This window comes from Quercus lobata, chromosome 12 (assembly GCF_001633185.2).
Source record: "Quercus lobata isolate SW786 chromosome 12, ValleyOak3.0 Primary Assembly, whole genome shotgun sequence".
NCBI classification, from domain to species: domain Eukaryota; kingdom Viridiplantae; phylum Streptophyta; class Magnoliopsida; order Fagales; family Fagaceae; genus Quercus; species Quercus lobata.
In genome coordinates, this window is record NC_044915.1 from 9,510,523 (window position 1) to 9,582,345 (window position 71,823).

The following is a 71,823-nucleotide window of genomic DNA, read 5'->3' on the forward strand; positions in this document are numbered from 1 at the left end:
GATATTCGAAGTTCAACTAATATAAAAATACTTTTGATAAGAAAAGAAAATTTCTAATCACACATAGTGCTATCATACTAATTTTATAACTTTAAAAAAATTAATAAAATAAAAAGTTATGGACAAAGTTTAGCTACAAAATTGGTTGAAACCTAAAGTTTCAACCTTACTCAATATCTTTTTATTGGATGTGAATTTTGACAAATCTACCATTGGATTACATTTGGTTCTTCTATCCTAAAAAACTAAATATCAATAGTTATGTCATCAATAAATTGTTTAAATTGCAAGTTTTTGTAATTTACAATTATGTATAAAATATAAGCTTATAAATCATATAATAAATAATATCTGATTAACACAAAATTTGACATGAGTATTAGAAGCATAAATAACATATAATCTAATGGTTAGATTTTCAAAATATATAGTAATATTAATGATGTTGAGTAAGGTTTTAACCTTAAGTTACAACTAATTTTGTAACTAAATTTTGTCTAAAAGTTATATACTTTTTTAAAATTTAAACTCACAAGAGTTAAAAATTCTAATTGTTGGCATTTATGTTTTTTTAAGTATACTTAGTATTTGAATTGATATCCAATATTTATTAACTCTCTCCTTGTAATTAGCAAATAATTATTGATAGTGATAAAATAATCTCAAGTTCTTAAGGTCTCATGATATCTATAAGATTTTAGATTCGAAATTTTTTGCCAATATTTTGGTATCACCTCTATGGAATTCCTCCTTATAGTAACTTAATATATGTGAAACAGAAGAACTGTACACACCCGAAAAAAATAAAAGAGGGCAGATACCCTCGTTTGAAAAAATAAAAAAGACAAATAACATTGTTTTATTATTTACTGTCCGAATAATCCCAGCCCCTTTCTCTCCAACTTCTAAGCCACCGTTTTTGAATGTTGACTTCTTTATTCTTAAAGAGATGAAACACTGTCGTTTTGTAGTGTGCTTCTGATCGTAATACTATACAGACTACAGTATACACCTCGTTTACGCGATGAAGGAAGCATGAAGCAACTAGGCAACAGGCTAACATATGTTCCTGGCCATCGAAGGAGTTCTTTTTAAAAAAGGGTGACAGCTGGCTTTTCTTCATCAAAGAAGCTAAACCATGCGTCTAAAACACCCTCTTTTTTAATCCTTTAATTGTACTCACTCTCTCTCCCACAAGATTCCAATATAACGTATATCTTAACCACCGCACACTCTTGGTGTAATGATCATTCCATAAATTTAAATGTTTATGGAGGGTGAGGGATAAAGGCGGGAGTTCAAGTCTCTATGTGAGAGTTTCACACACATGTACACTTAGATTAGATTAGAGTAAAATTCTATCTTATAAAACGTTTATCTTAAAATAAAAATAAAAATCCTTATTCAATTAAATGAAATTTTAGAAATATTATCGTACCTCTACCATTATTATTAAAGAAAATACTATATATTTTACTATAAAATTATTAAAATTTGACATGAAGATTTAAGTAGTAATTGTTTCTATAAAATAAAGTAGTAATTAGTGTCGCATCAATTACATAATAAATAAATTTCAATTTTTTGCCAATATTATTTGACTTGGAATAACGTTTTAATTTTCTTAAATATTAGATAATATTGTTTTAATTGAATTCAATTGTAATTGGAAAATATAGCACATTTTGAGCTGTATTTGTCAATTCAATCAAATAGTTGAATTTAACTTTAGATCTTAAAAAAAAAAAAAAAAAACTTGAGATCTTAATGTTATTGTGGGGGATTTTCCCACGCACACTCAGCTCATTGTCCGCTTTAAGGAGCCAAGCCCGCACGGATTTTTCCTCGTCCCCGAGTGTGGGAAGACTTTGAGTGCAGTCCCACATCGATTAGAGAAGCACCCCAAACGAGTGGTACACCATGCCTTTCTCCAAGGGCTTATAAGGCATGCATAGGGCGCTTCTCTAACCGATGTGGAACTGCACTCAAAGTCTTCCCACACTTAGGGACGAGAACAAATCCGTGCGGGCTTGGCTCCTCAAAGCGGACAATGAACTGAGTGTGCGTGGAAAAATCCCCCACATTTAAATGTGGCCGAGTGGTACACCATGCCTTGCTCCAAGGGCTTATAAGGCATGCGTGGGGCGCTTCTCTAACCGATGTGGGACTGCACTCAAAGTCTTCCCACACTCGAGGACGAGAACAAATCCGTGCGGGCTTGACTCCCCAAAGCGGACAATGAGCTAAGTGTGCGCGGGAAAATCCCCCACAGTTATAATGTGCAACACCTAAAGAAAAAGAAAAAAAAATAGATACATTTTTCATCCCTAAAGTTTAAGCATTTACAATCGAGAAAACATAACCAATAATATAATCAATACAAAATTTTTCCTTTTTTTTTTTTCCAAATTTAATTTTAGAGAAAGCAATCGTGAAGAGAGAGAGAGGGCTTGGTCATTGTCCCAACTGATGCCATAGGTGGCATAAATGACCTTGTGACATTGGTTGTCCGTGGTTGAGTTGGCGATACTTCTTAATAAGATAATTGACACCTTTGATGTAGTAACACCACTTGAATTTATGGATTTGTTAACTTTTTTTTTCTAAAGAAAAAAAAAAGATTTACCACACCGTTACGGGAAAGAATGAAAGAGAAAAGGATAGGTGGAAGCTGTTTGTTTACTACAACGGAAAAGAAAAGGAGTAGAAAGGTAAGGAAAAAGAACCAGCTGATCCCACATTTGTTTTCTGTCCAATTTGGGTGGAAAATTATGGAGGGAAATCTCCACTAAAAATGTGCAGCCATACTATTTAACTTTTTGTGGATATACATTTTTTTTGTTCCCATTTTCCTTCTTTTTGCAAAGGGAATGAATGATATTTCTCTTTTCCTTTTCCTTTCCCTTTCCTTCCTATTTCCAATCATACATGGTAGAAATGTTTTCTTTTCCCTTTTTTTCTCATTTCCTTTTTCATTTTCTCTTCTCTTTTCTTCCATTTTCAGCAACCAAATATAGTGCTAATCTTTTTAGGGGGGTCATGTCCCTCTTGGTCTTAAAATGGTTCCATTTCTATCCCTTATTTATTGTGTGTATATAAACATTAAATAATATTAAAGAGGTAATAAGAACCTTTGAAAAGTTGTGAAATTAACGTTGTGTTCGTTCCCCCCCCCAAAAAAAAAAAAAAAACTAATGGGAGACTAACTTCTTTTTTTTAGAGAGTTTCAATTTATGGCGTCTGCTTCTAATGATAGCTTTTTATTATCAGACCAAAACACCAATCAATTTTTAGTGTAAGCGGAGATTGAATCCCAAATCTTTTATACAACCATCAGAGACTTTACCAGTTGAGCTAACTGGAACCCACAATAGGAGACTAACTTGAAAAGATAAGAACAATAACAATAACAATAACAAAAAAATCTCACTCTCAATTATTCAACCTGTGATTTGCAATTTAATTACTTTAAAGGGAAAAAAAAATTTGAATCCATGTTTATATCGTTCCCTACTTGATTAGGATGCAATTTTCATCTTTAAAAAAAAATTAAATAAATAAATAATATGAAAATTCTTAGTTTACATTGTACTTGCTATGTAAAATTCTTTTGCAAATTTTTACATTGTTGTACACATTTGTTTACTCTTGGCATTTGTATGAGATGATATTTTATGATTCCAAAGAATGTTGAAAGGTTCCCACATTTGGTTGCAAATCACACAAGGGAATTAAATGCCATGAGTATCTAGATTCTCATGTAATGCACTTTTTGTCCATGACTTATAGTTTATATTTTGCTTCTCATAATTTATTTTGAGGAAGATTAAAAAAAAGACTTAATGTTGTATTTACTAATTAAATGGTATTTTAGGAAAGCATCTTATATTCTCAGTATTTTTATTAGATTCCAAATCAAACAAACATAGAAATAGTTATATTCTTAGACATCAAGATCGCTTGACATCACATTCTCAAAAAAAAAAAAAAAAAAATTGCTTGACATCATATTCCTAAGAATCTAGATGGAAAGGATAATGTGGATTCCATGTACCAAAGGCCAAGAGTTACATTGCTAGTATAATATAAACATATAATTATTCTAATACAATTTATATAATCTATATATATTAATAGGTAATGCTTAGAGAAAGTACAATTAGAATTTCAAATTAAAGTACAATTTTGTGCCATAAGTCCTAAATTATTTATTTTTAGAGAGAGTTTTATTTCCTAATTTTAGAATCAAATATGAGACCGCATCATAAATATGCATCCAAATGAGTTATTGAGTACAAAAACCAAAAAATCTAGAATAAATGAATTGTAAAAAAAAAAAAAAGTGATTTACAATAACAAAAATTAAGAAGTAATAAATAAATAAAAAATTAATAAATAAACATGGACAACTTACATCTTATACCTACTATAGGGATAAGAGCCCAAAAATTATATATTGGGCCTTGAGCCTTGGCCGAGGACGTTGGTTGGTCCGAAGACAAGTAAATAGTAGTGAGGGTGTTAAGCTTAGAGTCTCATGAGTATGTTGCAAATGAAAAGGTTGGGAGAGGTGGTCCGAGAAGGAGTATCTCATCTGATAAACAAAGCATAAATCAAATGTATATCCTATCGTTCAAAGTGACCTTTCAGGAAATTCTACTGATAGGGACGTGAGTTATGAACGTACAGGAGAGATGGAAGCTCAGAAATATCTAATTGAAAACTGCTACCACTATATTGAATGCTCTGTAGCTAACCCTCTGGCCGCATTAATGAGGAAGTGATCTCTGAACAGTATTTTTCAACCTTACAGCTACGCCCAAAGATTTCAGAAGGATGCTGATGGGTCAATGATCAATATGAGTAATCTACTGTCCACGTGTAAGGTAAAGATGAGAAGAAAAAGATAGTATAAATTAGAGGGAAGACCTAAAAGAAAGGGATTGGAAAATTAAGAGAAAAAGCATTGTAACAATCAAAATTGCATTTGTAACCTTTTTTAGTTGATTTATAGAAAAACTGACCTCCTCGGATTGTGCTGAGGACGAATTTACTTAAACAAATTCTTCCTACTTTTGCTTGATTGTCTTTTAAATCCATTCTAACTGTTATTCAACTCGTTAGGGCCTAGTTTTCCAACTCACTCTTTACAAATTCATTGTATTGAGCTTGCTGGGCCTAGATCCATTTACAATTTGGGCTTGGGTTTCAAAGCGCATCCCTACACCTACTAATATTCTTACAAGACTTTTTAAAGATTTAACAATATATAAAATTGGCTATCGATAGTATTTAAATTATATATATAGGAATTATACTATATATGCATCTTATTGCATCTTATATAGGAATTATACTATATATAGAAATTTTATATGCATCTTATTGTATATATAGGAATTATACTATATATGCATCTTATTTTGAGGAAGATTTAAAAAAAAAAAAAAAAAAAGACTTAATGTTGTATTTACTAATCAAATGGTATTTTAGGAAAGCATCTTATATTCTCAGAATTTTTATTAGATTCCAAATCAAAACAAACATAAAAGTAGTTATATTCTTAGACATCAAGATTGCTTGACATCACATTCTCAACCAAAAAAAAAAAAAATTGCTTGACATCACATTCCTAAGAATCTAGATGCAAAGGAAAATGTGGATTCCATGTACCAAAGGACAAGAGTTACATTGCTAGTATAATATAAACATATAATTATCCTAATACAATTTATATAATCTATATATATTAATAGGTAAAGCTCAGAGAAAGTCTAATTAGAATTTTAAATTAGAGTACAATTTTGCCATGAGTCCTAAATTATTTATTTTTAGAGAGAGTTTTAGAATCAAATGTAAGACCACATCATAAATATTCATCTGAATAAGTTATTAAGTACAAAAACCAAAAAGTCTAGAATAAATAAAGTGTAAAAAAAAAAAAGTGCTTCATAGTAACAAAAATTAAGAAGTAATAAAAAAATGAAAAATTAATAAATAAATATGGACAACTTACATCTTATACCTAATAATATTCTTACAAGAAATTTTAAAGAGTTAAAAAAAATATAAAATTGGCTATCGATAGTATTTAAATTATATATATAGAAATTATACTATATGTGCATCTTATTGTATATTTTTAAGTATATTTATGCATATACATGGTATTACAATCTAGTAATAATAATAAAGAAATGCTACTTTTACAACATTTTCAAAATAATTTTACAACAAATCTTAGGTGGCATGTTGTTATTGATTTTAATTTGAAACCATCACTAATAGCAAGTAACAACCAACTCCAAAAAAAAAAAAACAGCAAGTAGCAACCTAACACTTAAAATTATCTTCTTACCCACCAATACCAATAAGTAATAATCTGAGACCTAAGATTTATTATGACTGTTATGAAAATGTTATAAATATACCATTTCTTGTTATTATATCTTGCAAATCACATTTTGCTATTTCACGTTGCACCCCTGGCAACTCTCATCATCTTGGCAAGTGCCAACTCAGAAAGAAATCACATTTCCAAGATGCAATTTTTAAATTATACCTGTTTGAAAGCCTTACTTGGGCAACATTTTTCTTATTTTAAACACACTTACATATATTTTCGCACACTTTTTCAGCAACACGTATAACAAAAACACTCAAACAATATCATTCAAACTTCCCTACACAAAATTTTCGTATTTTTTATTTTTATATATATAATAGTATTTTAATATTAAAATACATGGTTTTGCCCAAATTACCCCAATCAAATTGCTTGGCAGCTGTTTTTTTTTTAAGCGCAATTATGATGTCTTTGGTAAAGTATTACAAATTTTGAAACCATAATGGGGGCACTGTATGAGGCAATGCGTGAAGGACCTTGAGATAGGGCTGTAATGGACAGTGACAAAGTCGCCACTCTCTGATGTATATAGATTAAACCTAAATGTCCAAATTAATGGTCAAGTAATTCGTCTAATGTCACATCTCTGTTTATAAAAGCTGTTACATGGTCACGAAAACTCCAAAAGAGATTGCACAACTACTATTGAACATTACAATCTGTCTCATAATATTCTATAATCATATATATGAATATACCCCATGATAGAAATTATTATCATCAAAAAAAAAAAAAAACTATTTCTAACTTTTATATTACACAGATAGGCATGAGGTACATTTTTGTTTCTTATTTTTAACTCCTACAATGCAAAGCATGACTCTCTCTCTCTTACACACACACTCGCCATACTGCTCTCCTTTTCCATTATCAGCTAAGTTTTTAGTAGTTATGGGCTTTTGTATGATTTTGTGGGAGGTTGGATAATTTGAGAAGGAAATGCCACATAAGTCAGGGTGCTTTGTCGGTTCTAATTAGCATAAACACTAACACAAATCTTTGTATAAATTGATCTCCCTATAGGATTTATCGATGGCACTCTTGATGATAAATTTAAGCTGAGTTTGGTTCAACAGAGTATCAACTCTATTCTTTCTTAGTTTTTTTCCTCATACATTTATGTAAAAAATAAGGAACTATTTATAGGAAAAATTTCTAGTTGGGATGTGTCATACCAAATTGCATCATACTAAATGCAATGTGAAGTAATTGTAGTGCAATAGATATCGAGATGACCGTACCTACAACTGCCCTTCATTTGAGACAATGTTGAATAGCAAATGCTTTTAAGTCGAGCTCATTAGCATGGTGCTAGAATCGATCATTGAGATTCATGAGTTTTGTGTTCAGCTTGACACCGCAATTGTTATACTATCACCCTTATGCTTTCTAAATTTGGTTAAAGCTAATTTTGGTTGTTAATCAGATCAGTTTGTCAATGGCCAGTAAACATGATCTTATTATCAAAAAAATCTAGTACCATAAAAAAAATGCATAATTTTTGCCCCAATTCTCTATGTGGTTGACTATGATTGATAGAGAAAAAAATGATTGGTTCATGTGAAAGTGAAATGTAATCAGTTACAATCTATCTTATAAAAGAGTTGTAACAAAAGTTGCGAGTTTGTTTGTGATACTAAAATAACTCTCTTATTATTTATGATTCTGCACATTTAATTGTGTGTATGTAATTGTTGAGTGCAAATCTCAAAAATTGTCTTGGATTATAGGCTTATATTTTAGTGTGAGCAATTTAAGTAAAATCAAAATGTATAAATTGTTAGTCTTGGCAATTTTTGGTTTCTATTGGAGATGGTATATTTCAATCAGGTTTTTTTTTTTTTTTTTTTTTTTTTTTTTTTTTTTTTTTTTAATTTAATGGAACTAATAATTAAGTAGAAAAAAAAAAAAAAACAAACAAACAAAAAAAAGAGAGGCTTTTATTACATGGGTAAGGATTTGCTGCAAACTAAGCTGTAGCAACTCCGATAAAATGCACACATGTCAAGTGGTCTATTTAAGGTATTGACATGTGTGCCTTTTTATAAAAGTTGTTATAACTTAGGGCATGTTTGATAGATTGTAATAGACACTGTAATGTAATAGTTATTCCTATAGTTTAGTTATTATTTAGTTTAATTTTTTTTTTTTACAAGGAATAGTCATAACTTATGAATAGCTATTATTCAAAATGAGGAATAATTATTCCTCTTTAAAAGGATTGTATTAGCTATTCTTTAGTAAGTGCAATAATTTCAAAACTTAATATATTTCCAAATAAACAAACTTTCCATATACATCTAACAATTATAAAAATAAAAAAATCATAAAAAAATAACATATATCCCTCTTAAATTTAAAAAATAACAATTTTTAAGAATATATAATTGTATAAATAAGATATTTCCTAAAATAAATTTTAAGTTTTATTCTAATATTATAACTCACAACCAAACTTATGAATAAATTTAGTTATTACATTATAACATATTTTATTTTTAGTAATAAAAATTACAATTCATGTCGTAATCCTCATTCAATGTACCAAACGTACTCTTAGTTGCAACAAATCCTTACCCTTATTGTATATCAAAGAATTGTGAAGGGAATTCCTAGAAGGAAAATAGAAAGGAATTTCTTTTAGTTGTCATTTTTGCTTCAAATGCAATGCATAAGCAAAAGATTCCATTTTCAACCTATACGGCTTATGTCATATTTATTCCAAAAAAAAAAAAAATACTGAAAAAAGTTCAATTAAACTTTCATGCTCATGTGTCTCTATGCGTGGATTCCAGTTAACTCAATTGAGCTAATGGTAAAGTTTCTAATAATTGTATAAGAGATGTAGAATTCAATCTTTACCTACATAAAAAACTAATTGATATTTTAATTTGACCAAAATGGTAAATTGGGGTCACCGTTGATGACACGTGGCGACAATCCGTTCATAGTGCCACGTCACAGAACCCCCCCCAATTCTGTATTAATTTGATAGAGAGAAAATTCCAAGCATTCGGGCCATTTTTATAAACTCGCACGACCCAACCCCATTCCCCACTTCCTCGATTTCTCCTTCCCCCTTCACAAACTCTCTCTCTCTCTCTCTCTTATTCTGCAATTCGTTTCCGTCAAATTATCGCCGGAAAAATCATACCACTCTATCATCATCATCATCATCGTCTCGTCGAGATTCTCGTGATTTTATCGATCTTCATCGCAACACCGCCATGAATCCCGAATAGTAAGCTTATTATTCATCCTCTGTTTTCTTTGCTTTTGTTTTTCCATTTCTCACTTTAACGTTTGTCTTTTTTTTTCTGTTAATTTCCGTGTTTCTCTCAATTTATATAAATTTTGGTCCAATTCTTTTTAGATCTGTGATGATTCTTTGTTCAATATCTTGAAAATTTTTATTTCTTATAAATTTTCTGCGTTGCTTGGATTGTTAAATTTCGCTTTGATCATTTTTGTATTTGGATTTGCCCTAAGGATTTAGATCTAGGTGTTTCCGTACCAGATCCGTTGACCTATTTAGGTCAATTTTGCTTAGAAACATATTTATTTATTGGTATTTCTGAGTGTTAGAATTTTAGCGAATTGAGCTGATTGGTTTAGCTCAAAATTCGAATTTTCTGAGATTTGGTTGTGTGAATGTGAAGGTATGATTGGCTATGCCGACAAAATGTTATTCACGGAACAATTGTATATTGATATATTAATTCATTATATTTATGAGTATTGTAGCTATCAATTACTTTTTGAGTGCCCTAGCTTCATTTATGCTCTAACTATGTGATTAATCTTATTTTGCAATATGAGACCCACCCTGCCTTAAATGTAATTGTGGAAATTTTGTGTATATTTGGCTTTGATTTTGTTCACAATAGTGGGTGGAGGTGTTGAGCTTTGCTGAGCTTGTTTGGGTTATGAAATTTTCTGTTTTCTGTGTTAGATATATGTTTGATTTTGTGTATGCATGTGTCTGTTGCTAATTCATTTGCTGTTTGTAAATTGGATGGATAGTTTTTGTTTATGTTTCTCTATTGAGTTGACCATCATGTGCAACTTTATTTATTTATTATTCCTTTCTGTTCTCTTATTCGCAGTGACTATTTGTTTAAGCTTTTGCTTATTGGAGATTCCGGTGTTGGAAAATCTTGTCTGCTTCTGAGGTTTGCTGTAAGTGCTTAGTGTATTTTTGTTCTTATCTACTGTTAGCCTAACCTCTATTTGATTATATAAAAAAGAAAGAAATAATTGTTTAGTTGTATATGCCGGTGAGTGAAACACACACACACATATATGTATATGATTGCAATGGTGTATCCAATGAGCTAGTTCAACTGGCACTTCCTCCTCCCATGGGATAGAGGGAAGTTTGTGGGTTCAAGATCCACTAGGTGCAAGTGTAATTTACCAAGTACAACCTGAATAACACGTTATCAATGAACCCTTCCTTTTAAAATAAATGACCCTTTTTTCATTTTTCATTCGTGTTTGGTAGAAGGGATAGAAAAGTGGGAGCTGAGAAAATGTATATAACTTTCCTTTGTTTGGTTTGGGAGGAAAAACGAAGGAAAGAAATAATAATTGTATTAATTCCTATTAGACCCCTAGTATATACAACATTTTTTTAAAAGTATATATATATATATATATATTTTATAATGATCACCATTGTCATTTTTCATGCAAATTGATAGGATACGTATATTTTACTTATTTTATTAGCTAATATACTAGCGTGATTGCTTTGCTAGTGAAAAGTTTCTGTTCGGTGTTCCAAACTATGATAAATTTTTCTGAGGGATATTTTGTAATTATATTCTTTCCTTTCCAAACCAGGATGATTCCTATCTGGATAGCTACATCAGCACCATTGGAGTTGACTTTGTAAGTATTCATCTTCCTCACTGTTGGCTTGAACCATTGATATTTTCAACATAAATATACAGCAATAACTTTTGTATCATCTATTTCATGTAGAAAATTCGCACCGTGGAACAGGATGGGAAGACCATTAAACTCCAAATTGTAAGTTTATGAATGTTATGTTAGTCCTCCATTGATCAGGGAGAATTTGTCTCAGTTAGTCAGCTGACAGTGTTGGGGATGATTGCAGTTAAATCAAGATTCCAAATTTGTGAATTGCTTATCCTGTTCTGGAAACGTACTAGGTTTTTATATTAACATAGATGTGTAATCTTGGAAGAGTTTTAGTAATTTTGAAATCTCTTTAACTTAAATTTAGTTCTAAGTGTTCATATTTGTTGAGAAATCTAATATTTCTACCGCATAATATTAGCCCATATCAATGTCTTAAAAGTATCGTGTGGCCAGTTGGTGAAGAACTTTTCATGGTAGAAAGTGGCTGTCGAAGTATGCTGTTGTTAATTGCTGATTGCGTTTTATGCTATTCTCTGAACATTCAGTGGGACACTGCTGGTCAAGAACGTTTTAGGACAATCACAAGCAGCTACTACCGTGGGGCTCATGGCATTATTGTAAGTTCCGCATTTTATATGTTATTGGCTTGCTGCTTTCCCTTCTCAGTTAGCTCCTCTTGTGAGAAATCTGTCTGAAGCTGGTGGATTTCTGGGCAGGTTGTTTATGATGTTACAGATCAGGAGAGCTTCAACAATGTTAAGCAATGGTTGAATGAAATTGACCGCTATGCAAGTGAAAATGTGAACAAGCTTTTAGTTGGCAACAAGAGTGACCTCACAGCAAATAAAGTTGTGTCTTATGAGACAGCCAAGGTACAGAACATGCAGGCTTTCAATTTTATCTGTAAAAGGACTATTTTGTTCCAAAAATTGCTGCATAACGCTTGCACATGTTCTGTCTTTGTCAGGCATTTGCAGATGAAATTGGGATCCCCTTTATGGAAACAAGTGCAAAAAATGCCACCAATGTGGAACAGGCTTTCATGGCCATGGCTGCTGAAATCAAGAATAGGTACTGTATCATATCATTCATCACTAGTTCCAACTCGCTTGGTTTGTTTTTTCCCTTCTTTGATCATCAAACTATTATTTAGTCATCTTCATGGAATGATATCTCTTTCTTCTCTTGGGTGCAGGATGGCAAGCCAACCCATGAACAATGCCAGGCCTCCAACAGTGCAGATTCGGGGACAGCCTGTCAACCAGAAGTCTGGTTGCTGCTCTTCTTGAAGGGAAGAAGTAATAGTGCTTTATGATGTTTATCTGTGTCTTCCATGGCATGTAAAACTAGTCCTCTTCCTAATGCTTTGATATGAAGAATATTTTGTTAATTTTCTTTCCAGTGTCAGTTGTTCAGCACTTTGGTAAAGTCCATTCTTTTGAATGTATTTGATTTTAAAAACATTTGTACAAATTAGGAATATTGGAGATTAGACTTAGTTGCCCTGTGCAACTTCTGTGCCCTCCATCTTATCTGAAGGCCCTACCTACCTGAGGGCCTTGATGTTTAGTGTTTATCTCCAGAATTATCTCAATATTATTCAATTGTTATTCTTGGTAATAAGATATAAATCGTATATCCAGATAATTATAGGTGCGCAAGAAGCTCGAAAATTTTACATCTACAGATGCTGTAATTGTTAGGGAAAATTTAATTCTCCCACCTTGAACTTTGGACTGGAAGTATAATGTTCTCCTTTAATTACAAAATTGAGCAATATCCTCCCATCCCAGGGAAAATGGTCTCAACGTTCTCGTTTCAATTTTGACTTTTCTGTTAAATCATATGTTTAATGTGAGTGTTTATATTTTATTATCCAAAATTCATGTCAGGCCCGTGAAATGTTACCTTTATTTCCCATTTAAAAAAAATAAGCGTCACTTTAACCGGTGATAATAATCCTTAACAGGACCTGAAAGGCTGAACCCTTGACCAAGTTCGCGGGAGACCTCCCAAAATAGCCAAAAGGCAATATTGGTTGGCTTCAGAGAAATTCTGGTGCCATACTCAATTACACAATTTTACCCACAATTATTGGAACTAGAATTTTTCTTGGTTCCAATAAGACGCAGGCACGCAGTATGTATTTTATTAATCAATCAGGATTCATTAGTGTTTGAATTGACTCGATAATTTAGCTGATATGAACATTCTTTCTTCGCGAGGAAGTCCAACGTATGACCGCTACATTTTACAAAATACATGAACATGAAATGAGGTTTCTACAAGTGTTTTTTATTTTTTATTTACATGCACTCTTACTAAACTTTTGTACCTCAAAAAATAAATAATAATAAAAAAAATTGTACCTCTTAACCCTTACTAACTTTTGCAACTTAGTCCCTTCGGGGACATCGGATGAAATTGGAACTTTCGCAACTTACATTTATTTACTCTTTCGTGAGCAAATTTAATCCTTCTGAACAATCAACAACTGCCAACTCGAATCTTAAACTGCTCTCATTTGTTTTGCTAAAACTACATGAATATGTAAATAGACGAGGCTGACCATGTCAATGCCATTTGCTAGATGTAAAATGAAATGAGATAGATGCAAAATCCCAAAGCTTGAACCTTTCTTCCATATGACTAATATACTCGGGTCCGAGCTCAAAATTAATTTCATCATGTGGTCCAAGCACGCGTGAAAACCCAAAAAGGATATAAGTGTGGGAGTTGTGATTTGATGAACATATAAAAGGCATTTAATTCACCTATTTTGGGCTCCATGAGAGACCTTGCAAACGAGTTTGGAATACTTGCAAGCAAATGAGAGCCCATTATGGTTGTACTGCACAAAGGAATTAAATATATGAATTATGAAGGAACTCATTGACCTACTTGATAAACGCACATTGTCATTAAATGTTGATTCAATCATATTCCCCTTGTAGCTACAAATAGATCAATCTAAACCAACCAACCTGTCTTGTTTAGCACAAAAAAACAACTAGCCTAATTCTCCAAAATCTCACAGCCTAATGCTCAAATCATGTTAAAAACCCACTTTTTTCAAATAAGTTATGTTATGGGAAGGGATTTTACTAAACCAAAGAATTGATAAAAGCAAACGTCTTCAACATGAACTCCTCACCAAACTTTTGCATCCATTAATTTCATAAACAATAATGCTTGGTTTTTCTAATTCATCAAGTCTACCAAAAGCCGCATAGCTCAAATAGCATTTCTCGGTGTTTCTAACAAAAACTTCTAGAGTTCAAACCCCCTCCTCCCCTCTCTCCCCTTAGCAAACTATCAAATTATTATCATTTTTTTATTTAAAAAATCAAGTTTGAAATTACTAGGTTATTTCCCCATTTGATAACATTGATAGAATCCCTTCTTTCTTGCTCTTCACCTAACTCTTACCTTCACCCATATTTCACTCATTAATGCTAAAACAATTATTGTTTAAAATTCAATTACTCTCACCCTTTTCTCTCTTGATTAAATTAACATGACAAGAATAAGAATGCACTGATAACCATCATCAACTCTATAAAAGGGAGTACACATTTATGGTATTCCGTGAGTATTCTATAATTACTCATCCTAGACATACTAAACGAAACCAAAAAATTCTCTTAGGCTGATTCTATAACCCACTGCTGTGAGAATCAACCAATCATAAAGCTGGAGGATCCCACTCACCAAAACACAACCTTAATTGTTATTCACTTACTAATTTAGCTCTGGTCAAGAATACATTTCCACACCATTACTAGCCTGCCTTAGAGGAACAATCAGCATAAAGCTGCAGAATGACAATCAATATCAAATAAATCATCAAATTCTTATCAATGTTAATCTCCTTAAGAGAAATGCTAGGGACACCAATTTTGGCACAATTTTGTGCCACAACTCGTCACATGACGAGTTGTAATTGGTAAGAGTGTATTCCCACATAGCCCACTAACATATCTTTACCAATCACAACTCGCCATGTGGTGGCACAAAGTTGTGCCAAAATTGGTGTACCTAGCATTTCTCTCTCCTTAAACCAAATCCTTGATTTCAAATTCAATTTATATATTCCTTGGACTCCTAAACTTCTTCTTAGTAAATCAAAACGGCATTAAACATATCATAACAAAAAGAAATCCAAATATGAATACGATAAAAAAGAAACCAAAGAAACAAACTGTATATCAAAATGAAAGATATTCATATATCCACTTTTGCTTCAACTTAAGCATAGATCAGTAATCAAGATACTTAACCAACAATAAGCCATTAAAATATCAAGAATTTTGTATTGAATAACACAAAATTTCCATATAATTATGAGAACATGTACAGGAAATGTATAAATTTAATAAAAACAAAATAAAGAACAAATATCATCTTGACAGAGATTGATCAGATCAGAAACTTGGGTTGCTCATGGATCTACTTCAACTTCAAAAACAATTATTCAATTCAGATACAAGAATTATTTTTAAAAAAAGAAAAATCCTCTATGAAGCTACCTAATTTGAAACTCAAATGCAAACCTCAAAATTTGAAAAAAAAAAAAAAGCCGTCGTGCACCATATACTATTCCAAGGAAATCTCCTACCAATGGAACCTCTGCCCTCACCATTCAAGAAGTTGGGAGTATAACATGTCAAACATAGAGTCAACAACTCCAATTAGTAATCTTCAAAAGCTCTTGCTCTCATAGATCTTTCATGAAGTGGCCCAAAGCAAGGGTGCACTGAAGCCCCGTTTCAATTGCAATTAAATGCAAGACCATAGTTCTTTCAAAAGAGTGAGCCCTGTACCATACCGCATGCTAGAATCATACTCTTTTACCATACCTAACAACATGGCCAACAAATCCCATATGAAGCTTCCCAATCCATTCCAATATGACTCCTGCATCAATAGGGCAGAATCTTTCAACGTAAAATTGAAAAAGGGCTCAAGGATTGTAAGCCCAACCTATCGAGGTTTTGCTGAATCATATTCAACCTTAGTCATTAAGAGAGAAAACAATAACCTGCTATATTGATCAGTAAGTGTTTCTTCTTCTTTTTTCCCCCAAACATCAAATCCCCCTATTCTCCCGCACTTCCACACCCTCACTCACTCTCCATTAGACCTCTAATGCGCTCAACTTTATAACATTTCTAAATCAAATTTAGTTAAGCCTGGCTCACCTTGTATCAGTCAAATTCTAAAAACAAAAACATCGTACACAAAAGAAAAAGAACCCTTACATATAGTAAACACAACATACACAAAAAACAGCAACAGGGCAGCAAACATGCAACAATAAAGAAATTTTACATCAGTTCCTTGCAGGAACTACCTTACATGATAGCAATTGAAGAAAAAAATTACTAAATTTCGGATTTTTTTTTTAATTAAAAAAACTAGAGCCCAACAAAACTTCATGAGAGCCAAAGCTTAGAAATCCATTACAAAAGCAACCAACAACAAATTACAACTTCCAGAGAGCAAAACATTATAAACCTATCCAACAAAAATAATAAATTTCAGCACAGAAACATAACAGAGCCCAAATACTTATAGACTTGAGAACAACTATAGTAAATTGGCTGAGCAGAATAACTCAAGCAACATCAAGAAGTAAGACTTTGGTTTGTTTTCACTTTTCAGTCTTCACGTGAGTGATGGACAGAAAAATATTCCATGAAAGTATATTATATAGACACACATATATTAATTTTGTTTGATTTGAATACAACTAAAATAAATCCGGATTTTCAATAAAAATTGATCCAGTCTATATAACATCAAAGAAATCTTTTCCTTCCATAACATTTTGACTCTAGTCTTCATCCCTTAGATGCGATGAGGCACTTATTCAAAGACAACAAGTATTTCGATAGAGATAACACATAATCAACACTTTCTATTAAGGATCAAGCTTTGAGGATTAAACCAATTTTGGTTTTCATTTTTAATATAGAGATAACTAATAGTCAACACTAATGGCCCGTCCAGCTCTCCTGCAAAGGGGTGAACTTCGGTTTGACTCACCAGCTCCCCTATGGGGGTGAGCTTGACTTTCCCTAAGAAAAACTATCAATTTCGTGTATGGGGAAGTCTTAGGCCAGATATATATAAACTTCCTGCACAGCCCATGCACCAGAAGATCTTCTTGGAGAAAAACTTTCAAAGAAACCTCAGTTTTTGCAAGCTTACCAATAATCACCACAAGTGCAAACCCCATCTTTGAAATGGTGGAACCTTGTAGTATCTCTAACAATGATTTCCCTCCTTTCAATTGCTGATATGTACTTGATAGCGCGGTGGCAATCCCCACATACCCTCAAATTTTTAAAAACTCGGATTGGATTCCCTGATGGCACTTTTATGAGCCCGAAAGCAATGGCCAATTTTTCACTATGCCATAACAAAAGCTGCTCTTTCTGCTCTTCCCCCACATCATGTAATGCAAATTCAAGATCTGGAACATAGCCTGCCAACTTCATTTTCTTCTCCAGTTCTTTCAGTTTCTCATGTATAAAGGCCAATTCTGGGTGAACCCTATCACCTGACCTGAACTCATGAACCACATTCTTTACCTCAATCCAACTATACCCAGGCATCTTCACTACATTATTTTCTTTCATTAATCGTCGAATCCTGGCAACATGGTCCCATCTGCTCTTGGCAGCATAAACATTAGCCAATTGAACATAAGCGGCTGCACTGGCAGAATCAATATCAAGCAAGCTCTTTGCAGCATACTCAGCAAGCTCTAGATTCTTGTGGATCCTACAAGCACCCAAAAGTGTGCCAAAAATGGCAGCATGGGGTTTGAAAGTCATTTTCTTTATTAGATCCACAGCTTGAACTAACCTACCTGCCCGACCAAGAAGGTCAACCATACATGTATAGTGGTCTGGCTTAGCTTCAACTCCATAATCCCTTACCATTGAGTCAAAATATTGAAGCCCAAGATCTACCAGTCCTGCATGATTGCAAGCCAATAACACTGCAACAAAGGTAATCCAATCTGGCTTCATTCCCTCGTCCCTCATCTTATTAAACAAATGGAGAGCTCTTTCACCTGCCCCATGTTGAGCATAACCAGAAATCATTGCATTCCAAGTGACTACATCTTTTTTTGGAATCTCATGAAACAATCGCATGGCATCCTCCAAACCTCCACATTTACAATACATGCTAATCAATGAAGTTCCTGCTGTTGTATCATGATACAATGGAGACTTAAGAACCAACTGATGAATTTGTTTGCCCAAATGCAATGCAGATAGATTGCTACAACCCAATAAAGCGCTACTCAAGCTTGATGGGTTTGGCCTAATCCCAACTCCCACCATTTTCCTAAAAAGCTTCAGACCATCCTCTGAACAATCATTCTCAACATAACCTGCAACCATAGCATTCCATGTCACTAGATTTTTCACAGGCATCTCTTGAAACAATTTCTCTGCCAATCCAATCTTCCCAAACTTCATATACCCAGTAATCATGGCAGTCCATGCAACCACACTCTTCTCCGGCGCTACCTCAAACAACTCCACTGCAGAATCCAAATCCCCACATTCCACATACCCTGATATCACCGCACTCCACGACACACTATTTTTCATCGGCATCACCAAAAACAACTTTCGTGCCTCCCCCATCTTCCTGTTCTGAGCAAAGCCCGATATCATTGTATTCCAAGATGCAGTATCCTTAACAGGCATCTTATCAAAGAAAACCCGTGCAGTATCTAGATCAGTATTTTGCAAATAACAAGCTAACATTATATTGTATGACACGGTGTCTGGTTCAGGAATTCTATCAAACAGTTCACAGGCTTCTTTCATTTTACCAGGTTTTTTTGAATAACCAGCCAAGATTGAATTCCAAGTGACTGTAGTCCTAATTGTCATATTCTCAAACACTTTAAGAGCAGAATCTAAATCACCAGCTCGAATATAATTGGTGATAATTTTATTTGAATAAATCACGTGACTAAGATCAGGCTGAGTAAAGGGTGTGGATTGTTTTGAAAAATGGCTAGTTTTGGTTTCCTGGGTCATTTGATTGGAGGGAACCAAGTGGGTTTTTTGGGGTGAATGAGGGGAAAAATTGGCGGGAATTGCTTCTCTGTTTGGATTGGCATGTGGGTTTTGGATTGTGAAGGTGGAAAGAGAAGAGGTTTGGTATTTGGATAGTGGGAAAATTTTGAGGGAGGCCAAGGGGTTTTGGTTCCTTGTAGTAACTTTAATTCTAAACCCCATCTCCACTTCCTCGATTTCCTCTTATTCTGCAATTTGTTCCCGTCAAATTATCGTCGGGAAAACCAATTTCCATTCCATCGTAATCTCATCGATCTTCATCGCAACACCGCCATGAATCTCGAATAGTAGAGCATCTCCAATAGACTCTTTAAACCCATTTTTGGAGAGCAAACCCACAAAAAATCACCAGCTCCAACAACAACCTCTCCAAAATTCAAATTTTTTTTAGAGTTGCCACAGTAGCTCTCTTGACCAAGCGAGCACTGTAGCAACTCCAAATCATTTTTTTAGAGCATTTTCTCAACGGCTAAAAATGACAACAAAACACAAAACGCAATCGAATCACAAAAAACACAGTCTTTCTCATAAAACTAATGAAGTCAGAAGAAAACAGATCTAACCCATCAGGGCTGCATGTCGCTGGCGGTGGTGGAGGCGGAGTAGGCGACGGAGGAGGAAGATGACAAGCTTTTGTTAAAAAAACAAAGACTAATGGAGTAATGGTTAGTGTTTTTAAAAAGGAAAATTAATTAGAATTTAATGAATAAGAATAATAATTCATTAAATTAAGATTAAATTGTGTTTTTTATTAAAAAATAAAAATGGATAATGATAAATTAATGAAATATCAATAATTAAAAGATAAAAAAATTGATGAATATTTTTAGGGGAGAATTAATGAATATATGATAAATTTGATCAATTGTAAATTGCATCAAATTTTAAAGAATTTGTGCAAGAGTAACATAGATTTGATAAAGACCAACAAATAAATATGCGTGAAAATTAAAATTAGACGGTTAATAATATAGATTTTTGGACAATTTAAAAATTATATAGTTTTAAGATTTAAAAAATATGGCTGTGGGGGCCAGTTAATCATGAGGTACTATTAAGGTTGTACTAATTGGGTTTATGGCTCAATTCGAGGACATTAGCTAATCCGAGGATGGTCAGATGAGGTTATAAGGAAAACAGTATAAAGAGAAAAGTAAAGATAGTATGAGATAAGTTCAACGAATGTCCAAGGAGAAAAGTCATCTCGGAAACAAGGGTCCGAGATCAGTAAGAGTGTCATATCATCATGGACTTTCTTCAAAGTTACATCACAACTAAGAGTTGAACGTTGGACAAGGGGTAAGAAAAGGGGAGGGCAACAAATATCTTCAAAAAACTGCTACCTCCACATTAAATGTCTCCCAACTAACTCTCTGGCCGCATTAATGTGGAGGTGATACTTGAACAGTGGTCAAACAGCCTTACAGCTACTAATTGATGGTTCTGGGAGGTGTTGGATGGGACAAGAAGGAGTTCTCAAAATCTAACCTACACGTGTATGGTAGAGATGATACCAAGATTGTAGTATATAGCATGAGAAGATGACCTAAAGGAAAAAAAAAAAAAATCAATAAATTTTGGTAATAATATTGTAAACTCTTGTAATTTTGTTCATCAACAAGACATTATAATATAAGCTCCTCAGGCCACTTCGATAACAGACTTTCTTATCTTACTTGTGTTTAATAGCATTAAATTAGCAAATTTTATCGTTTTTCTTTTGGAGTAGATTTAGTTCTTTCATCCACACTCTACAAATTTATTATTTGGGCTTTTTGGGCTAAAATACAATCTTATATTGGGTCCAATCCAAATTCAGTTCTTACAATGGCTATTTAGAATTTGAAAAGAATAAAAATGATTAAAAATTGAATGTAGAAATAATATTTAAATTAAATATAAAAATTATAAAAAAAATATATTAGAAAGTGTATTTAAAAAAAGTAAGTTAGTAATGTGTAAAAGTAACTGTTTACACTCTAATCATTACAAAAATTTGAAAAAACTATTGAAGATGCTCTCTAAGCTTTTAAAACTCATCTTTTGTTTTCTTTCTTTTATTCCATTTCTCACTTAAATATCAATTTGTTTTTAAGGCTCTTTTTTTAATTTATAATTTCTATCGTTTCTATGTTTCGCTCAATTTATGTCAATTTTGATCCAATTCGTTTTAGATCTGTGATGATTCTTTGTTCAATATCTTCAAAAATACATTTCTTACAAATTCCTGTGATGCTTGGATATTTCGCTTTGATCATTTTTGTATTTGGATTTGCCCGAAGGATTTAGATCTAGGTGTTTCCGTACTAGATCCGTTGACCTATTTATGTCAATTTTGCTTATAAATGTTGTTATTAATTTTTGGTATTTTTGTGTGTGTGATGTAAATGGTTTAGGGAATTGAGTTGACACTTGAATTTACCTATTGTTTTAGCTCAAAATTCAAATTATCTGAGATTTGGTTTAGGGATTATTCAGTTTGGGAAATTCAGGTTATGTGAATGTGAGGGTATGATTAGCTATGTCGACAAAATGTTATTCATAAAAAAACTAAGGAAAGTTTATATATTGATATATTCATTCATTTTATTTATAAGTATTGTAGCTATCAATAAAATTTTGAGTGCCCTAGCTGCATTTATGCCCTAAACTGATTAAGAACTATGCGACTAATCAATGAGAGCTCATGATGGGTGTACTACATACACAGAGAATAAATGCTTGTGGGTTGTAGAGGATAAAAGTCGGAGTTTAAGTCAAGGGCGGCTCTACCCTTTGTTCAGGAAGTTCAAATGAACCCCCTGACTTCCAAAAAAAAAATGATATAAATATATATATATATATATATATGAGATTAAATTCTATAAGGACGTGGTGTAAAACTCATGTTTTACCCCTCCAATCCCAACATGCCACATTATCTTATTACATATTTAAGAATAAACACAATCACACTCAATCAATTCTAATACCCATATATAAATCCAACCAAATTGGGAATCTATTGAGATGTTATTATATATTTGTAATATTTTTTTTGTTAGTTTAATATTTTAATTTATTCTTAAAAATATTTTTGCATACCCTAACTTAAATCTTATACACCCTTACTACAAGTATTTCCAACTCTAAGAATACGAGTAAGTGTTTGTGAACTGTAAATGTCACTCTTTATTATAAATTTATATTATATGTGCGTAAGTGTGTCTAATATTAATTGTATGCATTACTTTTTGTTATAATGTTATTTGTGTGAATAATGATGTGTGTGGATATTTGTGTGTACAGTATAAATATAATATAACTTTATATAATTTAATAATTAGGAAATAGAGAGGATTTATTATTTGTGTGTATTGTTATCATGTTATAATAACTTTTTGTTATAAAGTCAGAAAAAATCAAGAAAAATTGTAAAGTTAGTGATTATTCAAGCATTTAATTGGTTAAGTAGACACATACTGTATTATTTTACGTATAAATGAGTGTGGTTGTGTGCATCAATAATTAATACAGAGCCAATGAGTTAAGTTTATTCATTTAGTTTAAAATATTTTTATAAAAACAATGAAAAATTAATAGATAATAACAATTGCATAAAAATAAAAATGTTAGACAAATAAAATAAAATAAAATGATTATAACTACCCACATTGGCAAAAATACTCATAATGAATTATCATGTAACAATTCAAAATTTGAAAACTTGTAGAAGGAAATTGTAAAACTTTATTTATTTATTTTTTTTTTGTTGATAACTTGATATATTCAAATTCTCTTTTTATTAAAAATCTCTTAATTTAAGTTTCTTAATAACCCCCCTAAACAAAATTTCTAGAGCCGTCACTAGTTTAAATTTTTAAGAGGGAATTTCATGTAGAATTTTTATCTTGTACAATATATATATATATATATATATATATATATATATATATGAAGAAACTCACTGACCTACTTGATAAACACACATTGTCATTTAGGGTCCAATTGGTTGGAGGAGTGGAAAAGTGGGAGGATAGAAAAAAATTTAATTTCTCTTATTTTTGTTTGGTTGAGAGTGAAAAAGTGAAGGGATGGAAAAAATGAGTCTACATAAATTTACTTATATACCTTACTTATATACCCTTGTTAAAAAATTGTGCACAATTAAAAAAAAAAAAAGTGATAAGCAACCAAAAAAAAAAGCAATGACCCAAATTGTATTAAAAAATAAAAATCATGTCCAAGGAAAAAAAAATCATGTCTAGTTAAAAACAAAAAAACAAAAAAAAAAACAAAGGACCACACCACAGCTCTAGGAAATCACCGAAAAAAAGCAACTTTAAGACATTTTTGTCATTCAACCATCATATTTCCTCTCCCAAGTTTTTTCTCCATTTTGGAGAAAATTTTTTGGTGGGTCTGGGGAGAAAACACCTGGACCCTACAATTTATTTTCCTTCCTCCCAATCCAACCAAACACATTCCAAAAAAGTTTTTTTTCCTATTTTCTTTCCAAAATTTTCCATCCACCCTATTTCACCTCCAAACAAACACACCCTTAATGTTGACTCAATCATATTCCCTTTGTAGCTACAAATAAGATCAATCTAGATCATACAACCTGTCATGTTTAGCACAAAAAAACAACTAGCCTGATTCTCCAATATCTCACAGCCTAATGCTCAAATCATGTCAAAAAACCACTTTTTCAAGTAATTTATCTTAATTTTAGGAAAGGATTTTTACTAAACTAGAGTAGAAACGCTCTATTTGTTTCACTGGAAAACCTTCTATAAAGATAGTTTTTCACATTTTCCAGTATTTGATAGCACCAAAAAAAAAAAAAAAACTGGTCAATGGAAAATTATCTTTAGTCAATGGAAAACCCTAATAAAAATTAGGCTTATTTTCTATAGGTTGTTTTCCAAAAAAAATGGAAAACAATCTATTTCTCACGCATTGCATCTCCTATAAATATTATCTTCATCTATAACCATGAGAAACATAATTTTTTGGTACCTTCTCTCTCTCATGGTAAGCTTTCTCACTTTTTATCTTCTCACACCCTCACTGTCACTAACTTTAATCTCTCCTCTTTCCATAGATCTCTCTCTCTAACTGTCTCTCTTTTCTCTTTTCTCCATGTTTCTCTTCCCCTCTATAACACAATTCTTTGATTAGATTTCTTTTTTTCCTTCATTGATCGATCAATAGCTCCAACTTGCAAAGGAAAAAAAATTTGCAACAATAATTATTTCATTCCTCTCTACCAAAATCCCAATTCTTTGCTTTGAATTTCAAGCTTAATTTTCTTTTTTCTCTAAGAATTTTTTGGTTTGATGGATATTAGGCAGAAGCTACTTTTTTTTCGTACATAAAGTGCAAAAAAAATAAATAATAAAAAAAAAAAAAGAAGAAGAAGAAAGAATGAATGAAGTAAAAGATGAAATTTTTTAACATAATACCTATATTGCTCTAAATTGCTTTTACATGGGACAATCTTTACCATGGACTAATAATATTATTATATAATGAATGATAATTGTTTAGGGGAATTGCATTTGTTGGCAGATACTTTTTTTGTTGGCAGATAGTTTATGCAAATACTATGCAGTGATGATATAATATGCAAATACATTATGTAAATACATAATTTAGAGTAATATTGAAGACTTGTAATTGATCATAGTAGTCAATTAGTATACCAACAAAAAGAATAGATAATTAAAAGTTATTGTTATTTATACTTATTGAAAATGTATTCCCCTATCAAATTTATATATGTATTCGACGATTTTCAAATTTATAGGATTTCTATAGACTTATGGTATTATGTATTTGACGATTTTCAAAGGAAAAATAAAAAATCTTGAAAAATATGGTATTAGGTTCAAGTGATAGTCCAAATTATAGTGATATTCTTTGTAATGCATGATATTTGTTGTTTGAACTTTTAACCTCGTCTCTCCCCCTCCCTAGTCCCTATCTATAAAATAACATTAATAATAATAATAATAATAATAGGACATTTGTTTACAACTCTAGTTTACCTTTTTTTTCTCCTTCCCTTATTAGCTCTAGTTCTATTAGTGTGAGTTTCAATTAGTTCAACTGATAAAGTTTTTTATAGTTGAATAAGAAATTTAGAGTTCAATTCCTACCTATACCAAAAACTGTTCCGATTAGTGCCTTGATCTGATGATAAAAAGTTATCATCAGGAACGGATGTCATTGGTTGAAACTTTCTTTAAAAAAAAAAAAAAAAAACTCTAGTTCTGTTAAGACTGGACCAACAAAAGAGAACAAGAATTGGGCCCAGTTAACATCTTGGGCCATCAAGACAGAAAGACAAGACATGGATACTGTCCACGCGGTGAATCACAAACAAAAAGCAGCCGAAGCCCCATCTCTTCCCCTCTTCCAACCTTTTCCTCTATTTATGGATGAAGCAGAGGATTTTTATCAAACAGAAGAAAGCGATACAGAACGAAGCTTCGGTCAACAAAACAAAACTCCAAGGGATTGGAGTTAAAAACCAACCCAGTTGAAGGAGATTGAAGTAAACGACCCTAATCTGGGATTACAGTTGTAAAAGCAACATAACCCAGAAAGAAAGAAAGAAAGAAAAACCCTTGAATCCAGTAACCAAGAAAGCCCTCAATTTTGGAAAAAAGTTTTAAACTTTACAAAGAGAAAGAGAAAAAAGATGTTCTTCCACATAGTACTGGAGCGGAACATGCAGCTCCACCCTCGCCACTTCGGCCGCAACCTCCGTGACAACATTGTCGCCAAGCTCATGAAAGATGTCGAGGGCACCTGCAGGTTCTCTCTTTTTTCATTCTTAAATCCCAATTTCTTAATTTTAGTTTTTGGGTTTTCTCTGTTTTGGTTCTATGGTCTAAAATTTTGTTACTTTTTTAAAATTATAATTATATATATGCAGTGGTCGACATGGGTTTGTAGTGGCAATAACTGGAATAGAGAATATTGGGAAGGGGTTGATTCGTGATGGAACTGGATTTGTGTCCTTTCCAGTGAAGTACCAATGTGTTGTTTTCAGACCCTTTAAAGGCGAGATTTTAGAGGCTGTTGTTACTATGGTCAACAAGGTATCTATATTAGAATTGCAAGTTTTTTTTGTTTTTTTTTTTTTATTTTTTAATAACTTTAGCATATATTTTGAACTATATTGAAATCTTACAGATGGGATTTTTTGCTGAAGCTGGGCCTGTTCAAATTTTTGTTTCAAACCATGTAAGTTTTGCTCTCCATTTATGTGACTAGGATGTGTATTCTGACAATCACCCTATAAACCAGAGGACTTGATGTCGAATTTGTATTGGAGTGATGCTAGAGATACTACAAATTTACTACATAATCCAAAAATAATAACTAAAACTTCCATTTATTATTATGTTGAAGTGGCAACCGATAGTTTGTAAGCTTTAGTAGTAGCTCTAGCATTTTCCTTTGTATTGTATACGTGTGAATTTTCAAGATGTTCACAGTCTCTCTTCTTGTGTAAATTCTTGTTTGTTGGTTCCTAAAGCTCATTAGAGTTCCTGTTTCCATCATTTTTGAAAGTTTAATTATATCTGCTTTGGTTGTTGCACATATATAAATTATTACCTTTTGTTTTAGTTGATACCGGATGATATGGAATTCCAATCTGGAGATATGCCAAATTATACAACTTCAGATGGATCAGTAAGTCTTAGTTCTAACTTCTTCTTTTTTTTCAGAAGAAATTTGATAAATTTCTAGTTTAAAATTGTATGCTTGAAATTGATATCTTGGTCTACTTCAGGTTAAGATACAAAAGGATAGTGAAGTCCGGCTGAAGATAATTGGAACTCGAGTTGATGCTACAGAAATTGTATGTCATTATTCCATTTTGTTACCACTATTTGAAAGCTTAACATAATGTTATCTTGTAATTGAATTGAAGTGAAATTCAGCTCAGTTAAATTTTGACCACAAATTTATTTTCAGAAAACACATTCTTAAAATAGAAGGCATGTAGTAGCATGGATAGAAATTTGGTTAAACAATTAAGTAGGTGAAAAGGGTGGAGCCATTCAGGATGGTGGGTTATCAATTTGCTACAGAAGATTTCCTCTTTGTTTCAGGGCTGGGGTTGGTTCCACTTAAGTTGTGTAATATATGCCATGACTGTGAACATTTTATGGCTACCTTTTATATATTGTGGATAGGATTAAAAAATCAAGTATAATTAGGACTACCATTCCATTATTTTTAAGAAGGTCTAGGGATTCTGAAGATAATTTTTTTAGTTGGTTTTTTGACCTTTAGCCATTCCTCATGTAGTTCAGTGAGTTAAGTCCCCAATTAAGAGTGCATCTTATGAATTCCTGTATTTGTTTTATATCCTTCTCTGCCGATACTTATATGAGCACATCCGTTCCCTCGTCCATCACCCAGCTACTTCTCATCTTAAGTTGGCCTAAATAAAGGGATTTTTATTGGTTTGTGAAATTGCAAGCAGCCCCAGAGGATATCATGAATGAGATATAGTATAGGGTGATGATGGTTCCTATTTTAAATTCTCACTTTTTACTGTCAATAAGTGACCTTGGGTTCACTTTCACCTGCAATTCAAATAGAACAAAAGCACAGTCTAAACAGTTTAATACGAGTTGATTTAAGAAACCAACTCTAGAGTGGAACTCCTACAAGGAAAATCATCTAGGCGCACCTTCTTTAGAACCCCCATCTGTATGCATCTCAATTTGAGCCATGCAGAATAAACTGCTGAGGTTATATAGGCGTTGTTCAATATGGATCTTTCTATTTAGGCCCAAGGTTGGTTTTGATTTGTTGGTGTTTGGTTTTTTGAATTTGAGGGTTCACTGTCATTGAATTTGTAGGCTACTAGTAGCTTAGATTGATTTTTTAAAATATTAAAACAGTATTTTTTTTAATAGTCAACGAAAATTTTATGATGGAATGATTAACGGTGACAACAAATGTGTAAACTTCAATGACTAAACCAACAAAAACGAAACTTACATGACGTAAACGACAATGGACCAAACTTAAAGGGTGTAATTTGTGATTTTTGTCTCTTCTTTGTTTGTTTTTATGTTTTCTTCTTCCTAGGTGGGTTCCTTATATGTATTATTGTTAATATATTTTTCAGCATAAATATTTAATGTGTCATAATTAATTAAGAGAATAGAAAGGTAAAAATAAAAATCTTTTCCTATTTCATCAATGTCTTCTAGGATTCAAAACGTATGAAAGGAAAGCAAAGGAAAGGGTAAAGGAAAGTAAGATAGCAATAGCTCAATTGGTTGGCATCTCCTAGTTTTTCCAATGAAGACATCTAGGGTTCAAATCCTCTCTTCCCCAACTATCGAATTATAAAAATAAGAAAAAAAGTTATCAGTAATTTTGATCTAAAAATAAAATAAGATACAGAATAAAGAATAGTACAGTTAGCTTTGAGAAATGATAAAATTTGTTTTTCTTCATGAAAATTTTTGTATAAACAATTATATGTAATTTACTATTATATATGTTTATTAATTTAGTTCTTTTTTATTTCTGTATATTAATGATCTTTGAATTTTATTTTATTTTTCTCATAATTTGATAGTTACAACAATTGGGGGAGGGGGATTTGAACCCTAGTTATCCTCATAAATGAGAACAGACAATGCCACTGAGTTACAAGACTTTTGGCAATTATTTTTAAATTCTTATATTGTGTGTATTTATGCCTACGTGTCCATATGTATAATACATGCATGTGTATGTATTATAAATTTTGCCCTCTCTAGAGTCAAATTCTAGCTCTGCCACTGTGTGTCTTATGGTTGTCTGGTCTGCATTAGTGTTGATGCAAGAAACTTTTCAAAGCATGCGCCATGAAGCATAAGTTTAGTTGTTTTTCAAAACAGCTTTTCATGAAAATTTATGTTTGCATGAATGAAAGTATTTCCTTGATTTTACATACCTGCCATAGTAATGTTTGCCCTATGGATTCTCATCATGAGGGAACTCTTATAATTTAATTTTTGGAGGAAGGAGGATCTTGTCATGCCTTAGGGCATAAGTTCCTGTGGTAAAAAAGCCTGAGGTAGGTTGGACCCGAGCATTTCTTCTCCAAAAAAAAAAAAAAAGTTGGACCTGAGGATCACATATTGCCTATAAAAGCAGGGCTCTTGTCATTTTCATTTAGACTCACCTGTTTTCTTTTAGTTTTGGCATTGAAGTAAGTCTTGTTTCAGTCAAATTAGGTCTGAATTTGAATGTCATTGGTTATCGAGTATTTCTCATTGGACTTTGAAGTGGTTAAAGCTAATTATTTTTTAAGAGAACAAGACTTGAAATCTTTGGTGACTTTTTGAGCATATTATGAATCTGAAATTTAGCTTTTTATTTGTTTCTTATCTAATATATTTCTCTTTTTTACAGTTCTGCATTGGTACCATAAAAGATGATTTCTTGGGTGTGATCAATGATCCTGCAGCGGCTTAGCGAAGTGGCTAGATGATGTTTTCTTTGCTTGTGTTACCTGCTTGTCTTGTATTTTTAAAAATTCCTGTTGTATAATATTAATCAGGATTATTCGTACTACACTCTAGGGGGCTACTTAGTGATGCTGAATCATTGTTGGATAGAATTTTTTTTGTCTGCATTGCTGAATCGCTGAATTGGTTTTAGTTTCTGGTTTACTGAATTTAGAAATTTGTCAAAGGCTAGCGCCCTTAATTATGGACTCAGATCCTTTGGATGTACTACCTGCTTGACCTCAATGGCAACTGGGTAATGTTGCTTTGATGGTATAATCTGGTACCAAAAAAGAGAAAAACTACACCCAAATTCTGACTTTAATAGAGATTTCTCTATGTTGTGCTATATATCCTCAATCAAAATGTACCCTTTGCTTTCCTGGCTATTGATTATTGACTGATGATTGGGTAAGCACCAAAACTTGGGTTTTATTGTTTGTCATCCCACGAATTTGTGTCCATGAGGCCTATGTGCCTCGCAAGGAATGAAGTTACAATAAGCAGTTCAAAGTAATTAGTCATCCTCAATTAAGGTAGACACAGAATCTTACATCATTTTCTTGAGATTTGAGAGTGGTTATATATATATATATATATATATATATATATATATATATATATATATTTATCATCACACAGAACAGCTATTATTCAAATCCCACATAGGAAAAAAAGTGTAAATTACATCAACTTTCCTTCAGGTTTTCTGAAATGACTCTCCCCTTAGTTTTTTTTAAAATTACTTGTAGCTTCACACTTGGAACAAGACCATAGAATACTTAAATAGCGTAAATATGTATCACTAAATAATTAGAATCAAAGAATTTGCAGAATAGAGTAACTGTAATTAGATTAAATTATGTCTAAAAAATACAAAAAGTAATTTACTCAAAAAAAAATTTTGGTTTATTTTAGTAGAATAATTAGTTCTAATCAATTTTTTTTTAGAAAAAATACATATTTTATTAGTATAATAAAATGTGAAAAAATGTTCAAGAACTTCAAATTTTCCCATCTTCCCCTAGATTCGTGAAAGTTGTAAGATTATATTCATGTACTTAACAGGAAGTTTGAAGTGTATAATGTTATGCTCGATGAATTCATAATCATAGTCTTAAAAAAAATGCTCAATTCTAGATTTACAGAAGCAAATTTATGAATACCTCCACCTTGACAAGTTCTTTTTTTTTTTTTTTTTTTTTAGGCTACCCTTCTAATAATACTTTTCATTAAAACTGAATGTTACTCGAAAATTCAATTTGTTGAAAGCATAGTTAGTGCCGATTCTAATACAAATTTTTTATTTCTATTTTTTTTAATGACGGGGAACCTCTTCAAGGTCCCTTTGAACCTACCCTTATTGAGAAAACCCTAGATACACGACTCGCCTGCAAAAACCCTTCATCGGGTTATCCCAAGCCTTTATCCCAGGACCTTGAGGGAGCATGCCCTAAGGCCTATAATCGAGCTAACCCGTGTGGGCTACTATTTAACACATTCTTATATGTATAGAAATGAATGTCACTTGAAAGAAAAGAGGAAAGGGAGAAGAAATTTGAGAATAAAAAAGGAGAATGATTTAGGCTTACAAGAACATTTTCACCAAAACTTTAGTTGTATTATTATGTCTGTGACAAAGGTTAATTCAAATAGCATAAGACAAGGGCTTAGCCGCATGAGTTGTGATATTCAGATGTGATAAGGCTTGGCTTGGCTTGCAGAGCAAATGTGAAATCTGATATCCTCAAGAACAAAGGGTGGAGATTTTGGAAAGAATGTCAGAGAATTTCAACCACCAAATGTTAGACACTCTCAAGGCGGCAATGATGCAAGATTAGTAGGATCAAATTTCAGAGATCCTCAAGACCTTGATTGAAGAAAAAATACATATTCTAGAGTCAACAGTAACCAAGAAACAACGAATGAAATTTGGGAGATCAAAGAGTAGCCAAAAGTTCAAGAATCCTATGGAATTTTAATTCACATCAATTTGAATCCGACTAAAATATATTAGCATCAAGAGTTATGTAGCTCAACTAGTTGGCACTTTTGGTATTTCCAAAAAATTCACAGTTCAAATCTGCCCTTATATTGTATCGACTTATCCAAAAAAAAAAAAGAAAACCTCGTATTAGCACGCTAAATCTCAAGTCCGGTTGTTACTCCAATTTCATGTTTTGGTCTTAAAATAAGCGCTTGCCTAACTCCGTCGAACCAAACAGGATTATCAAAAAGTAAAACGCCATATCTTATAACAAGTAGTGACTATACAAGAAGGAAACATGAGTCTAGCTCAACTACGTAAAATGCATGCAAAAGGTTAAGCTAATTCACTAACAATTGAAGGTTTGAGAGTAGAAAAAGACTTCCCAATCTAGCAGGTCTGGGTTTCTTTTTAAATGTTCTCAAGAGTCAAGACAACAAATTGTCTTTACTGACAATGCAACAAGCTCTAAGCTCTTACTATGAAACGCATGAAGCTAAAAACTGAGAGCTCAACTCATACATAATTTTTTTTTAACATACCAAAAACAAAGTTCTAATTCACGCCTAGAAAAGTCTTAATACAAAATTTAAGCACGCAATGGCAATTACATAGGGTATAGTGTGTCCACCTTGTCTACACAGGGAATAACATGTCAAACATAGAGTCAACTAGCTCCAATTAATAATCTTTAAAAGCCCTTGCTCTCATAAATCTGATATTCTATTAACAACTTTAGAGGTCTGAAGCAAGAGTATACCAGAAAACATCATCCTAAAGACACTAAACGAAAAAATCTCATAGACTGATTCTATAACCCACTGCTGTGAGAATCAACAAAAGACCCACACACCCAAACACAACCTTAAATCCTTAATTGTTATTCACTTACTGATTTAGTTCTGGTCAAGAATAAATTGCTACACCATTACTAGAAAAATCAGCATAAAGCCGCAGAATGACAGATTTTTTTTTTTTTTTTGATGAGTGCCACAGAATGACAGTCAATATCAAATAAATCATCAAATTCTTATCAATGTTAATCTCCTTAAACCAAATCCTTCTTTTCAAGTTCAATTTATGTATTCCTTGGACTCCTAAACTTCTGCTTAGTAAATCAAAATGGGCATTAAACCTAGCATAACAAAAAGAAACAAAAATCCGAATTTGATAAAAAAAAGAAACGAAAGAAACAAACTATAAATTGAAATGAAAGATATTCATATATCCACTTCTGTTTCTACTTAAGCACAGATCAGTCATCAAGAAACTTAAGCAACAATAAGCCATTAAAATATCAAGAATTTTATATTGAATAACACTAAATTTCCATATAATTATGAGAAACCATGTACAAGAAATGTATAAATTTAATAAAAACAACAACAAAATAAAGAACAATACCATTTTGACCGAGATTGATCAGATCAGAAACTCGGGTTGCTTATGGATCAACTTCCACTTCATCAATGAATATTCAATTCAGATACAAGGTTTTTTTTAAAAAAATGAAAAATCCTTTATGACGCTACCAAATTCACATTTAAACACATTTAATAAATAAAACTCACATGCAAAGCTCAAATTTTGCATCGAACACAACCATTGTGCACCATATACCATTCCAAGGAAATTGCCTACCATTGGAACCTCAGCCTCACCATTCGAGAAGTTCGGAGAATAACATGTCAAACATAGAGTCAACTACTCCAATTAGTAATCTTTAAAAGCTGTTGCTCTCATAGATCTTTCATTAAGTGGTCCTTAGCAAGGGTGTACTGAAGCCCCGTTTCAATTGCAATTAAATGCAAGACTGGGAATAGTTTTTTCAAAAGAGTGAGCCTTGCACCATACCGCATGCTAGAATCATACTCTTTTACCATACCTAACAACATGGCCAATATATCTATCCCATATGAAGCTTCCCTATCCATTCCAATTAAGCACAAGTATGGGAATAACTCTTTCAAAACATGACTCCTGCATCAAACAATAGGGCAGAATCTTTCAACATAAAATTGAAAAAGGGCTCAAGGATTTATAAGCCCAACCTATTGAGGATTTGCTGAATCATACTCAACCTTAGTCATTAAGAGAGAGAAAATAATAACCTGCTATATTGATCAGTAAGTGTTTCTTCTTTTTTTCCCCCAAACATCAAATCCCCCTATTCTCCCACACTTCCACACCCTTTCTCACTCTCCATTAGACCTCTAATGCGCTCAACTTTATAACATTACTAAATCAAGTTTAACTGAAGCCTGGCTCACCTTGTATCAGTCAAATTCTCAAAACAAATACATCATACACAGAAGATAAAAGAACCCTTACATATAGCAAATACAACACACACAAAAAACAGCAACAAGGCTGCAAACATGCAACAATAAAAAATAAAAATAAAAAACTTACATCAGTTTCTTGCAGGAATTACTTTATATGATTGCAATTTAAGAACAAAATTACTAAATTTCAGATTTTTTTTTTAATTAAAAAAAAAAAAAAAAAAAAAAAAAAAAAAAAAACACAAGCCCAACAAAACTTCATGAGAGCAAAAGCTTAGAAATCCATTACAAAAGCAACCAACAACAAAATTACAGCTTCCAGAGAGCAAAGCATTACAGGCCTATCACAGAATCAACCAACAAAAATAGTAAATTGCAGCACATAATCATAACAGAACCCAAAAACTTATAGACTTGAGAACAACTATAGTAAATTGGTTGAGCAGAATAATTCATGCAACATCAAGAAGTAAGACTTTGGTTTGTTTTCAGTCTTCATGGAGCAGTGCACAGAAAAATATTCCATGAAAGTATATTATATACACATATATATTAATTTTGTTTGATTTAAATACATCTAAAATAAATCCAGATTTTCTATAAAAATTGATTCAGTATATATAACATCAAAGAAATCTTTTCCTTCCATAAGTTTTTGACTCTAGTCTTCATCCCTTAGATGCCATGAGGCAATTATTCAAAGACAATAAGTATTTCAATAGAGATAACACATAATCAACTCTTTCTATCAAGGATCAAGCTTTGCGGATTAAACAATTTTGGTATTACATTTTTAATACAGAGATAACTAATAGTCAACACTTTACTCTATTTATGTAGAACAAAAAAATTGTTTAAATACTGTGCCATAGTCCAAGGAGCCTCCACTGCCGGTGGATCACCTTCGTCTCCTTTGCCACCACTGGTGACTATAGCTATGGCAGTGGTGGAGTCGCAAATAGTGTGGCTCGGACATGAGTGAGAAAGTGAGAGAGAAGGAAGAAGAGCAAGCTCCCTGCGTCTGTTTGCTGGGTCATGTAGTCATTGAGTTTTTTTGAGACAGTTGTTTATAGTCGTGAAATGAAGTTAAAAAATTAAATAAATCAATAAATCTCAATGATGTGGATGATGAAAGGTGGCAAAATATTAGGAAATCAACCAAAAATCTGGAAATCAACCAAAAATCTAACATCTTTGGTTTAATATATATCACAAGTCCCAGATACTTGTCAGTTATCATGCAGCCTCATTATAGTGTTCAGGCAAGTGAATGATGAAAGGTTATGCAATTAAGGTAACTCTTGCAAAGATGGAAGGTGGTGAGTTGGGAAATGGAGTTTCCTATTCCTGTTTTTGGGAAGCTATGTCACTATCTTATACAATTTTTTTTCCTTTAAAGAGAAACTTCATTAGAATGCAATCCTAAGGGACATATTGCTCATTATATAAAACTGTTGTGGTTTTATTATTTTACTACGACTTCAAAAGATTTTTTTTTTTTTTTTTGCCCAAAATACTTGGGTTTTCATAAGTTACCAAACTTAAGAAACTGATTAATCTTTGTATATATAGATTTTGCAACCACAATTTTAACAGCAATTTGTCTGGAGAAGAAAAATGAACAGTGTCAACTATCATGCCAAGAAAGAAAATGTAAAAAAAAAAAAAGATAAGAAAGAGTAGCTTTTAAATTCTGTGTATTCACAACAATCATCTCACCCGCATATAACTAACCCCCTCTTCATTCCGTCCTGTAGATGACATTTCCTTCTCAAGATTTTCAGAGTGCTTGCTGCTATCATGTTCTTTTTCTGACAAATCTGTTTTGTTTTGTTTATAGATGACAAATCTGTTTATTGATATCAGTCTTTGTAAAAGGATTCTGCAGTACACAACAATTAAAATTTAGTTAATACACATATCATATGCATAGACCCATTCACAATTCCACGAAGACACATAATTGAATAAGTTAAAAAACGATAGATAGAAGTAACATTGCCTACCATTAATTAACAACACTATACTGATGAACCTCAAAAACCTTCTTTACCAATTGCATCGCTGTGATCACCATCAACAGAGACCATATTTTCACCACTATTACTATTACCATTAATAGAAAATGCTTTTTCACCATTACTGACAGTGATGACAGAGGTTGAATTTTCAAGTTGTTCAATACCATTGACAGAGGCTGCTGCGACTTCACCACTACTAGCAGCAACAGAAACTGCATTAGTTTCACCAATATTGCCATTCACACAGGCAGCTGCATTAACCTTTTTAACAACATCATCATCATCTTTACTATCATCAGCAATTTCCGGAGGGCCACCCTGCAATACCCATGACTTTCATTTTGTTTTGTTTCATAAAGATAATGTAAACAAATAAATATGAAGAAATGCAGAATTAAATCACCTGGAGCTGCGGAAGGCCAACACAATAGTGGGAAGCCGATGAAGAACCCAACCTAGTGGGAAGCCGATGAAGATCCCAACCTAGAACCTTACAAATAACCTGAGCAAAAGCCCTATGAGCATGCTTTCTCTTAGTCTTCAAAATAGAAGTGGAATGCTGAAGAAGGCCAACACAACCCTTGAACTTTTTCCACACCGTCTTCCCTGTTCCACAACAAACAAGACAATAAAAATCCCCACTTTCATAGCACTTCTCATAGTAACTCCTCAACTCCCTGTCCTCTGAAAACAACTTCAGAAAGAAGCACAATTCTTCTTCATCTTCTTCAGAATTCCCATCTTCGCTAGTTTTATCTTTGTCTTCATTTCTAGCGAGGAGAAATTCACGGCAGTGTTGTAATGCCTTGTACTGCATTTGGCCGGCTTGGTCTTCAGCCGATAAGGGTTGAAGAGTGGAAACAGGTTTCTTCATGGAATGCCAACCAGATGATGTTTCAGGAGGCGGGTCTTGGGGGCAAGGCCACTCGGGACCTGAATCCAGTGGCGGGTCAGACTCTCCAACTCTCTTTCTTGTTTGGGTGGGGGGTTGGGATTGAGATTGTGGGAATGGGGCTAGGTGGTGATGGTGATGCAATGGATAATGGGGACTGGAGTTTGGATTAGGAATAGAAATTGGAGTGTGTTGGGGATGATTGGGGTTTGCATTTTCACCATTACAGACAGTGACAACGGAGATTGAATTGTCAAATTGTTCAATACCATTGACAGAGGCTGCTGCATTATCCTTTTTAACATCATCAGAGTCATCCTTACTATCATCAGCAATTCCCTCAGGGCCACCCTGCAATGCAATACCCATGACACAACACAACCCACCAGACCATTCACGAAGAATTTAGCAACTACTTTTTGTTCTGTTTTTGTTTTTGTTTTTGTTTTTGTTTTATGTAGATCATGTAAACAAATACTAAATATGAAGAAATAAAGAGTTTGAATCACCTGGAGCTGCAGAGGCTGAGGTTTGAAGACAATATTGGGAATCCGATGAAAATCCCAACCAAGAAGCTTACAAACAACCTGAGCAAAAGCCCTATGAGCCCGTTTTCTCTTAGTCTTCAAAATAGAAGTGGAATGGTGAAGAAGGCTAACACAACCCTTGAATTTTTTCCACGCCTTCTTTCCTATTGCACCACAAACAAGACAATAAAACTCTCCATTATCACGGTTTTTCAAATAGTAACCCCTCAACTCACTGTCCTCCGAAAACAACTTAAAAAAGAAACTCAATTCGTCGTCTTCTTCTTCTTCCTCTTCATCAACTTGTTCATTTTCCGAAGATGAAGAACTCCCATCTTGGCTAGCTTCATCTCCATCTTCATCCTTGACGAGGAGAAATGCACGGCAAGGTTGGAAAGCCTTGTGCTGAATTTGATAGGCCTGGCTTTCGGCCGATAAGGGTTGAGTTGTTGTCGTTGTCGCTGTTGTTGTTGCTGTTGGCAGTGTGCGCTTCTTCATGGGAGGCCAAGCAGACCCAGATGAAGTTTGGGGAGGTGGGTCTTTGAGGCGTGGCCATTCGGGACCCGAATCAGGAGGCGGGTCGGACTCTCTGAATCTCTTTCCTGTTTGGGTGAACAAGGGTTGTTGTTGTTGTGTTTGTGGTTGTGGTTGTGGGATAGGATGGGGTTGGTGGTAATGGCGTTGATGGTGATACAATGGATAATGGGGAGTGGGGTTTGGATTAGGAATAGGAAGAGGAGGAGTTGGAGTTGGAGTGTGTTGTTGTTGGTAATAGAAAGTGGGGGTCGGAGTGTGATACAAAGGTGGAGGTGTGGGTGTGGGTGTGGGTCTTGGTGGAGGGCCTTGGTGCCACAGAGAGTGAAGGTAGATTACCTCATCTCTCAGCCTTTCTTCACAATAACGAGGATCCATTGCTGGCTTTTCGTTTTCTTCTGTGCCTGGAGGAGCTGTGGAGGTGGAGGGGGAGGGGGAGGTGAGTTTTACTGTTCGATTAAACTGTCTTATATATCACTAGCAAATGGGTCAGGTTGGGCCGGGTTTGGATAAAAGCAGGTCGTTTTAAATAGATTGCGAGTGAATTGAGTTGATTGGATTGGGTAGACTTGAATTCTTTTACATGAAAAAATAATAATATTGTAGTTTTGGATTAGCCGGGGCTGGAACAAACCCCTAGTGGGGTGGCTAAAGCTTAATACGGATAGATATGCAATTGGCAGCTCTGGATTCGCAGGTGGTGACAGGCTAAATAGTAACGAGAATGATGAATGGGTTATAGGATATGCCAGATCTTTGGGCATAATTTCTTGAGTCATAGATGAGTAATGGGTGTTGATGTCCATTTTTTGGCAAAAAGTCTCAATGGCAAAAAAAACCCAACAATATGAAAGAGATGGAGAAAGAAAACAGCAAAGTAAAGATCATTGGGCCAAAATGGCAGGAATAATGGTCCATAGGTCTACAAAATAGTAAAAATGTCCTAAAAAAAGCAAATAGGCCAAAGAGAGCCCCAAAAAATGAAATAGTAAACTCATAGAAATCATAAGAAATTGAAAGAAAGCAAAAAGGGGGCCGGAGGAGCCCAAAAAAAGGAGTTAGTAAATGGGATTGGGTTAAAGGTCAATAAACCCAAAAGTAAAGGATGTGGTAATTAGGCTAGTAAAGCCCAAAAGATTTAGCAAAAGCCCATGAGAATGTAAGAAGTAGGAAAGAATGAAATAAACCAAGGATGCCCCAAAAAATGAAACGGGTCGAGGATGCCCAATGAATAAAATGGGCCGGGGAAGCCTAAGACGTTATATGGACTAATTCAGCAGGAATACTGGGCAATGTAAACTAAAGGAAGGAATAACATATGAAACTGGCATAGCAGGCATTTCAACCAGCAAGCCCAGAAGTGATACAGTAAACAAAGGTAAACAATATCATAGCAGGAACAATGCAGTGGCATGGAGGGAGCACTAGCAAGGCCACGGACCAGAAGTAAAAGGAGACATAGGTCGAATTAAAGAAGAGAAAGCCCACACTCAAGCAATGCTCAGCCCAAAGAAGAAATGAGATGCAAAGAATGAAGATCCAAGAACTCATCCACGCTACAAGAGTTAAACAAACACCAAAACCTGCAACAGAGTTAGACAAATCTATAGGCAATGGCAAACGCATGAATGTCAGAAAAGCAATGCACTCATATGGAAGTGGAGCACACACAAGGCTCAAGCACCACTTACCTATACCTAGGGCCGACTGAAGCTATAAGCCATTTAGGCCACCGCCTAAGGCCCCCTACTTGCAAGAGGCCCCCAAATAATAATAATATATTATATAATATTACTTTCTTAGCTAAAAAAAAAAAAAAAAAAAAAAAAAGCTCGTGAACTGACATGAAGGCTAATCCCTTAATCTGGTTAAAAAAAAAAAAAAAAAAAAGCCCGTGAACTGACATGAAGGCTAATCCCAATTCCCATCATCTGAAGAAAAAAAAAAAAAAAAAAAGAGCCGTTTCTCACACTGAAGTGACACTATTCTCATCCCTAAATCTTTTGCTTGCAGAAGAAAAGATTGCAAAATAGCAGAAATCTTTAGCTTAAAGGCTAGGGCCGACTGAAGCTATAGGCCATTTAGGCCACCGCCTAAGGCCCCCTACTTGTAAGAGGCCCCCAAATAATAATAATATATTATATAATATTACTTTCTCAGCTAAAAAAAAAAAAAAAAAAAAAAAAAAAAAAACCCGTGAACTGACATGAAGGCTAATCCCAATTCCCATCATCTGAAGAAAAAAAAAAAAAAGAGTCGTTTCTCACACTGAAGTGACACTATTCCCATCCCTACATCTTTTGCTTGCAGAAGAAAAGATTGCAAAATAGCAGAAATCTTTAGCTTAAAGGCAGAACTGCAGAAAGAAGAAACAAATAAGAAAAGGCAGAAAAAAAAAAAAAAAACACTTTCACTCTCTGACTCTCTCCATCTTGACTCTAAAAAAAAACACTCTTTTAGTTGACTTACTTGTTAACGTATATTATGTTATGGGCTTTAGGCCCAACTAGGTTACTTGTATAGTACACTTGTACTTGTACTTGTACTACACTTTACTTGTACCGCACACATAGGTCTCCTATATTAAGACACTGATGTATATTCTTTGATTCATGAAATACAATACATTCATTCAGTATTTCTAACATGGTATCAGAGCTGAATTTGGCAAACCAAACTCGTGGAGCTTGTTTAAGGCCATAAAGTGCATGTCGAAGGTAACAAACCTTGTTTGAGTCAACAGAGAGACCAGGAGGAGGTTACATATAAACTTCTTCATTTAAATCCCCATTAAGGAATGCATTTTTGACATCCATCTGAAAAAGATCCCATTTACGGGCAGCAGCAACAGCTAAGAGGGCACAGACAGATGAGATACGAGCAACCGGAGCAAAGGTCTCTTCATAATCAATCCCATACTCCTGTGTAAAACCTTTTGCAACAAGACGAGCTTTGTAGCGCTCAATGGACCCATCAGAGCGAGTCTTAATCTTGTAGATCCACTTACAACCAACCACAGATTTCCCGGGAGGGAGTGTCACCAAATCCCAAGTATGATTTTTAGATAATGCATCAAGTTCCTCTTTCATTGCAATCTGCCATAAAGGGTCAGTGGAAGCCTCACGATAGGTGTGAGGCTCATGTAGTGTAGCAAGAGCAGTGTAACAATGATAGTCAAGTAAATGTGCAGGAATAGATCTTACTCGAGTTGAGTGACGAGGTGGAATGTCTTGTGCAAGATCTTCAGGCGGAGCAGGAGCAGGGGACCCAAGCTCAGGGTTGGGGTTGAGTAGCTCGTCTTCAACCTGTTCATCTTCCACCTGTTCATTAAAGGGTGAACTAGGAAAGGGATCAGTGATATCTGGTGGTTGGACAGAGAAGTCTACAAGAGAATCAGGAGCAACTACAGGAGGATCAGGAGCAGCTACAGAAGGAATATGTGCCTCATCTGGAAAAAGATCTAAAACAGAGGAGGAAGATAGGGAGGCACGAAAGTGAGAGAGCTCGACAAAGAGGCGATGTTCCCAAAAGACAACATTGCGGGAAACACGAAGGCGATGAGAGACAGGGTCATAACACCGATACCCCTTTTGAGTTTCGCCATAGCCAAGAAAACAACAAAGTCTTGACTGAGGCTCAAGTTTGTTATGCTCATGTGGCTGAAGAAAAACGAAACAAGCAGAACCAAAGGAGCGAAGGTGGTGATAGTCTGGAGATGACCCAAAAAGGCGTTCATATGGAGTTTGATTTTGGATAACCGGACTCGGAATGCGATTAATAGCATGAACAGCATGAAGAGCAGCTTCGCCCCAAAAAGGAGCAGGAACTTTGGCAGAGAGAAGGAGAGCACGAACAGTGTCAAGAATATGACGAAGTTTCCGTTCGACTCTACCATTTTGCTGAGAGGTACCTGGACAAGTTAGTTGATGAACAGTGCCATAGGAATGCAAAACAGCACATTCATTCAGTATTTCTAACATTACTCATCAATTGGTGTTGACAATAAAGTGTTCGCAGATCTTCATTTCAGGTACTTTTTTGTTTTCTCTTCCTTTGCCTCTTTTGTCTTCTTCAGCTATTGGGTGTCTGAGTTTTTTTTTTTTTTTTTTGGAAGAGGAGCTGCTGGGTTTTTAGTTTAGTTGTACTCTTTACTCTTTTTTGTTTGTTGTTTTAAATTTAGAATTCTCTAGAAAGCTATCTGGCTATGGAATGGTCCGAATGGACCCCTTAAAGATTTAAAGTATGGATTCTAGACTTCTCTAGTCTTGCACTTTTTTTTTTTTTTTTTTTTTAAGAAACCAGATTTAGTGGGATGGAGCCAAGGAGGGATAGTGGGCTCTAGGCTGGTCTTAGTCTTAGTGTGGATCAAGTTGAGTCCTACACATTTTGCTAGTGGGTTGGTCTTAGTGGATCCAATCAAGTTAAGTCCTACACATTTTTCTTAAAAAAAAAAGGTTTAATGCTACACACAAAAAAGAGTATTGATAATAAAATTATAAATTTAGAATAATTTACTTTGTATTAATATTAATTTTAATTTTTTTGTGCAAGTTTAAAGTGTAAAGTGATCATATTAAGTAAAACTGCAATTGTGCATTTGATAAACCAGGTTCTATTATTTTATACATTAAATTTATATTATTCTAGTTAAATTGTTTTTTTTTTTTTATTATTATAGATTGTGTTTCATTTATTCATAAATATTTTTTAATTACAAATGTCTACTTGAATGCAAAAATTTAATTAGTAATTTTGCCTCTCAAAAAGCAAGAAAAATAAATTTTAATTGAAAAAAATATATGAATTTATAATTAAATATAATAAAAGGCCCCATTTAAAGCTTTCGCTTAGGACCCCCAAATTCGTTGAGCCAGCCCTGCCTATACCCAGCCAATACAGGGGAGGTGGGCTACAAGTCTGAGGTAAGAAAGCGTGTGGTCTAGCAGTGGAGAGAAGGGGGAAGCCTATTTTGGGGTTTCCGCTCAAGCTCTTTTGGGGGAAATATCCTACTAGAATGACATACCACCTAAAAGAGGCAAACATAAACTGGAATCACTAGGTGCATGCTATAAGAGTTGGTAAGAGAGAAACTTAGCCCTTATTCGAATGAAAGTGCAAAGGAAGTAGAAAACAAAACAAAAACTACTTTTGTCTGGGAATGAGGCATGGCACGACCAACGCAGTGTAGTGTTGGTGGCTGGGTAGCCAGCAAACCAATGGACTGTCGGGGAAGGACACCCACAACAGGCCAAAAGTAGTTGAGGGGTAAAAATGGTAAATCTTGTCACGACAAGCAGTATAAAAGGCCATAGCCGTGCATAGTAAACAACAACAACGAACCACAGAGCACAAAAAACAGAGAAGAAAAAGAAAGAAAAAGGAAAATAAATAAGAAAAACAAAGAAAACAAGGAAACTGAGAGTGAGGAAGAAAATATGAGTAATAGGAGTGAAAAACATGCACCAATAGGCTATCCACTTCTCTCCCTCTCAATAGCCCACTCTCTAGCAAGTTAAGAATTAGAGATTAAGTCATTTAGGTTCATTTTCCAAAGTGAGTAACTTCTACGGCAGGATTCCCCTCTGAGATTATCCACATTAGAGATTGGTTCTCTTCTTGGACTTGAATCTGCCAAGGAGCCAAGTTTGTTCCTTTAGCAGGCTAATCCTCTTTTCTTTTGTTATGGTTGATTAAGGACTAATGCTATTTTCTTGTTATTAATCTATTCTTGCCATAATCACATCATCATATTTCTCCTTTGTGGAACTGTTTAAGCATTATCATTGTCAACAGAAAATATTTTAATTAAAATATTTTAGTTATCCTGTTGTATCATGTTTTTCCCACTATAATGTGTTTTTTTTTTTTTTTTTTTGGTAGCAACATTTCTTGCCGTGGGCACGTGACACCCCCAAGATTTCTGCTAGGGCTCTAACTTGCGTACAAGCTGGCCTAAGGTGTGTTTCAATTAGGCCAGTCCCGACTCTCCTACTTCAGAATCATAGAGCCACAGTATGGCAAGAGCGATCCAACCCAAGACGCAAAAAAGGCCCACCATAATGGGCTCTAAAGGGCGGTCTCAGCCTAAATACTCAACTTAGGATCTCCTTTATATGTGTGGAGCTTGATGTTGAACTTGTTGTTTTACTGCTTAATAACTACTCGATAAATAATCTTATGCTGGAGCCTTTGCTCAATGATTGCAGAACCCTATTGAAGAAACTCCTTAGATCAATTGTACAACACATTTTCAGGGAGGCAAACCAATGTGCTAATGCATTGGCTAAATTTAGAGCCACCCAATCTTTTGACTATGCTAATTTTGTTAACCCGTCGGCTGTGGTGGAGGACTTGCGGGTTTTTTACAAGGCCGAGCTTTTTTGTAATAAACTTATTCGTAGTTAATATTATATCAACATTGGTTTACCAAAAACAAAATACTTCAAAAAAAAATTCAAAAATAAGTAAATTGTTAAGTTTACTTTACAAGGTTCACTAATGATATCATCATCATAAAAGAATATATAAAAAATACTAAACGTTGTGAACCACATCAAGTGTGAGGCAACAACTTGTGAGAACTAATATAATGAGATGATATCTAAGGGTGAGACGAAAGTATAGACAAAGACAATGACATTCCAAACGTTTAGGTTTAGGTTAAAGAGTTTTTTTTTTTTTTTTTTTTAAATAATAATGGCGTGGCATACTAAATTATTAGGCTAGTGCATGAAAGAAATTACCCTTTATGAGTGTGATGTGAATTGTCCCATTTGGTCAAGAAAAAAAAAGGGTCAACCCATCTTACTTGCAAGTTAACCCTATCTAACCTAGAAATTAAATAGATCGGGTTGAGTCAATCCAAAAAATAATATCTGGTTTTGGTTAGGTATTAATTTTCATCAAGTTTGGATTGAGTTCATTGGTTTAGGTCCAATTTTTCTAGATCTGGTTTTTTGATGGTTTTAAAGTACTATTTCGACTAAAATTCTATTTAAAAATTGAAATAATTTACAGAATAAAAATAAGACATTCAAATTAGGTAAGGATTAACACTGTTATAGTTCCGTAGACTTGCACAAATTTATAATCGATATTTTAATCAGGCCTTAATTGGTTGGGAGGATGGAATCCTTCACCTTTATTCATTTAAAATCTTTCTTCTTTCTTCGTTGGTCCTTTAGATATATAGTCTAGAATTTAGTCAAATTGTTTTCTTAGATTTAGTTGATACAGATTTTCTTTTCTTAGATTTAGTCAATTTTTAGTGCTTATATAATCTTGAAATGTTGTATGAGAGTTGAATTGTTGAATATGTGCATGAGTTTTAAATGGATTTTGTATGAATGTAGTGAGTTTTGTAAGAATAATACGAGTGAATGCGTTTCATTACTTTTGTATGTATGTAATGTTATCAAAAAAAAAAAAAAAAGTATTTATGTAATGGATTTTGTATGAATGATTTGTTGAATATGTGCACGGGGTTGTATGTATATAATGAATTAAAGGGTGATGGGGTGTTGTTATTTGCAATAGGTAATGCCGTAATAGGGTGTTACTGCGGTTTGATAGATGAGATTGTAAGCAAAAGATAAAATAGAATTTGTTCACCTTCATTCGGTATACATGAGTTAAACTTTGCTACCCACTATTTAAAAAAAAAAAAAAAAAAAAAAAAAAAAAAAAAAAAAAAAAAAACAAACAAACAAACAAACAAACAAACAAACAAAGATTAAACCACAACTAATAAATATACTTTGATTTACTCAAAAAAAAAAAAAGTAATAAATAAATATGCTTTGAAGTTAAGTAAAAGGTTTTATCTTTTGGATCACTTTGAAAAAAAAAAAAATTCACTTTTATTTTGTTTTGAGAATTGCAATCACAATTAATAAAAATGCATATAAATTGGTTCTGTTGTTTGCTGATTGTTCCTATTTTGCTTGAATATAAATTTTTGTATTTGATATTGGAAGGACATAAATTTAATTTTTATTTGTCACTAATACTTTGTAAACTACATTTGATTTTAACAGATTTGTGATGGAACAAATTTATATCTATGTTTACTATGGTGGAGTAGGGCTATCCAGACCAACCTAGAACCCGACAAAACTAATCGACTCGAGACCAACTCGATCTGAGCAGCTGGCAGTTGATGGCAGATCTCCAGCATCAAAACCCAAGGGGTGTAGGTTGAGTGGCGATTTTAGGTTTTGAAACCCAACAAAAACCGACTTGATTAAGCAGTGTCTCGCCAGAAACTACCATCCTCTAACCCTCGTCTTCTCTCTCTCTCTCTCTCTCTCTCTCTCTCTCTCTCTCTCAACCTTAAATTCGATGAGATCTCCTTGAGATTAGATGAGATATTTTCAAGATCCATTGAGACTAGACCAAATCTGTCGAGATCCGGTGAGATCTCGTCGAGATCTAGACTACATCCTTCGAGATCCAGCGAAATCTCAACTAGATCTTAATGGATTCGGCAAAATCTCAACCTTGATAACAAACCTAAAACCAACCGATATTCACCCAACATCTGTGAGATCGGATTTGACAGATTCAATGTTTCTTCCGAGTTGGTTGTGGGTTATAATTTTCCCCACTCAAAGATGTCAAGTCGATCTGAGTTGGGCATAAACCCAACCCAAATAGACATGTGGACAGCCTATGGTGGAGAATCATTTGATTATAAAAGAAATGAATTCTCATATCAAGATCTTGGTAAAAATACAAGCTTATCAAGGTAAAACATGGGATTCTTCTTAAAAGGTTGCAGATGAAAATAATGAACACTCTAAACTTGAACCATCATTTACATGAATAAAATATGTAAATACTCAATAGTGAATCCACCAGTTTCTAAAGAAGCTAGCATATTCAATTGATTTTCATATTGGAGTTGGACTCAAAACAAAACCGGCTAATAACTTTTTTCAAAAGTGTTTTTCTGTATAAATAGGTTATTCTATTTGTACCAATATGGTAGAGGGGTGTACTCAATCCTTGAAAAAATTTCTTGCGTTGCTATTTAGTAAATCCAATCTTAATAGACCGTTTTGAGTTTACCCATAATCACTAGTTTACTCTATACTCACTAGAGAAATTGAATTTCTCGTTCGGGTATCTTATCTGTCTATAATGCTTATAGGAAACTCTCAGTAAATTATCCTACTAATTGGTGTACTTGAGATGCATTTCCTTTAGCTCCTGAAAAACCAGACTGACCTAGCAGATAAATCAGGAATACAGAAACAAAAACATCAATTGGAGCAGAGAATGCAATTGAAGTTGATCAGTTAATTCAATAATAATTCCATAATAAATGGGGTTTCGCACAGCACTAGATTTCGTTGGTACCATCCAATCCAAGAAGGATTTGTTTTGGCCTGTTTACTTTACCTATATATAAATAATATATATATATATATATATAATTTACTAAACTTATCGAATGAACTTCTCATATTCCAAAAATATAGAAACAAAGAAATTCCATGATTGAACTACCCAAAAATAGAATGGGCTATGCCGCATTTCGCTTAAAGGGTTGAAGGGAGATAGTGCATCAAGCTATTTGCAAGGGCCAACTTAATCCTCTTCCCTAGGGATCCCTAATAGATCCAACTTTCTACTCAATCGTTCCAAATGTTCCTGGAAATTCTTGCTCCCATTAGACCATTTGTATCTATATGCATTAGGATCTCGATTCATGGATCTCTTGGTTCGAACAGCCCAATCCTTGAAACATACTACAACCCCAAGTGGCGAAGAGCCAACATCAAGGTGCCAAACCTTCCCGTCGATGTGAGCTCTTGGGGAAGATCAGCCTATTATCCCTAAAGTAACTTTTATCCAAAATATATATATAATATTGTGTGTGCGTGTGTGTGTGTGTAAAGAGTTTTTCAAAGATATTTTGTAGTCTAATAGAAATTATGAAATCAAGAAATTAAGGATTACATAAGGTAAGAACATGACAATGATATTAATCCAGTCTTAGTGGCTTATGGGAATATAGTGTGGTAGAAGGACAAATATATAAAATTGTAAGTAATGGGACCTTACATGTAATTCTCTAATCTTCAGGGGTCAATTGCAATGTGTTAATGGACATTATTACAATCTGTAAAAATTTAAATATTTTCTTGATATTGTTGAGAAAATTAAGAAATAATTTTGAAAGAGTTTCAAGTTAAGTCAATAGCGTTCAAAAAGCTATTGATTGATCCTACAGTTGAAGATTAGGAACCCACGTCCCATCTCTCTCTTTCTCTTGGGCTTTACAAAAGTCTTAAAAAAAATAAGATTTTTAATTTATAACGATCTTTGAATGATACTGTAGTCATCTGAAAACCCAAAAAGAATAAAAAAGAGACGTGAATGCCTTGGGAGGCAATACGCTTGGGTTGCTAAGAGAGATACGTAATTTTGTTCTATTCATAAACGTAATTTTGTTTTATTCATAATCCATGATTGTGTGGTACAATGATCTTTGAATGAAAATATAAATTTTTATTTCATTTTGCTTCACAAAACTATCAAGTTTTGGATTGTGAAGATGGAAAGAGAAGAGGTTTGGTGTTTGTAAAGTGAGAAAATTTTGAGGGAGGCCAAGGGGTTTTGGTTCCTTGTAGTAACTGTAATTCTAAAAAAAAAAATACATTTGTCATGAATGGAAAGCGTGGTAACTTTTTTTTTTTTTTTTGATAGGAAGAAAGCGTGGTAACTTGTTCAAGCCTTTACGAGTGAATGTTTTTGTTTGCCGGAGGTTGAACTTTCAACTTTCAAGTCATGGGGATTGCGAGAATTCAAATTCCAACGTAAAAGGAATTCTGAGAATCCCTTCCTTTTAAAGTTCTTCCAAGAAAAAGGACGGAAAAAATTTTCAAAAGGAATTTAGAAAAAAGACAGCAAAATATTTTCAAAAGGGATTTATTTTCCGTTGCCGGGACTTGAACCCGGGTCTTTCGGGTGAGAGCCGAATATCCTGACCAACTAGACTACAACGGATTTGTGGAAGAGATGTCTAATTCATTTAATATAAAGTAATCACACTAAGTTGTAACTAGTGATGAGACCTTTGGTTTTAGGGGGTATTTTGCTCTTTTATGAGGTTTTAAAAGTGTTTCAGTCATTTAAAAGGTTATTGGATATATCTTAGTTATTTTTCATTGATACTCTCTTTGAAGTATGTTTACAAGTTACACACTTACACCTAAAAGAAAAATCAATTTAAATTTATTTTACTTTTTACATTCTTGGTGCAATGGTCACTCCACAAGTATAAGTGATTGTGGGGAGTGAAGGGTAAGGGTCGGGATTCAAGTTTTCCAGGAGAGAGTTTCACATATATATACACATAGATTAGCCTAAAGTGGAATTTTTAACTTGTATAAAAAAATATATATTTTAAGCCGTTTATGGACTTTCAAAAAATGTTGAAGCACTATACTTTGTAACCAAGAAGTCGGATTGATATCGAAGCAATTTAAAACATCAAGAGTGAAATAAAATCTTTTTCAAGCCGTCATGCTGAAAAGTTGTGGAGGAGTACTAAGGTTTTGCTGTCAACTAGAATACGTGTTGACTATGTTTAAAATGCTTACTATTTCCATAGCAAAAAATTAAAAATGACTGCTACTATGCTACTATTTTTCTCCTCAAACACCAAGACATTCGAAATTAATGGGTTATGGGTGAATATCAGAATATCAAGTTGTGGTGCAATTGGCTGCAACTACAAACTATGGCCTATTAGATCCAGTAAATTGATGTTAGGGGGACAACACATTCGTTTAGGAATCATGTTTCATTAAGTAAAAGGCTTTGGTTCAACTTTCACCCTTTATCTTCCTTCGAAATCACTCATAAAAATAGCAGGTCGCTATCCTACTAATAGTGTTGTGCACAAGTTTACATCAAATAAAACCGACTTCCATATCATTCGGCTGTATGTCGCAGGAGCAGAATCATCAAATGCATAGAGTGATGGAGAGGTAAGGCATGAAAGGGCAATGCTAAAAATACAATTTTTCATGAGATAAGAGACCTAGATAAACCTTTGGTTTCCCAATAACATCAAGTAATAACAATGAAATGAGAATTACTTGCCAAGCTTAAGAGGTTATCATATGTCATCTAGGTCTCTCATCTCCTGAAAAGTAGAATTTTCTTGCAATGACAAATCATTTACACAAGTCACATAACTATTAAGTACATGTAAATAAAAGTTAATGTGGATTAATAGAATTTTCTTTCAATCCACCCCATAGCAAATCAAATGATTATCTACATAAACTTTTTGTATTTATACTACTTAGTAGTCATGTGATTTGTGTTGGAGATTTCACCAAATCAAGGAGTAATAATGAAACAACAAAATGAACACATCATGTAAATATAAATTAGTAATTAACTTGGAGGCACAATTGAATGTTATCCTTAGACAATATTTGTCCTCATATGCAAATTGCTAAATAGTTTCTACAAATTTGTCCCCAAGATACAGCCAAATTTATTGGGTTCTACAAATAGCAATTTTGGAGAATACCCATGGGATTTCTTGTGTTTCTTAGAAACTATTTTAGGGAGAAAAATGAATTAATTATCAAGTGAACATGAACCACTATTTATACCTATAGGGTTATAACATTTCAAAAATTACCAATGGAGAGTTGCAATGCCTCATAAAACCGTTTACAAGATTTAAAACATTTCCCAACATTCAGAATGGTTACCACAAATTCTACAAAAAATTCTACAAAAACATTTTTTACGAGACTCGATCAATCGAAAGGAATCGAGTATCAATCGAAGGCTCTTTTCGATCGATCGAACAGGAATCGAGCATCAATCGAGCCAGGCAGAAGCTTCAAATCAATTTTCTTGATCACTTTGATCGATCGAGCAAAAGCTTTGACCGATCAAGAAGCCTTTCTCATTGCTTCAATCAATCGATCTGAAGTCTCAACCAATTGAACATCTTGAAACTTCAATTTTTACAAAGAAAATTTGAGATCTCAAAATTCCATTTAATTCATTTTACAAATGAATATTCTCCAAATTTATATCATTATTACAACCTATCTTTGTATATACCTATATATACAACAATTTGTTTAAATAATTCAATAAATCATGTAATTCAATACACATGGATATTCTTATAAACCATAATTCAAATGATTTTATGAATCATGTAATGATTTGAAATAAATCTCAAAAAACTGATTTAGAGAAAATTTGTGTTCGCATGAAAAAAATTAGGCATAGACATGACAAACGGTCGAGTCAGGTCGTTCGGGTTGTGGGCTAAAAACAGGCCATTTTAAACGGGTTAAAAATGGGTTAGATCAATCGAGTTGCGGGTTGGGTCAAGTTGGCCCATATTTTCACATTAAAAAAAATAATAAAAGAATGAATCAAATCAAATAGTTAGATGATTTGTTACTAATTTACTGTTATACATGTGATGTGAAGGAAAAAAAACAAACAAACCAAAAAACATAAAGATTTCCATATCTTTGCAATTCAAATAGTTTTTTCTTTTTGAGTATGACTAAAATTCTTTACATACTTCAAATTCAAAGTTCACTAATGGTATTATTCCCACAAAAAAACCAAAAAAAAAAAAAAAATTACAAAACTAAATATTATGGACCATCTCAAGTTATCAATCTTTTTAAGTGCACAAATCTCTGTTGCATTTAAAATCATAATAACGTTAGATTATATAAAAAGATAAACTAAATATAAAACCTTTAAAAATGAATATAACAATTTAATTAAAGAAAAACAAGTAAATATTTTATAGTAACTATATCTCAATCTACTCAATATTGGTAGTAGATTTAACACTACAAATATTCATACTTGCGAATTGTAGCTCAAGTTGGCCAATTGCATCAATATCTTCATCTATAGTACAATATTTTAATATAACGTAAGTGTATCATGAAAGAAAATCAAAGCTTATCAATAAAGAGTTAAAAATATATAATTTATATGACTCTATTAATAAATTAAAATACCTTCAAATCCATATAACCAACTTTTAGTACATAACATAGCTTCCACATTCTTAAGCAAAAAACATGATCGATACAGAGTAAGAATTTTTTTTCTTGTGCTAAAACTTGATTCAAATGCATTTTTTTTCTTGTACTCATGAGATCTCGTGCCATTAAAGAGAATTTTGGAAATCAGTTGTAATGTTCTTTCCACTAAGGGAGAACTTCCAACTTTAGATTTTTCTTTTTACGAAGTCTATTCTCTTCTAAATATAAGTCCAATTGAGGTTTTTTTTTGTTTTGGCACTATGACAACTTTCATAATGCTCAAATTCTTAATCATTAAAAAAAATTACAATTATTTTGTTTGAGTCACTATTGAATTATTTTGTTTTGTTTACCGTTTGTTATTTTGTCAATTGTCACTGACTCACTGTGGTCGGGTTAGTGGCTTCGTGCTAGTTATATACTTAGATCAGATGGATATTAGAATATTACATTATTACTATTAATACTATATTAAAATTAAATAGACAAACTTGGATAAAATTAAATAAAATAAAATAAAAAAATTGGACATGTTGTTGATACTTAGATAGATATATTAATATATAATTCCTTTTGTATATTTTTTCTTTTCTCCCTTTCATTTAACATTTTACCTTTTTTTTGGTAAATAGGAGGCAGAACTGCCAGAACACAAGTTCATCATGTGTTTTATAATAATGTTATGTACCTAGGAGTAATTTAACACACCTCGCCATAATGCCATATAGTTTTTTTAAAAAAAGGCGAGCCACAAGTTGGCCCATTTTTAATTCGAAACAAAATGGGCATTTTTGAGTCGGGCTAGCAAATCCCAGCCAGTTTTGCCATGTCCAATTTTAGGCATAATCGAATATTTTTTAGTGTCATTAGCATACAAAAATTAAACTTAAGCCTCACCTAAACTTCGCCAATAAAGTTTGGGTTTTGAATAAACAAAAACAACTTTAACATGAGGCAACTTTGGCTGCATATCTATATCTATATCTATATCTATATCTATATATATATATATATATATAAAATAAGTAAAACTAAAAAATACTCAAATTAAAATTTCAAATTAGAGTTCTAATTTTACGCTGTGTCCTTAATTATTTTTTATTAAAGAGTTTTATTTCTTAATTTTAGAATCAAATGTAAAACCAAATCATAAATATTCATCAAAATGAATTATTGAGTACAAAAACCAAAGAGTTTAGAATAAATGAATCAAAAAAAAAAAATTAATGTTTCACTATAATTAAAAAAAAAATGAACAATTTACATTTTATACCTAATAATATCTTTACAAAATTTTTTAAAAAGTTAACAAAATATAAAAATAACTATTAATAGTATTTAAATTATATATATACATATATATGAATTATATTATGTATCTTTAAGTGTATCCATGTATATGTATGGAGATAAAAGCTAGTTTTTGTAATGTTAAATTGAAAAGAAAATACAGCAATTAGCGCCAATTAGAGGATCTTCTATAGAGGCCTTCCCAGAATCAGTCCAACATTATAGCTCTTCCATTGGCTTGAAGCATAAGTAAACAAATACATGAAACAACGAGATATCCAAAAGTAACTACCTGGTTTCACCTATTTCAAAACAAAACTGATGCATGAGTCCTCGGTCCAGAAATAACATCTAAAATATACACTCAAACATAATATTAAAGATTAGTTTCAAATGTGCCCGTGCATAGCCTGTAACTCAAACTCCAGAAATGATAGCAGAACCCCAATGGAGAAGCCAAAGAGAAGAAACAAGTGGAAAATTCTCATTTACCACCCAAGGAGGGGAACTGCTGCTGATCTTCAATGGCAGGAGCATCTACATTGAAGCTCCTGTTGCTTCCACCAAATCCTCCTCTTGAACCACGGCCACGACCTCGACGACCACCAGGGTTATAAGACCTCTCCCCTTCAGTAGGCTTTAGAAACTCATTTATGCTAACAGACTACACACAAAAATCAGTCAATTAATAAAAGGAGACAGCTAGCAGATACATTCATGACCTGAGCAGCACTAAAATACTTCCCAGAGAATGAGTACTCAGGAGTCAGGATAATGTGGCACAATAGAGATTTAATAACAACTTTCATAATTAGACACCAAAAATATAAAAAGATAAAAGAATCTTCATAGAAAGGTGCATAAAAAAAAGGGCAAATTACACAATTCCCCATGTAATTTGGGGGTGGTTTTAAATTAAACCCTAGATTTTGACAAGTTTCAGTTGAAACACTATATTAATTGACCCCTCAAAGAATCATGGTCAACTAGAACTAACAAAAAATCAAGTAAATTGCACACGAGTGATGAGACTTTTATAGGCACTAAAATATCCAGCACATGAATATCCTGTGGTTTTTCATTATGAAAAAAATCAAGATCATAACATCTTCAACAAATTATATTTATGTTTTAGAATTTTTTTAAATTATTTTGTACACTTTTTTGGTTCCACAATGCTATATGTCATTCACATAGAGACTTTTTTTTTTTTTAATCTATATAGGTTATAAGCACAACTTATATGAATTTCCATTACTTTTTGTTAATAATAACTCAGTGAAGGGGCAAGTTGAAATGTCTTAGAAAGTTAATAGTTTTAATTGAAACTTTTTAGAATCTATGGTCTAATCAGAAACCACCCACAAACTATAAGGGGAATAACATAATTTACCCAAAGATTTATTTCATTTGTTTAGCTTTAAACATTATGGTATTTATGGCCAAGTTACCGTTATTAATTCCAATTTATAAAAAAATTTAAAAAAAAATCTTCCGAACATCGCCAAAAACTTGTAGAATATATTCTCTGGCAAAACAATGATGATGATAAGATGATCATTGGAAAATCAGTAAATAAATAATCTTAGAGATTCCTCTCAAAAAAAAAAAAAATAATCTTGATCATTCACTGTCTGAAACAGTAGATCATCAGATATGACCAATGGAATTAATATAAGATAATCCATTGTGGGGCAAAGAGCGACACCCCATCCCAACAATGCTTCCAATCCCAGCTCTTCTGACACAGCAAATATTCCGCTGGCTCAACACAACATCAACATGCACACTTGCAAACATAGCACATGTATCATTTATCTCTAGAAAGTAAGAACAAAGAGCATGCAAGTAAATATTTTCTAGTTACTCATTGGGGAAATAAATAAAAAAATTTTTAAAAAAAAAACCTATTCTAGTCGCAGGATAAAGAGACGCAACACAAATAGCATCTCCGATATGGACAACTAAAACAACCATCATACTATGACTGAATACTGCTAAAAGTTGAAAACTAAATGCTAGTTCATGCATAAGAGAGACAGCCATACCTTCTTTGCTTTCTCTTCTTTGTCAGCTGCTTCTTTACGCTTGTCCTTCTCAGAACCCTATTGACCAAATGGCAACAAGTCAACATACTTGCATAAGGCATATCAAAATGAATTAAGGTAGCCATTTAAAGAGTTCTAAAGTCTCACCAGTTTGATAAAGATTTCATCATTGCTCTTCTTAGTTGAAAGGGGCTGCATGGACTGAAATTCTTTGTCCACATCAACCTTCCTTTCCTCGGTCTTTAGTGTAAGCAGAGCCTTCCTCTTCTCTTCAACTACCTTCTCATACTCTTCTAAAGTCATCTCCTATTACAAGAATATTATGCAATTTTAGGATGATATCTTTAATCTGGATTACATAGAAGTAGAAAGAAGTTTCTTATACCATAAAATATAATATTCTTAAGAGTAGGAAAAGGATAAACTCATAATATTCAAGCTTCTTTTTTTTTTTTTTTTGCGTCTCCAGTACAAGTATTAAGTATCTGATTAATGTGATTTTGCACCATGACTCTGAGTTAGTGGATTATGTTGTTTCCTGTTTACACCCATCCAGCACTCTCTAGGGTTGGCTAACTTATGCAACCCAAACTGGAAAATAAAACCACCCCAAGCATAATGCGCACACAGGTTGATACACCTGTAAAGTTGCATCTTATATAATTGGTTAAAAACAAAAGAATTCTACATCCCCATGTTAGGCCTTCTCTATAAAAATCCACCATCACATCAAACAATAAGAAAAGTGCACACTGCCAATAATTAAGGCTTAAATTCTTTATTTTGAGAGATAATTACAACGTGCTACTAACCTTGCAGCTCAAACCCTTTTCCCCCTAAACCCCCATGCACTTTGTACATGGGGAGGTACCAATTCAGCTACAAGGCCCTTGGCATAAATAAGGCTTAGGTTCCTGCCTTGAATTTTCTTACTAATCCCAACATAGTAATATCGCCCCCCCTCCCCCTTTTTAAGGGGCTAAAGCGCCTAAAATAGCAAATAAAATAAGCAATACACTACGCTTCACATGATTGCAATAAAAATCAGAACCACCATTCCTGTGGCTGTTAGTTTTTTCTTTTTTAATTTTCTGGCTTCCAATTGGAGAAAATGTATATGCTGGAGAACAAGCCAATCTAGTATATCCAACATCTTGAACAACAGGACAATTTACCTTATCCTCAGGCTCCTTCTCTTCCGGTTCATTAACAGGATTCTCTTTGTTAGCATCACCAACATTGTCCTCTCCTCCCAAGTGCTTCTCAGCACCAACATTCTTCTCATTTTCAGTTACAGGCTCCTCAACATCCCTTATTTTAGCAAAAAAGTGCAGATATGCACGCAAATAAGTAGGTGTCACATCACATTGAAGCATAATAGCCATATCATCACAAAGAATTCTAATCTTAAGTGGCAGCAAAGATACTTACGGAGCAATTTCATCAGTTGGAGTTCCCCAATTACCACGACCAGATCCTTCACGTTTAAGCTCACTCCTGATTATAGAAAAAGATAGAATTAATCACTGCAATGGTAACTACAGGACTGTAAAGCACAGATCATGTCATCTATCATAATAATGAAAACAATTATCTCAACAAAAACACTAACCCACGTCCAGTCCCACTGCGGCGTTCATATGTCCTACGTGGACGTTCCCCTTCAGCATCCTCTCCATTGCTAAAACCACCACGACGACCACCTCGGAAGGGACCACGAGGTCCACCAGAGCCACGCCTCTCAGATGGCTTCCCTGCATCTCCCTCTTCAGTTGGCCTGTACCCCCCACCAGAGAATCCATTGTTGTTGCCAAAGGTGTTCTCATTGTTAACTGAATCTCGAGTAAATCCACCCCCACCACGTCCACGTCCATACCCGCGTCCACCGCCACGGCCCCCTCCACGCCCCACTTCATTCTTTCCCTCCCTCACTACTCAACCAAAAAAATAAGAAGAGAGAATATCAGATATGCAAGACACATGCATGAGTCACCCTATAAAAGGTGTCAGATTTTATGAGAAATATAACCTCAACATAGCATACATAGAGAGAGAGAGATAACATTAGAACTAAACATGGTGATCTATTTTACATAACAGTTTCTTACCTTCCACTTTACTTTTTAGAAACAAACAATAAAAAGGTGTAATAAAAATGTGTCATACTTACTAACTTAATCAGCAATATTATGGTTTCTTTAAGGAAGTTAATATGAAACAACTTCTTGTCAGTTGCAGAGAGAACTAATGAAAAGAAAAGAATATGGTTTTTATTGGTAAGCAACTCACATAAACTCTGTGACTTGAACCCATGACATCACCTACCAGGTCCCTCAAGAAGAGGTGCCACTTGGCCAAGAGGCCATCAGCGAAGTAAAAAAATCATAATCACAGAATCTAAAGGCTATCATTTATGGTTTTTAGTCTACAAAAACACACTTAGCTCAAACAACAGTAACAGAGTTAGTTGGGTTGATACATTTCACTTCTTCACATGAAAAGAGAAAATGATTAGGTATAGCCTGTGTCAGGTTTTTAAAACAAATCAGGAATAGAAATATGCTTTAAGATTAAATTTATTTTCAACATTATTTGCAATAGAAAACATAAGGCATAAGAATTATCATCCTTTTCTTTTTAACATTAATTTTAACTCATCAGGCAATTAAATATTAAAAATAAAAATGTCGTTTCATGATATGTAAATAGGACAGCAGTTTAAAAATAAGAAGCACAAATTACTCAAACAATGAAAAATATTTATTAGTTGGTTTATTATTAGTAGTAAAATCATTATTAGCAAACCACAAACGGGGAGAGCAACAATGAAACAAACATACAGGTAAAGCATATGTCCTTTTAGACACACAACATTGTAAATTAAGAATACTACAACCGAAAGTAAAAGGGGAGGGACAAAAGAGGAGTTTCTAAACCCTGATTATATTAGAGAGTAACAAAAATAAAGAGCTAATCAACATCTGAGACAAAATAAAGATCAACACAGCAAATATAGAGATCATATGGCACAGATTACATAATTAGAATGAGACATTGAACTAGGTACACAATACGAAAAGATTGCAACATCCTTAAATTTCCTCAACTTTATGAGCAACCAAGCAAAAAATAATATAATTTGCAAAAGTTCACTTGAGTCACAGAAAAATAGAAAACCAATTACATTTCCATTAAAAGATTACAGTAAATACAACCCATTAGGTCCCAATGAAGTAAAAACTCAATTGGAAAAACACCCTAATCAAACCTTCATTCACCTTTCTTTCCCGTACTTTCAACCTTTTTTTTTTGGGGATAACTTTAAACAGCAAATATTGGAGGGTAAGAAAAAATATCATACAATCTATTCTCAAGGAAAGCACACAAGTGAATCAAGTTCTTAGACTTCAAATATAGAACTAATTGATACATAACTTGACACTTCTGAATTATCCGAAGCTCAACCATTTGAGAGCCACCTTCGAATATACACAAAAACGTGCACATCAAAATAAATACCAAGGAAAAGACAACAATTGAGCTCAAAATCAGAATAAAAGGTCATTCAGCTGAGCATTGTCCATTGTTTTATGAATATGACTTAAGTTATGTTTTGAATAAATAAATTAATTATATAGTGCACCATTGTAGAGTGAAATGCTCATTTATCAAAATCTCAAATATCAGATGGATTTGCTCTCTCTATCTTGACCTTGCATTACACCCATCATGTGTTGTTTATTTAGAGAGTAAAGCATTTGATTTATTTCACTATAAACTTGATTATATAATATAAAAAATTAGTGAATATGAAATGTAAAAATCGGATTTCCTTTTCTTGCCCAATGCCAATGAGTTGGATATCGTTTGGATTCAGTCAAAACATTTACTGCACACAAATACAAACAACAATCAATACCAATTTCAAAACAAGTCCAAAACCACATCATACAAATTCCAAGTTACCAAATCTCTAACCCAAAATGCATAACAACAAAGAAAACTCACATCAAGCCACAAAATGCATATAACAAACACTGAATAAATTAACCCAAATGAAACCAACACAACATCAAAAACCCAAATATCCGAACCAAACAAAAGAATTTAAAAGAAGCATTAAAAACCCAGAATGGAAATGGAAGCTGAGAGCTCACCAGCTTGAGCAGGAGGGACAGGCTTGGATGGAAGCTTGGCTGGCTTAGCTGGCTGAGCCGCTGGTTGAGCTTGGGGTTTCTTGGCAGCAAGAGGGCCGAGCTTATGCTCCTGAGCCGCGAGGAGCTGACTCGGGTCATCGTTATCGTCATCGCCCAAGAGATCAAATGGGTTCATGCTTGCCATTTCTTTCTCGCTCAAAACTCCGAAAAACCCTAACTTTACGAACCCTACACAGCAACCACGAAACCGTTCCTAGTGTTGTTTACTCAGCTCCATGAAAGAGAAAAAAAGAAAAACCGATCTGAGATTGAATGAAAAAGAAAGAGATGTTTGGGAGGAGAGAAAAAAAAAAATTGGAACGAAAAATTTTGGAATAGCTCTGGAAAACCCTAATAGCCAATACGGCAGGAGAGAAATAAGAGAGTGGCTATACCTAATCTTAAAAACCCTAGTTTTAAGTGATTCAGTACGGTACGGTTCATTTTAAGGACCGTGGGTTGCGTACCTCTCAGCCGGACGATGAGCGAGGCTGTGAGAGTCAAACCAAAATGACAACGGTTTTGCTAATAGGAATTATTATTATTATTATTTTTTTTTTTTTGGACTCAATTTTAATTCATACCCTTATAGTGCATTTGAATAGCAAATTTTGGATTTGAGTGATAAGAATTTAAATACTTTGTTTGGATAGTTTTAAAATATCCAAAATTTGAATTTTGACAAAATCTAATAAGGATTTTAAGGGCCTATTTGGTTTGAGCATAAAAAGGGTGTATTCAGAAAAATAGGATTTGAATATAAAAACTGAATACAACTTTTTCGTGTTTTCATTCTCTTGAAAATAAATACAATTTTTTAGATTCAAAATGATTTCTAAAATCAGTTGATTCAAAATCAAGAGATTTAAAATTCAAATTCAAGTTTCCAAAACAAACTTAAAGTGTGAGGGCAATGTGATTTTGCCACCTACAAGGGAGTCGCTACTTATTTTATCTAAAAGGAAAAATAAGAAAATTTTCATAAGACACCTCTTCATTGAACAATTTTGAAAATAATCATCGAAAATGCTAAAAAGGCAAAATATTACTTGACTTTTGTCTAGATGTGAAAAACGGGTCAATTTAGGTCAAAAAACAAGTCATTCTTAACGAGTTAGATCTATTAGGTTCCTAGTTAGGTTGGATTACAGGCCAGCTCGTACTTTTTCACATTATTTTTTTTGTTTGATATGTTGTTATCATAGGTTATAAACCTTTTTTGTTCAATTAACAATAGAACTGGTGCATAGTCACAAATGAAGAGGGAAATCTCTTATGTACACGCGATTTTGTAATGTTAAATCATAAAAGTCTTTTGGAAATTTTGAAAAATGGGGGGACTTGAACCCTGAATGTCTCAAAACATCAAAAGCTGCTAACTAATTGAGATATAAGGTTATTAGTTGTGGCTTACGTATTTTGTTATATACTTTTAGATAGAAAAGGTTCGGTTTTGCAATATCTTGTTAATGTTATTCACTTTCATTGTATACATATATTGGAATAAAATGTATATTGACATTGTTATTTGTACTGTTTTGCTACAGGTAAGGCTTATGAATAAATAGCTACCATTATTAGGATATGAAACACAAATAATAAAAATTACATTAACAGTTTAGGTCTAGCCATTTTGGTGTTTGTTTGTGTGTGTGTATATAAAATAATAATAATTAGTCTTTGAATACGCATGTAAGGCTCTTTTAATTTTTTTCTTTCTTTCTAAGGATTAATAATTTTCAACCTATAAAGTAATCACATATATACAAAGTGCATACACAAACGAGTAAATTGCAAAAATTTGTTAAAAAAAGACTGCAAAATTTCCTATTAAAAAAAGCCTGAAAAGACTTTGAAGATGAATTTTTATTACATTAACATTGTAAAATAGAAAGAATAAGCAAACCCAAAAAAAAAAAAAAAAAAAAAAAAAAAAATATCAACAAAAAAATTCAAAAGTCTTGAAACTCACACAGTAAAGTAATAATAAAATTTGAAATTTGATGCAGCCACCCACAAAAATTCTTGGATCCCATTGCTTTTCTTTTTTTTTCTCATTTGACATAATTTATCACTTTCTTCTCATAGAGTGCCTTACTTCTCTTTGTTAGAAGTCTTTGGTAGTTATCGGCTTATTGTTAATCATTATCACAATTTTTTTTTTTTTTTGTAATTTTTATAGCACATGATCGTGGGAAGTTTTGAGAATAACACGTACATTATATAACTGATAAATAGTTTATTTGTTTTTAACTCTGAAAAAGTAAGTGGGTAAGATTCGTGAGTTAGTGAGATTTTAAAAGATTTTTTTTTTTACAAAGACGTAAACATGTGTTCGTTTTAATTTTTTATATTTTTTTTAGAATTTAATTTATAAGTGGATAAAGCAATTCCAAAAAAAAACACAAGAGTGTTCCTATTTTGTAGGCAATATTTTAGTAAGAGTTAAGGATGTATTTTTACAATGTTATTCTCCAATTTTGTCTCCCCTTAAACTTGGGCATAGGGGTATTTTTGAATCAATGAAAAGTCCATCCCAAATAGGGAAAGTACCTTAAATAGTAGTATAAATAATAGCATGGTATGTATAGTACCGTGTTCATTGTGTAGCCGAAAGCTTAATCATATTTTTATTTATAAAAAAAAAAAATGTATAAGTATGAAAAACAAGTTGAGTCACAAGTCAACTGTGTTTCCAAGTTGAGTCATAAGTCAATCTGTTTTTATTCCGAGTCGAAAAAATTGGGTTCATATCAAGTTACATTTACCTCTTTTGGGGGAGAAACCTACTATTATGAAAGATGATGACTGAACTTTTTTTGATAAACAGGTGTTTGGTGTTATTCAATTAAAAGGTGTTCTTAAAAAAACAATAATAATGATAATAAAATAAAATAAAAACACCCTCTTGAATAATTTCTTTTGAGGTGATTTATGCGTGTTTCGGAAAATGAGCTTATGAGGCCTATTATAGTGCTCAACAAAGGGTGTAGGTTCATTCCCAAGTGATGTGGAATCAATTCTACATGAATATTTGTCAAAAACTTTTTGTACATAGCTTACTAGCTCTAACCTATGTATGGAGGGTACTATTATTGTGTACACAAAGTTAGGGCTTCAAACATATTTTAATGCATAAGTTATTTGTACAGGTATGATCTCGGGCCCATTAAGCTTTGGGCCCTAACCTTATTGTATAGTACTTGATCCTATACCCATTGGGCCTTTGACCTCGGTTCGAGCATGCCTTAAAGCCCAAATTAGGCCCAAATGATGTAATAGGTCCATCTTGTCCGAACATATCAGAAACAAGCCCACGTCGGTCAAGTATAACCTAATCAGAAATGTAGTTGCCGAGAACATTGGTCAGAAATGTAGTTGTCGAGAACATCCAATGTTCTCGGCATCCTAGTATTGTCGTGGGGAGTATCGCTGCCGAACCGTCTTTTGGAGGTGGGAACCAGTTCCAATGTCATTACCACTGTTCTCAACGGAGCGTCCACTTAGAAATGATGGAATTGGACCTCCATCCACACGAGTGAGATCAGGAAGTAATCATAACACCTTCACTTATCTCAAGCTATAAATAGGAGAATAGAGTGAGAAGTGGGGGTTGGTAATTCTGGAGAGAAAACAGAGAGTGAAGGGTATTAATATCAGTAGTGAGGAAAGCAACCCAAAAAGGAAAAATAGAGGAGTTCGCGAAAACTAGAGCTTGCATCTGGGTCTCCGAGCAAGGGACTACCCATAGTAGGAAACTCAAAGTCCACTATACAAATAAGTTGTGCCCAAATATAGGTTGAGGCCATAAAGATATTTTGGGCACGCACATTATCATTCTAGTCAAATAACTTTTTTAGCAAGAACCATCACCAGTCATAGGCCATCTAGTGATATCATAAATGGGGAACGAAAGATTAAGTCATAAGGGGAACAAAATGAAATGTCAACATAGTCCATGCTAAAAGGAAAAATTACCAAGATACACATGTCTTGACATGCTGTTGCTCTTTCCTTGATTTTTGAGGCAATTACCCAACTGAACTCCAATTCCCCTTGTTTTATTTCATAGTTATTAATATAACTATTTGGTCAACCAATTCCTACCTACCACATAATACACATATTTGGGGCCATTTGGTCACCCATTTTAAACATTAGTGTTCAATATTTAAACATTGAACACTAGTGTCCAAAAAAAAAAAAAAAAACATGTTTGGTACTCCATTCCTGTTCAGGGGTTGTTTGGAAAACATTATTCAAAAACCCATGTTTAAAATAATGGTTTTGAAATCACCTCCGCCCTATTTTTAAACAACAAACACTAGTGTTCAGCGGCAATTGGGTAATTATTTTGAACACGGTATGGGCCCACCTAGTTAGACGATACTCTGTGTAATGTCTCCTCTCTTCCTCTCATCTCTTCACACCAAATCTATTTGCAAAGATCTCCTCATCTCACCCACACAGTCAAAGCACCTAGTGGCATTGATCTCACCCACCTCCATAACTCCCCTCATCGACCTATCTGACCCTTCTACACACTCCAGCTTACATCACATCACCAACTTCAGTCAATCACATTAACCCCTTACTCAGAATCATAATTCCATGCCCAATTGCCCCTAATCCTCGTAGAGATCCCACCCTCATCGACAAAGCTTTGGTGCTAACCAAAAGCCCTCCACTCTAAAGTCAAACTCACACAGTGCAAAGTGCTTGGTCAGGTAAATATTTGTAATTTTCTTAATTTTTTGTTGCAACTTTCTTTCACATCCCAATCTAACTCATATCAGTTGACATTAATCCAGCTTAGGGCTTATTTAGTCCTACATCTTCATTTAGATGGAAGCATCATCCTCATCCTCATCCTTATCCTCCTTCACCTCTCTCGTGCTATACAAAGCATCAGTGCCCTCCTCTGCTTCCTCCTCTCACCATGTTCCCTTACTTGTAGGTCTGCCTAAATGTAATTTGTTATAATTTCGTAAGTAGTGAATCATTTGTTTACTTGTTCTGTTATAATTTCATACCTAGGTCATGCATTTTGTCTTCATTTTGTAGCCTCTGTGTTGTTGCCTTTAAATCCTTGAGATCAGTAGGTGTAAGTGGTGTAACTGTAAACATGTATAGGTCATGCATTTTGTCTTCATTTTGTGGCATCTATGCTGTTGCCTTTAAATCCTTGAGATCAGTAGGTGTATATATAACTGTAAACTGTAAACATGTATAGGTCATGCATTTTGTCTTCATTTTGTGGCATCTATGTTGTTGCCTTTAAATCCTTGAGATTAGTAGGTGTATATATAGCTGTAAACTGTACACATGTATAGGTAATGCATTTTGTCTTCATTTTGTGGCCTTTATGTTGTTGCCTTTAAATTCCTGAGATCAATAGATGTAAGTGTAACTGTAAACTGTAAACATGTATATAAGTGTAACTGTAATTGATACACTATATACGTAAACATGATCTACTTAATAATCTCTTTCATTTGACAAAATTTTAAGGTATGATGGAGTGAATAATACACTAACTATCTGTAACTTGAAATTGTGGAGTGAATAATCTTAACTTTTGTTTACTATAAGATTAAATAATATGAGTTCTGCCAAGGAATTATAATAACGATTGTTGTTGATATGAATTACTAAGAAATGATTGTTGTTGATATGTAATTTATGTCCGTACTACTCCATTATAATTACTAGACTTTTTATATGTACTTCAAATGTGCAAATTCTTGTTAATCCTCTTTGTTAGCAACATTGCATATATGATCATTTATGGTCCTTGGTTTTGCTTATATTAAAATTCAAAAAATCTTTCTTAAAATTTCCAGATTTAGACCTTAGTTTCTCTTATATGCCTGTTGCTTGGTACTTTTAGTGAGTAGGAAGTTAATGTTTTTTAATCCGTATCATACAATTTCAAATGACAAGCCTATGTAAGTATACCAAAATTTATTTAGATGGAAAATTCATTGATGTATTGTTAGAAAATGAAGCTAAAGGGAATATGCCCCAAGGCGTGTTTAAGATTGGAACTTGGACAACCGTTATGAATGAATTTAACAAATACACGAATAAAAATTACAACAAGACACAACTTACACAAAAATATCAACGAATGAAAGGTTGACACTGCACATTCTCCTAGCTCATCGGGCGTACGGGAATGGGATGGGACCACATTGCAAATATGCTGACGGGCAGTGAGGAAGTATGGGCTGCTGCAATTGCGGCAAATCCTTTAACATACTCCAAACAAAATTTATTACAATTAGCTATATGCATGGTTTATGGTTGTAATTAAAATGACGTTGAAATCTACCTTGTGTTCATAATAGCATGGCCCATCTGTTAAACACTGAATGTATTCACAACCAAAAAAGAGAAGAAAATCAAAAACAAAAATGTTTATATAGACCGGCACTATGTTATAAGTTTATACGTATCAGAAAAACAATTTGCTAGATCTTTGTTTACCTTTGCCTGCATATCAAGAATATGGGGTTTATTAAATGGTTTATTAATAAGTAGTATGCTGAAATAGTTTTTTATTGCATTTTCTCATGATGATGCTTTTAGAAATGGAATGAAAATTGATTTAAAGGGTTTATTACTATAGAATATATGTGTGATTTTGGTATAAAGTTAAATTTTGATGAAATGCTATTACTCTTTCTGTTTTTGGCATCTAAGAGTTGATGATTATTATAGGGTTATTATAATTATCCATCTGATTTGTATTGGGTTTTATATGAATTAGTCATCTAACCCAATATATATAGTTGTTAATAGGTCAATAATAAAGTCAAGGACTTAAAAAAAAAAAGGGGTTGCAACACTACGAGCTGTTGGGCAGGCTTTTCAATTCAAACACAGCCACGGGTTTCCTCCAAATATCATTTGCCCAACCAGCTCCCAACAGTGACGAAGAGAGAGAGCTAGATACAACTTTCTTATCATTGGGGGGTACATGTCAATGTCGACGTCGATAGTGTGGACGACATGGTGGAGTTGCCTACACCGGGTGAAGCCCAAAGCCAGAGGAGAGCAAAAAAGTGGCCAGCTGAACCGTCTCATTCAAGCGGAAAAAGGAAGAAATGGCACTCCCTTGAAACCATGATCGAGGCAATTTAGGGGTTTACTAACATGAGGAACCGAAAGGGGAAAAAGTTCACTGACACCGAAGAGTTTGGTATGGGGGGTGATACTGAGTCAGTAACGCAAGCTGTAACACTGCTCAACTAGCACACCGATGTGGATCATGTCACATATTGCAAGGTCGTGCAGGAGCTTCATAACCCCAATAGTAGAGCCGTTTTTTTTGCAATGACAATCGATAGAAGAAGGGCTTGGATTGAGTTCATTAGGGGTGGATTGCAGTAGTAGTGGGGGTGGTTGAAATAATCATGGTTTAGATAGCCTAGAAAGTTAATTAGTACTCTTATTTTGCTTTAATATCAATAGGCAAAGTCTGTATTATGTTAATATTTTGGACATTGTTTACATATTGTCTTCTTTTATTATGTTAAATGCTTTGGACATCTATGCTACTTATGTAAGAAATATGTTTTGTGGTTGTCGTCTCTTTTATGAATTGCTTTGTTTGGTGACATATATTTTAGAAATCCTGATGTCTTCTTTATGGAATTTCTGTGGTACACACAGTAACATCTATATATATATATATAATTTATTTGGTACACATAGTAATATCTATATATATATATATATATATATATAGTACTTCTAGCGGCATATAGATTCACTTCTATATACATGCAGAATTATATATACTCACTTATGCATAATTATAATTTCTCATTTATACAGAAATATATAAACTGACTTATATATACATACAACAATATATACTCATTTATATATATACTAACTTATATATACAACAATATAGATATATACACATATAGCAATGTATATATGTCCTTCCTTATAGTGGCTGATGTGAACTTATTGGCTACCCACATGTGTGATTCAGTTATGGCCGATGCCAATTCAGATCATGATTCAGTCATGGCTGATTCCGATTCATATGAGTACTATAGTGAGGTGGAGCTCAAGATTGCCACAGCATACGTCCAGCTATGTATAGAGTACGTACAAAAGTACTAAATGAAGCAACCAATGTGCACTAGTATCCTGAGTGGAAGGTCATATGTCCAGGAAGTACTAGAAGGAAATTCCCAAGTATGTTACGACATCTTCCGCATGGACAAAACCATTTTTAGGCACTTGTGTAATGAGTTGAAGCGGCTACACCTATTAGAGGAGGACACTTGTATTGTTTCAGTTGTGGAGGCCGTTGGAGTAGTGCTATTTATCGTCGGACACAACGCCGACTACCGGCTAATTGCCAACCGCTTCCAACATTCTCTCGAGACCATTGAAAGGTGGTTCCGACTTGCCTTGCGTGCTATCCATGCTTTGGGATGTCTCATCATCCGGCTCGATGCTGATGCAGCTGAGCTTCCTCATTCACTTTGAGGGAATGAGAAATATTATCAGTGGTTTGAGGTATGCTTTGATTTTTCTTTTTTTAGTTCTTAGATTAAATTATCACTTTGATTCATTAAAATGTGAAAAATCTGGGTAGAAGTTTTCATTGTGTTAATGTTGTTGAAAATATATTATACTTATACATTCAAAAGCTAAATTGAAGAATTCACTATGCTTGACATTAGATACATTAAGAAAGAACGAACAATGACACTGCCAATTCTTACTTAATTGACATTGTTTTGAAGAAGTTTGCACCAATGGTGGATCCAATCTGTCCAGACATTGGAAATCCCCTAGTTTAATTTACTTAATTAGAGCTACCTATTTTCTTAACAAAAATGTGTGGGGGCCATTTATGGGATGCACATAAGTGCTTCTACCCCATCTGATAGGACCATCGCATTCAAAGATAGACAAAGTGACATCACCCAAAACGTGATATGTGCATGCAATTTCGACATGCGGTTTACATATGTGTATTCTGAATGGGAAGGGAGTGCAAATGATTCGCGGATCATGCAGGACACACTTGGACATGCCAAGTATAAGTTCCCTTAGCCACCGAGAGGTTAAAAAAAAAAAAAAATTGGTGCATTTGGTTTTGGAGTTGTTCTTTGGGATTGAGATCTATTGGGTATTTTTGGTAAGCAATTTGGTCAAAAAGTTTAGTGGGTTTTAGCCACTTGTCATCTACTTTTTTAATTTAGAGTTATTTCAAGTAATTCAGTTGGATTTGAAACGTGGATTACCATAAATGGTTCCCTTATTTAAGTTGAATAATTAAAGTTTCCCACCTCTTTATTAACTTCATCTTTATTTTTAGTTTATGAATTTAGATTCTGTATTTGCATCATCACTTCTATAAATGGTAACTATATTTCTGTGTATTTTTATTGATGCTTCCAGAATCTTTATTGTGGTAGTGGAGTTTTGTGATTGAAGTTTTGTTGGTAGTGGAGTTTTAGATTATATATATATATATATATATATAGATTTGGATGAATTTTGAATTATCTTCACCTACAATTTGCCAACTTGTTCAATAAAAATATGCATGAAACCCATAAGGTTCTGAAGCTTTAAAAGCTCCCATGCTAAATTCCATTTTAGGGTGGATTTCTTCTAGGGATGGAAGCTGGGCCAAGGATTTTTTTAAAATCTGGTACCGCTAGAGATTCAAATGACCATGGCTTTGGGTGTGTGAGGGTTGCATTAGTGTTATTCAGAGAGCTGAAAAAGTTTTGAAAGTGGTTAAGAATGAGGTTAGAGAGTTGGGGCTCAATTAGCCACTGTCCATTGTCATCTTTAAGAGTGGTTACTTTATTTCGAGCTTTGCATTGGATGGTGGTTAGGTGAAAGTATTTTGTATTGGCGTCCCCATAAAAGAGCTAAGTAACCCTAGACTTCATATGCCAAATTCCTGGTATAACACCTGGTTATGATGTTGCATCAGTTCCTGTTGTATAAGTGATGGGGAAGAATGGATGGACAACACCTGTAAAATACCCTCAAGAGTGTTGATACAAAATCTGCACATTGGCATTTTCCAATGTGCACATTGGTTGGAAACCTCAAGTTTGGAATTCAAATAATCTTCAGAGTATTAACAATGTGCAGATTAACAATCTCGAGGATATTAACAATGTGTGAGTTATGCATTTTAGCCTAAATTTAAACATATAAGTGCATTGAATTTAATTATCCTTTGAAATGCATATCGTCTTAAAAAAACCCTTAGAGATGATAACACTATTTGTTAATTCATTTATATATTTGGATTTAATTTGATAGCCAAAATTATATAGCTAAAATCATGTCATATTGGGGTTAAAGTAGTCAAAGTGTAGTTTTAGAATTGGAAAGAGGGAAGGAGATTCACATGTACTAACTTGTCGGAAGCTACTCACATTTCATCCTATACTCTTTACTTTGAATCTGTCATTGGCAAAAAGGAAGCATCAAAAGTTGTTTTTTGCTACTTGAGTCTTAGTGGCTGTATGGTGATCCTTTTGCAATTTTTACTTTATTGTCACTTAAAAATACTTGTGTTAGGTAACATTAATTACCAATGGTTATAACTCTTATTGCCAATGTTTTTGTCATTTCCTTAAAAAAAAAAAAAAAAAAAAATTCATTGTCTTGTATTTTCATTTTTGGATTTGGCTCCTGACATTGATTGGCATTATTAAACTAGCGAAGTCAAAACATTTGGATGGATGCATTATCCATCGATAGTGTATTAGTTGATCTGGTTTCTTTAATTTATAGGTATTGTGGCAATTAAGACTTGAGACTGTTTTTTGGACTAAAATTGTTGGTAAAAGATAGTAAATATATTATTTTCCATGGAAAATGTAGTGGCAGAGGAATTCAAGGCATGGAAGAAATAATTCATAAGAGTCATTGTGCAATCTGTTGTACTCAAATTTCTTCAAAGTGCGGTTTTGACCAAATCAGTGACTATGACTTGATTTATTGGTTTGCCCAATTTTGTGTAAAGTTGATAATTTTCTCGCGAAATAATGTAAGATGTACTATAGCCAAACTTTGGATAACATCAATTTCAAGTGAATATAAAACATTTTTAACTTCAAGAAAAAGGTCAATGAAAATTGGAGCATTCATGGAGTAACTTACAAACTATTAATCTAATAACATACTATTGTAAAAGTACTATTAAGCCAATAACATACTATTGTAAGAGTTAAGAGTCAACCCTATACATATACCTAGTACTAGCAAAATGAATGACTAAAGATTGTCCAAAAATAGTACACAACACATCAAAGGAATGGGAGTCGGTAGTACATAATAAGTAATATGGTTACACAGCAAGAACGAACACATCATCATAACAATTTGGTTTACACCATTGTCATAGTTAGTAGTAGTGCGAGCGCGGTTTATAACAGACACCATCCAATGAACATAATCTTAACCATTTTTTTTTGTCTGATCTAAGGGGTGGACCTTGTCATGTATGACCCTTAATTCCTCTCGCAATACACATAACTCTTCTTGTAGTTGCTAAAAATCCTCCGCATATGATAATGGCGTCTTCAATGGAATACACCATTAAAAAAACCCACATGTGTCCTTTGGGCAACATTGGAAAAGCCTGTACAGGTTCTTATTTCACTTATCTGAAATCCTCACACTTGCTCTCAAGTCATAAAAACAGTTGGAATTTCATAACTGAATGCCATCGTCAATATCCTCATGCATTGCGTCCGACATCTGCAAGAAGAAGCCACAAACGTACTCACTTACACATTACAAAACGTAATGACCACTATTAAACAACCATTTGAACATGCTATCAATTCATGCAACCAAAACTATAGCAACATATCCAAGTAGACCCTATGCTATGCAATTTCCTATCACTGTTTTCAATTTTCGGTGCAAGATTAATACAAACTTTCAAAATTTTGAATTAGAAAACCATCGTTCACAGAACCAAAACAGAGAAAACCAAAAGTACTCCTAAACCTCACAAAACCTTTCTTTTGATCGCTATAATTGATTAATTGGCT

General features: G+C 33.5%; 5 protein-coding genes and 1 non-coding gene across 9 annotated transcripts; 2 read left to right on the forward strand and 4 right to left on the reverse strand.

Moving 5' to 3' along the window:
* The first annotated feature begins 9,494 nt into the window (after nt 1-9,494).
* Nucleotides 9,495-12,940, forward strand: LOC115970039 (GTP-binding protein YPTM2). Its single transcript, XM_031089699.1, has 8 exons — nt 9,495-9,647; nt 10,513-10,585; nt 11,252-11,299; nt 11,393-11,440; nt 11,839-11,910; nt 12,010-12,165; nt 12,261-12,364; nt 12,489-12,940. The coding sequence occupies exons 1-8, from the start codon at nt 9,634-9,636 to the stop codon at nt 12,580-12,582; spliced, it is 609 nt and encodes a 202-aa protein (XP_030945559.1). The 5' UTR covers nt 9,495-9,633; the 3' UTR covers nt 12,583-12,940.
* A 2,979-nt stretch (nt 12,941-15,919) lies between these two features.
* Nucleotides 15,920-20,040, reverse strand: LOC115972478 (pentatricopeptide repeat-containing protein At4g16835, mitochondrial). Of its 2 annotated transcripts, XM_031092782.1 has the most exons (2): nt 17,507-20,040; nt 15,920-16,210 (listed from the first exon to the last, which is right to left on the reverse strand). In XM_031092782.1, exons 1-2 carry the CDS (start codon nt 19,561-19,563, stop codon nt 16,153-16,155), a joined length of 2,115 nt encoding a protein of 704 aa, XP_030948642.1. In that variant the 5' UTR covers nt 19,564-20,040; the 3' UTR covers nt 15,920-16,152. The 2 variants fall into 2 exon arrangements, with proteins under 2 accessions (XP_030948642.1, XP_030948643.1); XM_031092783.1 differs by lacking the exon at nt 15,920-16,210 and having other exon boundaries at nt 16,787-20,040.
* Nucleotides 20,041-25,777: 5,737 nt separating this feature from the next.
* On the forward strand, nt 25,778-30,269 carry LOC115972461 (DNA-directed RNA polymerase II subunit RPB7). Its single transcript, XM_031092756.1, has 6 exons — nt 25,778-26,205; nt 26,327-26,492; nt 26,587-26,637; nt 27,025-27,090; nt 27,191-27,259; nt 29,824-30,269. The coding sequence occupies exons 1-6, from the start codon at nt 26,090-26,092 to the stop codon at nt 29,884-29,886; spliced, it is 531 nt and encodes a 176-aa protein (XP_030948616.1). The 5' UTR covers nt 25,778-26,089; the 3' UTR covers nt 29,887-30,269.
* A 3,162-nt stretch (nt 30,270-33,431) lies between these two features.
* LOC115971545 lies at nt 33,432-38,836 on the reverse strand. 3 transcript variants are annotated; one of them, XR_004087332.1, is made up of 5 exons: nt 37,613-38,836; nt 36,615-37,454; nt 36,197-36,529; nt 35,910-36,072; nt 33,432-33,885 (listed from the first exon to the last, which is right to left on the reverse strand). XR_004087332.1 is itself a non-coding variant. In XM_031091531.1 (4 exons), exons 1-3 carry the CDS (start codon nt 38,540-38,542, stop codon nt 36,227-36,229), a joined length of 2,073 nt encoding a protein of 690 aa, XP_030947391.1. In that variant the 5' UTR covers nt 38,543-38,836; the 3' UTR covers nt 34,902-36,072; nt 36,197-36,226. The 3 variants fall into 3 exon arrangements, 1 of the variants encoding a protein (XP_030947391.1); XR_004087331.1 differs by lacking the exon at nt 33,432-33,885 and adding an exon at nt 34,902-35,218; XM_031091531.1 differs by lacking the exon at nt 33,432-33,885 and having other exon boundaries at nt 34,902-36,072.
* A 10,268-nt stretch (nt 38,837-49,104) lies between these two features.
* Nucleotides 49,105-49,177, reverse strand: TRNAE-CUC. Its single transcript has one exon. It is a non-coding gene; the product is annotated as a tRNA-Glu (tRNA).
* A 4,503-nt stretch (nt 49,178-53,680) lies between these two features.
* Nucleotides 53,681-60,144, reverse strand: LOC115971077 (RGG repeats nuclear RNA binding protein A). The gene is made up of 7 exons (XM_031090758.1): nt 59,720-60,144; nt 57,175-57,493; nt 56,994-57,059; nt 56,738-56,873; nt 55,710-55,868; nt 55,563-55,619; nt 53,681-54,178 (listed from the first exon to the last, which is right to left on the reverse strand). The coding sequence occupies exons 1-7, from the start codon at nt 59,901-59,903 to the stop codon at nt 53,999-54,001; spliced, it is 1,101 nt and encodes a 366-aa protein (XP_030946618.1). The 5' UTR covers nt 59,904-60,144; the 3' UTR covers nt 53,681-53,998.
* Nucleotides 60,145-71,823: the final 11,679 nt, after the last annotated feature.

Bases quoted from the DNA above. Each gene is read 5' to 3' on its own strand.
- LOC115970039 (XM_031089699.1), top strand. The intron at 11,300-11,392 runs GTAAGTATTCAT...TATTTCATGTAG, and splicing joins GCACCATTGGAGTTGACTTT to AAAATTCGCACCGTGGAACA. The intron at 11,911-12,009 runs GTAAGTTCCGCA...ATTTCTGGGCAG, and splicing joins GTGGGGCTCATGGCATTATT to GTTGTTTATGATGTTACAGA.
- LOC115972478 (XM_031092782.1), bottom strand. From the start codon at position 19,563: ATGGGGTTTAGAATTAAAGTTACTACAAGGAACCAAAACCCCTTGGCC. The intron at 16,211-17,506 runs GTAAGCTTGCAA...CTATTGATGCAG, and splicing joins TGCACTTGTGGTGATTATTG to GAGTCATATTGGAATGGATT.
- LOC115972461 (XM_031092756.1), top strand. From the start codon at position 26,090: ATGTTCTTCCACATAGTACTGGAGCGGAACATGCAGCTCCACCCTCGC. The intron at 26,638-27,024 runs GTAAGTTTTGCT...CTTTTGTTTTAG, and splicing joins AAATTTTTGTTTCAAACCAT to TTGATACCGGATGATATGGA. The intron at 27,260-29,823 runs GTATGTCATTAT...TCTTTTTTACAG, and splicing joins GAGTTGATGCTACAGAAATT to TTCTGCATTGGTACCATAAA.
- LOC115971545 (XM_031091531.1), bottom strand. From the start codon at position 38,542: ATGGATCCTCGTTATTGTGAAGAAAGGCTGAGAGATGAGGTAATCTAC. The intron at 37,455-37,612 runs GTGATTCAAACT...ATTGCATTGCAG, and splicing joins CTCAGCCTCTGCAGCTCCAG to GGTGGCCCTGAGGGAATTGC. The intron at 36,530-36,614 runs GTGATTTAATTC...TGGGTATTGCAG, and splicing joins TTGGCCTTCCGCAGCTCCAG to GGTGGCCCTCCGGAAATTGC.
- LOC115971077 (XM_031090758.1), bottom strand. From the start codon at position 59,903: ATGGCAAGCATGAACCCATTTGATCTCTTGGGCGATGACGATAACGAT. The intron at 55,869-56,737 runs GTAAATTGTCCT...TTCTTGTAATAG, and splicing joins AGAAGGAGCCTGAGGATAAG to GAGATGACTTTAGAAGAGTA. The intron at 55,620-55,709 runs GTGAGACTTTAG...TTTGGTCAATAG, and splicing joins ATGAAATCTTTATCAAACTG to GGTTCTGAGAAGGACAAGCG.